This window comes from Oryx dammah, unplaced genomic scaffold (genome assembly GCF_014754425.2).
Source record: "Oryx dammah isolate SB20612 unplaced genomic scaffold, SCBI_Odam_1.1 HiC_scaffold_17, whole genome shotgun sequence".
In the NCBI taxonomy this organism is placed as follows: domain Eukaryota; kingdom Metazoa; phylum Chordata; class Mammalia; order Artiodactyla; family Bovidae; genus Oryx; species Oryx dammah.
In genome coordinates this window covers 67,346,810-67,418,898 of record NW_024070201.1, presented here as the reverse complement: position 1 = coordinate 67,418,898, position 72,089 = coordinate 67,346,810, and the positions used below count along the sequence as shown (strand labels likewise).

General features: G+C 37.0%; 1 long non-coding RNA gene across 1 annotated transcript; it reads right to left on the bottom strand.

The window, feature by feature from the left end:
• Positions 1-15,525: 15,525 nt before the first annotated feature.
• Positions 15,526-30,888, bottom strand: LOC120876893. The gene is made up of 3 exons (XR_005724235.1): positions 30,792-30,888; positions 23,040-23,041; positions 15,526-15,543 (listed from the first exon to the last, which is right to left on the bottom strand). It is a non-coding gene; the product is annotated as an uncharacterized LOC120876893 (long non-coding RNA).
• Positions 30,889-72,089: the final 41,201 nt, after the last annotated feature.

Sequence of the window (72,089 nt, the reverse complement as noted above, 5' to 3'; positions counted from 1 at the left end):
CTATCAGTTTTCTGTATTATTACTATACCAAATTGAAGTGAAGATCCCAAGAAGGTGCTTATACTACACTGAAGTTTTATATGAAGTCTTCTTATCCTCTCATTTGACTAAACTTTAGACAGACTTCTTCCTGACTCTACATGCCCTGATCTCCCTTTTACTATTGTATTTTATTTGTAATTGTAAAATTGGTCTCTATAACTTTGAGATGCAAATTTTTTAAAGCCTCATTTTTACATCCCAGGAATGTCTTTCTCTAAGACCTGGGAGTCATTCATTCAAAATGTAATTATCAAAGCAGATAAAGCCTCTAACTCCTTTCCTCTGTGAGTAAGTTGGAGCCTAAGTTGGGTGGATGCCTCCTTCCAAGTAGTAAAAGTACCTCCCATCATGAAGATAGGAGACAGTTGATTTTTGCTTTGGGTAAAGCCAATTAACAAGCACGGATGTGTCTAAGAACTTTGACACTTACCTCCATAAACTCTCCTGCCTTTGTTTCAGAGGAGTTGAATTCAGACTAAATTCTGAACTCATTTCTCTCCTCTCTTGCATGAATAAAGCCTTTTTGACTATTTAATATTGTCTGGTGCAACTTTTGCTTTGCTACAACATAGAACGAAACCGAGTAGTTAATTTTTTCAACAAGTGCAGTCTATTAACTATCAGGGAAGAAAGTAGAAGCTGGAGGCATGGTTAATAATTTTAAAATTTCCTGAGCCTAAATAACATTATATTTTCTTGAAAGTCCCTATAGGGTTCTGCTTGTATACTGGATTTTAAAAGATAGTTTAATTTTTGTTTGTTTTTTAATTTTTGTTTTGTTTTGTTTGTTTAATTTTTGTTTCTGAAAGCAGAAATTTTGTTTGTGGTCAAGATTCAGACTGACTATCTTGAAATTTTTATTCACAACAGATCATAACAACACTTTTTGCTCCTCAACAGCATATCTGTTTAGTAATGTCAAAACAAACAAAACAAAAAACAAAAAAACAAACCTGGGAATGACTTCATCATCTTTCAAGATGGGACAAATTTCTAATATATAGATCAATCATTCAAGTAATAGACGGTAGGAGTTTTTCAGGTTTGGAGAAGGTACCATGAATATCTATTGACCTCTGTACAGTTTTACCCTCATTCTTTAAAATAAAAGTTTATGTTAAAAATATTATAGAAGTAAGAGAACTTTAGTCATGAAAAGGATGTTAGAGATAATGTAGCCTCAATACTTTTCTGGATAAGAAAGTTTAGCTTCATAGTGTATAAGTGACTTGACACAGATACATCTAATCAATGGAGTTATGTAGTCTTTGGACTGGATTCTGTTACATTTCAATTCTCTTTCTGAGTCCATTGGGCTTCCCTGGTGGCCCAGTCAGTAAGGAATCTGCATGTAGTGCAGAAGACCAAAGTTTGATCCCTAGGTCAAGAAGATCCCCTGGAAGAGGAAATGGCAACCCACTCCAGAATTCTTGTCTGGGAAATCCTAAGGACAAATTAGCCTTGTGGGCTAGAGTTCATGGTGTCTCAAAGAGTTGGCCATGACTTCGAGACTAAAGTACCACCGCTGAGTCCATTGCATTTCAATTTTAATTTTCCTTTTTATATCAGTTTACTAACTTGTTATTTTACTATTTTTCTTATTTTCAGCTGTCTGTAATATATTTACATTTTTTGACATTTGAAGCGAAGTGAAGTGAAGTCGCTTAGTCGTGTCTGACTCTTTGTGACCCCATGGACTGTAGCCTGCCAGGCTCCTCTGTCCATGGGATTTTCCAGGCAAGAATACTGGAGTGGGTTGCCATTTCCTTCTCATAGCTACAACCAAAGCCATTGTTTGCTGACCATTTTCACACTGTCCTGGGTTGTAGAAGAGTACAGTGTTTGCATTTAAACAGCTGCCATGTTTCAGCCCAGAGGCAGCTAAACTTCTGTGATGACTAAGATGATTCCTGTTTAGTGATTTGTAATCAATTTGTAATTTTGATTGAGTACAATGAGATATTTGCATGAAAGCCCCAGATAGGCCACTGCTGTGGCTGGAGGCTGGGATTTGTAGGCAGTCCTCTGAAAGCTTTTTCCTGAAGGAAATACAAATGAGGGTATTTCCCTTCAACAGCAGATATTAAACTGCAAGAAATCTTGTTGATGCTGTCAAATTTTAAGACAACAGCACTCAAAACGTCAGTCATGATTAATCACTATTATTATGATTGTCATCTTCAATCTATTGCTCTCTTTCCACTCTCTTGAAAAATAATCCTAAAAAAAATGGCAGGATACATATTTGTAATTCTGAGAAAGTAGATTAATGTCCTCAGGTCTGCAAGTGGAATAAGACCAAATGGTAAAGATTATCTTATACCTGATAAATTAGAGCTCTGTATATAGCTGCACAATATCTCTGAGCCTCAGTTTTCTCATCTGTAAATGGAGGTAATAAAAAAAAGTCTCATCTAAATCACTGGATTTGTGACTAGTATGTACAATAGTATAGCTGAAAAAATGTAAGCTATGAAAATAATATTGGTAGTATTATGAATATAAACTGTGAAGTAGCTAAATTATGACAGTCTTACAAGTGGAAGATATAATTAATCATCCTTTAAGCAAAAGAGCATTGACATCTGCATTAAAGTGCACATATTATACGGATTATTCAAGTTTGAAAATATTAGATTCTTTTCATTCTATTTGGACTGTAAGAGCTACTTGATATAGGTTAACTCTTTAGATTTGTTACTGGACTGCACTGTTTGGTCCATTAAACAGTTTTTTGTTTTTTTTTTCTGCACTGGGTCTTTGTTATTGGAAGTGGGCTTCTTCTAGTTGCGGTGAGTAGGGGCTACTCTCTACTTGCAGTGCACAGGCTTCTCATTGCAGTGATTTCTTTTGTTGTAGAGCACAGGCTCTAGGAACAGGCTCAGTAATTGCAGCTCACAGGCTCCCCAGCTTGGGCTCAGTAGCTGGGGCAGACAGGCTCTGTAGCTAGTGGAATCTTCCCAGACCAGGGATTGGCAGCCAGATTCTTTCCCACTGTACTATCGGGGAAGTCTGGTCCATTAAACTTTAATAATTTCTTCCTCTGTATCAATATCTTTGTGTGTGTGTGTCCTAAAATGGTGATGTTAAATGCACCACTAATTTATTTAAAAGACTCTCAGATTTGGAAATAGCCATTTATTTAGTCTACCTTTTCAATTAACATAAAAAAGTCCCAGCACTTACTTATAATATTTATCAATCATTTACTGTGTTTCATGATACATTATAATATTCTGATTTCTACTTAATTTTTTTCAGAGACCAAATCTTGTTTCCATAGTAGTAGCATTAGTACTATTCATTTGCAATTCAGAGGAAGCATTTATTTCTGATACACAATACATATGCAGACACATGTTTTTTTAAAGTTGGATGAATCCATTGTAGATTCAATAAAAATGTAAACAAAATTAAAAAAAAAAAAAAACAGGAAAACAAAGATTTATTTGGATTTAAATGAGAACATATATCCAGACAGAGCCTACAAGTCTGAATCAATTAGAGCCAGAAAGCCATAATTAACATATCTTCCCCTGTTAGACCAAAAGAAAAGTAAAACGACATTCAATTCTTGATCACACAGTGGTCTTTTTCAGGCAGTTCCGCATTCCCGAACACCCTGACTGCTACATCCTGGTACCCTCTGCTGTTTCCTGTGTCAACATACTGTGACTCTCCAATGGCTGTAATTGGTTCATAAATTGTATAAAAGCTAAGAATGTTCACAGGACCAGGTCGTTTGGCAGCACAGGGGGATCACTTATGCCTCCCCGCCCCTGCCTATTTTGGTGATTGTTCAGGAAAGAATTAAAAGAACCCAAAGGAAATCATTAAACTAACTTTCAATTCCTTCCTTATCTGTATTGAAAAGTATGAAATGCTTTTTTCCCGAAAAACCAAAAAAGCTGTAGTATGGTCTTAGAGTTTAGGATTCAATCAATAATCAGTCTGAATGGATGTAATGAGATTCTGTTGTGGAAGAAGCAGGATGTGAGCTCCTTTGATCCCATTACAATCTGAAAGGTTTAGCTTTCTAGCTAAGGCCTAAGAGGGCCAGAGTTTCTTCCCTCTGCTGGATTGAAAACTTGCCTGAGACTGGTAAATTGCTTCCTGTAGTTATCGGTATAGATTTCTGAGACTTTCCTATGCCTTAACCTATCTTAACCTTATCCACTAGACATTCACATATTTTATGAGAGAGGAGTCATATGGAGTTATCATTATATCTTTGTGATCTAACAGAGTGCTGAGCACTGAAGACATGTACATTTGAATGAATGAACAGATTAGTATTCAGTATGATCAGATGGATGTTAATGGGAGGGAGGAAATAAGAATATTCAACCTTTAAGATAAACTGAATTGAAAGATTTGAAGTGTGTCAGAAGGAAAGGTCATAGTTATGTAATATGGAAATACTAAAGTGGAGGACCTACTAGTTCAAGCTCCAAAACAGAAGGCTTTTGAAAGTAAAAGAGGTTGCTCTTTGCATCAGACACTGGAACAGGAGTCAGAAAGCATGACAGTTTGGGGTAAACCAAGAATTTAGGGTAGTCTAGGCATAGAAGAATTCATTTACATTTGAAAGAGGGGTAGAGTCCTTAAATTTTGAATATCTCTTCTATTCAAGGCTCTGTTCCGTATTGTTAGTGTACAGGCTCAGTTGCTCAGTTGTGTCTAACTCTTTGCAAGCCCATGGACTATAGCCCACGAGGCTCTGTCCTTGGGATTTCCAAGGCAAGAATATTGGAGTGAGTTACCATTTTTTCCTCCAGAGGATCTTCCTGATCCAGGGATTGAACCCATGTCTCTTGTGGCTCCTGCCTTGCCAGACAAATTCTTTTCCACTGTGTCACCTGGGAAGCCCCATCAGTATTGTTACATAGAATTTATTAAATTTTAAAAAAAAAGATAATCAAAAGGGCTTAAACAAGATCTTTACTCATTGACAAACTATGAGTCACAAGCTAGTCAATGAAAACCTACAACTAGATGATATTTGAGAGGAATAATTTCAGACTTACTCCTAGGTCCTATGCGTCACCAATATGATCATTCCTGGAAGCATTACAACATTTGGGCTCAAACTTTCCAAGTAAATATAACAATCATCACAACCTTAATATTTTGCCACTTTGTATTTTCTAGAAATAAACTCAAAATAAATCTCAAGAATAATTCATTCTGACAGTTTGCAGTAGGAATCTTGCCATTGTTGAAACTTATACTATTTATTTTTCTTGATAATAGAGTAGAAAATGGATTTACATATACAGATCTTACTGAGGCCTTAATACTAAGTGGAAAAGTAAAATACTTATTTTAAAGTATTTTTTCATATTGAATCAACAAGACTAAAGTCACATATGTGCAGCATTTGTAAGTTTGAAACCTTAGTCACTCAGTTCAGTTCAGTCGTTCAGTGGTATCCGACTGTTTGTGACCTCATGGACTGCAGCACGCCAGGCTTCCCTGTCCATCACCAAATCGCAGAGACACTCAACCTCATGTCCATTGAGTGGGTGATGCCATCCAACCATCTCATCCTCTGTCATCCCCTTCTCCTCCTGCCTTCAATCTTTCCCAGCATCAGGGTCTTTTCAAATGAGTCAGCTCTTTGCATCAGGTAGGCCAGAATATTGGAGTTTCAGCTTCGACATCAGTCCTTACAATGAGCCTTCACGACTGATTTCCTTTAGGATGGACTGGCTGGATCTCCTTGCAGTCCAAGGGACTCTCAAGAATCTTCTCCAACACCACAGTTCAAAAACATCAGTTCTTCACTACTCAGCTTTCTTTATAGTCCAACTCTCACATCCATACACGACTACTGGAAAAACCGTAGCCTTGACTAGATGGGACTTTGTTGGCAAAATAATGTCTCTGCTTTTGAATATGCTGTCTAGGTTGGTCACAGCTTTTCTTCCAAGGAGTAAGTGTCTTTTAAATTCATGGCTGCAGTCACCATCTGCAGTGATTTTGGAGCCCCCCAAAATAAAGTCTGCCACTGTTTCCACTGTTTCTCCATCTATTTGCCATGAAGTGATGGGACCAGATGCCATGATCTTCGTTTTCTGAATGTTGAGCTTTAAGCCAACTTTTTCGCTCTCCTCTTTCACTTTCATCAAGAGTCTCTTTAGTTCTTCTTCACTTTCTGCCATAAGGGTGGTGTCATCTGCATATCTGAGGTACTAATATTTCTCCCAGCAATCTTGATTCCAGCTTGTGCTTCTTCCAGCCCAGTGTTTCTCATGACGTACTCTGCATATAAGTTAAATAAGCACAGTCATATCCAATTCTTTGCAATCCTATGGTTCCTCTGTCCATGGGATTCTCCAGGCAAGAATATTGGAGTGAGTTGTCATTTTCTCATCCAGGGGATCTTCCCAACCCAAGGATCGAATCCAGTTCTCCCACATTACAGGCAGATTCTTTACCATCTGAGCCACCAGGAAGCCCTTTTTCTCAAGTACCCACTTTGTTGTGTCCTTGAGGGAAAGGATGATATAAGATTCACCTTTGCATGCTCTAGCTTTTCTTCAGTTTGAATTAGTATTTTGTTCCCAGAGCGTAAGGTGATTTTTCCTCTTGGTTTTTCATTGACAGTACTGAATGCTGTCTATTTTTCTGGTTTCATTTTCAGCATTTTCACTTTTTAGAAGATAAGTTACATGATTCCCCTTACCAGAGCCTTTTGAATAGTGGACAGAAAATAAATGACTATGGATGAATTAATAACTACATGTCACATAGAAAACTCTGTGTTATGTCAATAGTCTTCAAATAGTATTTTCTCATTATTAAAGTAGAAAAAGTCCACACTGTTGGGATAATGTTAACAATCTACAAGACATAGTCCTCCAAATAATTCATTCCACACATGATTAAAAGTGTGGATTAAAAGTTGTCAATCAGATTAGGATGCCTTCCAAATCAGTAAGCACATCCCTCATATTGATTCAATGAGAATTATACAAATATAAATGCTAATGTCAATTTGTGCTGCTTTGGTCAAATTAAGAAATAAGTTACCAAACTGATGAGTAAGAAGGCATGCATGCTCAGTCGCCTCAGTCATATTCAACTGTTTGCAGCCCTATGAACTATAGCCCACCAGGCTCCTCTGTCCATGAGATGTCCCAGGCAAGAATATTGAAGTACATTTCCATTTCCTCCTTCAGGGGATCTTCCTGACTCAAGGATCGAACTGTGTCCCCCTACATATCCTGTTTGGCAGGCGGATTCTTTACCACTGAGCCAGAAGGCAGTGGTGATGATTGATGTGGGTCTTGGAAAAAGAGAAATTGAAGAATATGAATTTGTTTGATTGATTTCTGGATTGCAGGGGGCTTTCCAATCATGAAAAACTATTTCATCAACTTGACAGATTTATGTCATTAGGGGATGTGGACATTAAGACTGATTACAAATATCTCTTCTGGTCTTTCAGTTCTCCTTATCCAGATACACTTGCTATGTTTTGACTCTCATTTTGAATCTCTCATTGCCCTCTCATCTCATCTCGAGAAAAGTGGCATTGGCCAACCAGCAGATTTGGCATATTGGTTCAACTGGCTGATTTCCAAGAAAAAAAAAAAATCAATTGCTACTCTAGTAGAAAATCCTCTTTTGAGAGATAAGTGAGTACAAATCAAAACTCCAGAGTTGAATCCTGCTGAAATAAATAAAGACTCTGAAACTAGATCCTAGAAAACTAGATCTTCAATCATTTAAAACCAATTAAAGTATAGAATCTTGGAACTTTAAGTCTCAAACTGATTTTGGCCTCCTTCACCTGGTCCACAGCAAGAGTTAAAAGAAAGAAGGAAAGCAGATGAGTCTATTTGGTACTGCATAATTGAAGATGGCTCAAAATAGTTTTCCTAGTGGCCTGAAAAAACATGCAGATTTTGCATCCTGGAAATAGCCACCTCTGTGTTGCAGTTGGGCCCTTGGCACATTACTGAAGAGCAGTGTGCTTGTATAGACTCACTTTTTGTGTTTTGTTAGTCTTTAGCTTATAGGTATTAGAGGTTATCAGTCCCTATTGGCTATCTTACCCAAATGGGTCAACAAAAGAGCAATCTCAGATTAATTTTTTTAGCTTTCTATTTCCACATTAAAACTGTATACAATTTCTGTAGAAGACTTAGTTCTTCTGACATTCAGTGACTACCATGCTCTTATTTTGGTATTGTCTATCTGAACTGGCAAAGTACATCATGAAGTAAGTGGGATTTCTATTTTCTTCCTTAGCATACTCTCATCAACTGCTCTCTGTTCTCTGGGGAGCACAAGCTTGCCTCTCCTGGGCAAGGACACAGCATTGGGTAAAGAATCCAAAGCTCTTTCTCATTATTCTTTGGTTCCACTGACCTTTTTTCTCTTCCAGGAACACACTGTGCTTTTTTTTTTTTTTTTTCTTTCAGGATTTTGCAATTGCTGTCTCCTCTCCCTGAAATGTTCTGCTTCCAGAATATTGCAAGGTCGTAACATCTTACCATTCAATTATCATCTCAAATGTCACCTCCTCTGAATTGTGTTTAACTCATGGACTAATCTCTTTGCGAAATTATCTTACTGATTTTGTATCAGTCAACAAATATTTCTTAAGTGGTATCTTTCCAACAGATATTGTTCCATGTTTCCAGAATACAAAGAGGAAATAATAATAATGTCACTGTCATCAGGAAGTCAAATTGTATACATATGATAAGCACATAAACAAAGAATTGTAGGAAATGACGTGTGTTAAGAAAACATCAACCATGACTCTAACCCTGGAGCATATAGTAACTGAGGATGCTCCTTTGCTAAGTAGTAGCAAACCCTTGAAGAGATTGTGTATAAACTTGGATCTGAGTCTGTGATGATCTTGGAAATAAGCACTGCAAGCAAAACATAGAATGTACAAAGGGCTGGCACAACTGAGAAAGAGAATGAAAACGAGTAAAAGAGTGAAGGACAGTGAATCCTGAGTGACGGGTGAGCTTTTGAGGACATAGTCAAGGGTTTGAATTTCATCTGAGTTCAATAGGAAGCAAATGGATATTTTTTTAAAGAGAGTGACAAAATGCTATTCACTTTTTTGAGGAATCTCTCTGGCTGCCTCTATGGGTTTCCCAGGTGGCACAGTGGTAAAGAATCTGCCTGCCAAGCAGGAGACACAGGATTCCATCCTTGTGTTAGGAAGAGTCCCTGGAGAAGGAAATGGCAACCCACTCCAGTATTCCTGGAGATTTCCATGGACAGAGGAACCTGGTGGGCTACAGTTCATGGGGCCACAAAGGATCAGACACAACTTAGCTACTAAAGAGCAGCAAAATGAAGAATGATTAGAAGAGTATTGTATTAGAAAAATCAATGCTGGATTTGTTTTAGCAACATGTAAACTATACTATTTCAGTGGTTTAACATAACCAAGTCTTATTTCCCATTCAGCTAAAGAAGGAATGAGGGAGGCTTTGTGATTTGATGAATCAGCAAAGATATGGCTTTCCTGTCATCTTATCACATAGCTGTAAGTTTGCCACGACAGGAGAATGCTTCAGACAGGAAGGAACATACAACATCTCCTCACAGTTCTGTTTGCTAGAACTCAATCACATATCCAATCAGTCTACAGCATATAACCATAGAAGGGGATCCCTAAAGAGGAAAAGATTGCTAAAGGTACAAAATTGAGAAGCCATTTATGTGAATGTGAAATTTCCTCTGAATATGAAAAGCAACATGTGTTTCCCAAATAATCATTTTCTCTATATCTTTATTTCTACTTTGTGTGTATGCTCAGTTCTTCAGTCATGTCTGACTCTTTGTGACCTCGTGGACTGTAGCCCACCAGGCTCTTCAGCCCATGGAATTCTCTTCTGCAGACAAGAATACTGGAGCTGGTTGTCATTTCCTGCTCCAGAGGATCTTCCTGACCCAGAGATCCAGCCCTTGTCTCTTGCATCTACTGCATTGGCAGGTGGGTTCTTTACCTTTGCACCACATGGGAAGGCCTATTTCTACTTGATCTTATTTTGATTGGCAATGAGCTTTCTTTTCATTTTGATTCAGGGAAATTTTGTTTTATAATCAATGATAAGGCTGTTTATCTCCAACTCCTCTGTTGAATCTTTAGGAGTTTTCCCATTTCCCTTAATGATCCTCCATCTTTCGACAACCTCCACACAGTTATTCGCCTGTCAGTGCATCACACTCTGCTTAGTCACTTCAGTTGTGTCCGACCCCCTGCGACCCCATAGACCATGGCCCGCCAGGCTTCTCTGTCCATGGGATTCTCTAGGAAAGAATACTGGAGTGGGTTGCCACTTCCTTCTCCAGTGGTAAAGTAAGAAGTGAGCAAAGTAAGTGAAGTGAAGTCGCTTAGTCGTGTTCAACTCTTTGTGACCCCATGGACTGTAGCCTACCAGGCTCCTCCCACCAGGGATTTTCCAGGCAAGAGGACTTGTTTGGGGTGCCATTTCCTTCTCCAGTGTATCACACTAATATGTTGCTTTATGGAGAAAAAAATATTTTCATTCCTTTCTTCTTCTCTTTACTTTTCACATTTTTAAAAATGTATTGTCTATCATGAGCAGTTACACTCTGCATGAAAAAAAATAAAAATAAAAATAACCTCTGTACTGAGGATGTGGAGGGTCTACCCTTAATTCTCACTTTTTATGTTTATTCATGCAACAATATTTAAGAGATACTTATTAAACTCTAAGTATGGGCAAGATTCTGAGAATACTGTTGGGGATAAAAAGAGTCACAAAAAAGAGATGAGTTTTCCCTTATAGAGTTTATATTTGATTAGAAAGTAAGGGGATGGAAATCAGAAAAACAAAACCACAATATTAACCTGCATGGGTCAACTTGTTGAAAATCTCTTGGAGTTGTTACAAGACACAAATGAAATATTTCTAGGTTGTAAAGTCCTTTACAAATATAAAGTAGCTCTTGTTGTTTGATTTCTGGTGACTTGTATATGCTTTATCTATATATCCTTATGAGTTTTGAGGATTGTTTTAAGTAGCACGAGACTCAGCTAGCTGTGGTTTCCTTCTTTAAGTTTCCTTCCTTCTTAGCCCATTAGGGAGCTGTGTACTTACTGCCTGTAACAGCAGAGGGGCCTCACTTTTCATAGGTCCAAATAATACTGACCCACTACACAATTCTGCTTCATATTGAGCAGTTTTAATCTTTCTGGGTTTCAAATGATCTGTTCAGAAAATGAGGTGACTTGCAGTTTATTTTCCTCTTGTGTAAATCCAGTGTTTGTAATTTCTGAGATCTGTGGGTGAGATGCTGTACATATATACAAGAAGTTATTAATAAAGTGTGAGTGTTCACAGTGATGTCACTGAGAACTGACAGGAGAAAAGGAGTTGGTTATTCTTATTTTATCTCCAGCTACAGGAGCTTGAAATTGGATTTTTAAATATGTATAATAGTTCTCCTCTTTATATATTTTGTCCAATATTTTGGCTTCTTTACTTTTTCTGTGTATACATTTCAAAATGTGACAGGAAATCATCAAATTTTATTTGAATAGAAGGTAGAAAGTTTTTTTTTTTTTTTTTTTAAGGAAAATAAAAGGACCTTTCAGGAAAATCAACTACAATTTTTTATGTAAAGCAAAGTCTTCTAGCCCATTTCTGCATCTAATTCCTATTAAACTTTTTAAACCATTTCTATTTTATATTCAGTGAATGTAAACCAAAGATCAAGCACACCAAGAATTGCCAAGCTTTGCTCACCAACAGTCAGATAAGACTCTTATTTACTCTTAGAAATTTGTCTCAACTACATTTGTTTACATGGACAGGAAAGGCTTGAATTGACACTAGGTCTGTTGAGATTGAATGATGAAGCTTCTTAGTCTGCCCTGCTTGGCTTTGCTTTGTTATTCTTTTTACACAACCCTGAACAGAGTTCTGTATCTGATACCTCTATTTGAGTCCTTTGCCTCCAATACTTCTCCTTAAGAAGCTCTTCTCCACCAAGAAATTAACTTCATGTGTGCACGCGCGTGCGCACACACACACACACACACACACACACACCTATGTATAAATATAACTGCACTGCTGTGCTATACACCTGAAACTAACATGATATCACCTAATTTCAATTTAAAAAGATTAAAAAAGAAATCATCTTCCTTTTTTCATTTGTTACAAAAACTGCAAGTGGTTTTTACTAATTCAGTTCAGATAAAGGCTTTGTTATTGTTGCTTTTAATAGCCCTTTTCGCATCATTTTACACATACATGTGTAAATTTATATACAATATATATATCAGTATATATTTTCAACATTATATTGCACATATTATTATATATACTTATATATGATTATATTTACTAAGAATATAAAAATACATATACTCTTCATTAATACTCATTATTTTACACTAATTTATTGAATGTCCTTATTCTATGTGTATCACTGGTGCTCTTTAATCTTTGATCTAATCATAATCAGCATAGAAAGTATTCCAGATAAGTTCTTGCTTAATAGCAAAGAGTGAAGCTAGTATTACATTTCCTCCATTGGGTTCAGGTGATATATCTCTCCAGAGAGTGAATTCTTTAAAGGACTGCAATGAAGATCAATGGTGTTGATCTAAGTTGTTAGGAAGTCAGTTGAATTATAATAGAAGTGATTTCCTCAAGAAAAATATGAATTCTGTACAGCTTTGTAACTCAAGAAAACTATTAGTATAATGATAATGCCACCTTTACTCAAAAAAAAAAAAAAACAGGAAAGCAAATTTTGAAAATTTTTGAGAATATTGCTTTCTTTTTTGAAAAATTCAGCCTCTGTATGTGAGAATATATGACTCTGTGCTGCTCTAAACATTTTTCTTAAAGATAAGAAAACTTGAGTTTTATGAAAATGTAACAGCAGGCTCCAAAAAAGTATAAATGCAAATAGAATTTCAATAGGAAGTGTGTCAAATAAGTTGATGTTAATTTAGATATATTAGATAAATCATATGACAATATAGAAAACAAGTATTCACTAACAGAACTGTACAGAGAAATAGACCAGTGACTTTCAGAGAACACTTTCAGTATTTTGAATACAAGTTTGACTGATTTGAGGAAGTTAAGTAGAGCAACTAAAAGTCTGATTGATAACACTTGTTGTTCAATCACTAAGTCATGTCCAGTTCTTTGAGAAGCACCTCCCTCACACAGATCAAGGACTTCGGCATGGCCAGGCATCCTTGTCCTTCATTATCTCCAGGAGTTTGCTTAAATTCATGTCCACTGAATCAGTGACACCATCAAACTATCACATCCTTTGTCATCTCCTTCTCCTCCTGCTCTCAGTCTTTCCCAGCATCAAGGTCTTTTCCAAAGTTGGCTCTTTGCATCAGGTGGCCAAAGTATTGGAGCTTCAACTTCAGCTTCAGTCCTTCCAGTGAATACTCAGTTAATTTCCTTTAGGATTGACTGGTTTCATCTTCTTGCTGTCCAAGGGATGCTCAAGAGTTTCCTCCAGCACCACAATTCAAAAGCATCAATCCTTTGGTGTTCAGCCTTCTCTATGGTCCAACTGATTACTGGAAAAAAAACATAGCTTGGACTAGACAGACCTCTGTTGGCAAAGTGACGTCTCTGCTTTTTAATACACTCTAGGTTAGTCATAGCTTTCTTTCCAAGGAGCAAACATCTTTTAATGTCATGACTGCAGTCACTGACCTCAGAAATTTTTGAACCCAACAATATAAAATCTTTCACTATTTTGGTGTTTCCCCATCCATTTGCCATGAGATGATGGGATCAGATGCCATGATCTTAGTTTTTTGAATGTGGAGTTTTAAGCCAGCTTAAAACTAACATTAAACCCAAGAAATAAAAGTAAACATTTTGATTATAATACTTTCCAAAGTAAAGAACAAATAATTAAAATCCTTTGTGCTAGGCATTGTTATTCCATTTACTTTTCAGAGCAAAGAGAGGTTATAATTAGTTGCAATTTATAAATTCAGAACTTAAGCTAAGGTAGGTGAATTAACTTGTCAAAGGTCATATTGAAATGTATAAAATTTAATATTGTACAATATTCATACTGTTTTTATTATAAAAAGGATGAATTTATATTTTTAAATGTAATTTTAGAAACTTTTGTTTTTTTCAAATAAGTAGCTTAGTGACTCTCATCATTCAAGTTTTATTTATAGGGAGAGATGGCATTAATAGTGCTATCATATATTATCAAAGAAGTATTGAATGAAATACTTTCATTTAGGAAACCTTTTTAAAAAACATAAATGTTATTTTATTTAGGATTATGAGTTGCTCTGATTATGCTTTTTGCAAAAAAAATTGAAAATCAAGAAAAGAAAAATTTCTAATAATTTTTAAACTTAGCAATAATTACTACAAAGCTCTTAAAAGCATATATTTTCTTATTTTAATGCAACAAAAGAGCTATAATATACACAATGTATTTTTCACTTAGCAATGCATAATCTACTGGAGATAATTTTCTGAAAATTTATGTGCATGTAATAATTTAATGAATAGGTTATGCTTATAATTTTATACAATGATAATATAATTGTTCTTATGCAAAAAAAAAATTAGAATAAATTTCCTTGAGGATGGAGGACCTTATTCACTTATTTATTACTGTTTTGTCAGCATGCAACCTGACATATAAGATTCTCAATAATGATTCTTAAAGTAATAACTAATAAAATAAAGTAATTTAATTAATTAATCTTACTACACAATCTAAAAATTTCTTTAGGGTAATTTGAAGTGGAATTGCTGAGTCAAATCCTATGCATATTTATAATATTTATTTTATTCAAATTGAATATTTGCTTTCCAGAAATATTGTGTTAGTTTTTGCCCAACAAGTACAATACAGTGTGCCTATTTTCTTTGGCACTCGCTGTATTGAGTGTTATTATTCCATCTTGACTTTGTAAATACACTTTTTGAGAAGTGACCTCAACCTAAAGTGACTGCTTCCTTAATGGCAGCCCTTTCTGTAAGATTTTCTCCTTTGAGGAGTGTGTACTATAAAGAATTTAACTTTGTCCATAAAGAAATAAGGGCTTTGCCCTTGGTTTGTGAGAGAAAATCTCTAAACCCCTGAAATGTCATGCTTGATAGTTGTGTCTTTGTTTGCCTGGGGTCCTAGGGCCAGTCAAATAATGAAATATGTTTCAAGGTGAGGACTTTGAATCAGGTAATATCAGCTCAGTCCCCTAAGGACCTGGGAACTGAGATCAGCCTCATGGGCTGTCAGTTAAGCCAATATGATGGAGCCCCAATAAAAACTTTAGACAAAAAAGGTCAAGTAAGCTTTCATGGTCATCAATACTCCATGTATATTGTCACACATTATTGCCAAGAGGATTTAATACTATCCTAGGGCTTTCCCTGGTGGCTCAGACAGTAAAGAATCTTCCTGAAATGTGGGAGACCTGGGTTCAATCCCTGGGTTGGGAAGATCCCCTGGAGTAGGAAATGGCAACCCACTCTAGTATTCTTGTCTAGAGAATTCCATGGACACAGGAGACTGGTGGAGTACAGTCCATGGGATTACAAAGGTTTAGACACTACTGAGCCACTAACACTTTGGCACACTTGCACACTTTAGACTCCATGAGGACAATACAAATGGGAGCTGTGTGTTTAGAAACTTCCTGAACTACTCTCTATACATTTCTTCTCATGGCTGATTTTAAATTGTATCCTTTCCTTCTAATAAACCAGAACTGTTATTCTAATAGCTCTCAGTGAATACTGAGTCCTTCTAGCATTATTGAATATGAGGTTGGTTTGGGGAATCCTTGAACTTGCACCTGGTATTAGAAGCGAGGGTGATCTGTGAACTGTTCCCTAACTTTGCAGCTGGATGTTTTTGCAGTTGGTGTCCAAAGTGCAATTCAATAGAAAAACTCTAAATCACTGATGCATATGGTTTGGGAAGAAGAGGGATGACAAGGAGAGGAATCATGAATCTTCAAGTCCTAGAATCTTCCCTATGTGCTTCATCCTTTAGCTATAATAAATAGTTAACTGGTGAGCGTAACAACTTTTGGTGAGTCTGAATCTGTCTAATGTATTATCAAACCCTATGGGTGGTGTTCAGGACCTTATCAATTCAGAGTTACAAGTGAGGACAGTCTTGGCGACTATGCATATTTTAAACTTCACTGGGTATCTGAAGCGTCTTTCTTCCTTTTTCAGTTGTCAGTCTTATAGTTACATTATTAACCTTTAGAACTTTTCTGTACTCAGCTCAAATCTTTGTAAAACAGTGACTCTGACCTCAAGTTATCCTAAGCTATGGACAAATTTCGTTTCTACTTGCACCCCAATAGCTGCAACGTCTTTCACTTTTTTAAAAATTGAATGCATATAATTAAGAATCAATTTGGGTGTATGTGTAATAGATATATATTATTTATTTTATAAAAAGTTGTGTTGTTCTCTTCCTTTAGTTTTATTTTGTACCACAATATTCCTTTTGTTTATATACCCACAAACATACAAGTATGGGTATTTGGATGAATATATATTCTTATTGTTCATTTAGCTGAAAGCTCTGAAAATGCTTCTATTCTTTTCCAAGGCTTATATTATTTTATACATTGTATTTTACAATATCTTTTAAACTTTTACAATAGATGAATTTATTATTACTCATTTGAAAATATCTTGCACATTTATAGGAATTTATTTACTTTGATGATTTTTTAAATTAATTAATTAATTTTTAAATTTTACTTTACAAGACTGTATTGGTTTTGCCATACATTGACATGAATCCACCATGGGTGTACATGTGTTCCCAATCCTGAACCCCCCTCCCACCTCTTTCCCCATATCATCTCTCATCCCAGTGCACCAGCCCCAAGCATCCTGTATCCTGTATCGAACCTAGACTGGCAATTCATTTCTTACATGATAGTATATATGTTTCAATGCCATTCTCCCAAATCATCCCACCCTTTCCCTCTCCCACAGAGTTCAAAAGTCTGTTCTATACATCTGTGTCTCTTTTGCTGTCTTGCATACAGGGTTATCATTACCATCTTTCTAAATTCCATATATATGTGTTATATATGCTTATAAACATATGTATTAGTTGTACATATGCAAACATATATAAAAATTAAAAGCAGGATTTGGAGAGAACTGACAGTTTATACTATATAAAATTTCCAATAAGAACAGGTATAAGTTACTTCATCAAATTTACTCATATTGTTCAATGATGCTTTACGTAAACCTTCATAGAAGTTTTAATTATCTGTTAACAAATTAATTTCCAGACATTTATATTTTGATGAATATTTTAATGGATATTTATTCAAAAACGTTTTTGGGATATAGAAGCATATCCATTCTTGGATACTTCTAGCCAAAATCTTAATAAATTGCCTCATTGTAACTACTCCAATTTATTCTTTGAGATTTACAGTCTATTCAACTTTTAAAAAATATGTCTTTTCCTTTTAAACATATCTACTTTTCTTTGTTTGAATTGTACTGGCATAGCTTTCAGAACACTGTTAAGTAAGCGTGGTGTCAGTTGGTATCTATCTTATCCTAGTTTTAAGAGAAATTCCTTGTGTTTCAACATTATCATATTTTACATTGATTTAAAATAAGTATCTTACATTGTTAGAGAATTATTTAAAAGATTTTACAAAGAAATTGCTGGATTTTATTAACACTTCTCTTAGTATTCACTGAGATAATTCTGTGAATTTCCTCCTTTGACTTATTTATAGGACACATTATACACAAAGATTATACTAACATGAAAGAAAATGCTATTTCCAGAGTGCTTTAATATGAGCTAGACATTGGGTTACGTGCTGATTCATTAAAAGTAAATCATTTTGGCATTTCTGAAACTGTGTTAATTGCTCATGTTCTATTTTAATATCAGATTGTATTATATGCTTATTTTATTTAGAATTATTTTCATTTCCTCACAGAGTAGGAAGATAAATATTGAATTTTTTCTCAAAAGCTATTTAAAGACTCAAAACATAATTTGCTATATATTGACATTAAAACAGTTTTTTTTTAACATATCCATAGCCTTAATAAGTTGCCTTTTCCACTGTCTGCCTTCATTTGTCACATACTTATTTGAATTTCACTTACAAAATTTATTTAACTGAGAAAATAGATTATACAAGAAAGCCAAGTCTAGAAGCATGCCTGGGAGTTGTTAGCATGGAAATCAGGTGGCCTTTTGGAGAAGAATTCCTAAAAGAAAGCTCACCAATTTAATCATCTGCTTTTCAGTTTTCCCTATACACAAACCCCAGTGATCCTCATTTTTTAATATCTAAAAGGTTAAAAAAATACAAAATAGCTGTTTTGCTTTTTATTGCTTTTTTTAACCTCCATGAATTTTTCTGACTTTAACATGACCACCACTGGTTGATTTCAATAGTGCTTATGGTATTAGAGATGCTCTTTTAGCATGGGTGATAGCACGTTAGAAAAGGGAGTGGGCACTCTAGTGCCTGTGTTAGCGCTGATGGCAACAGCACAGGGGCGTCCCCAGTGCCAGCAGGTGCCCTTTGGACAAGGGTCACTGCTCTTCACCTCAGACACTGCTCCACTGGCAATGTCAACGTCTTTGTCAGGCATTGATAATACCTCCATCATATCTCACTCTAGCAGACAATGAAGAACCCATGAATGTAAATAGTCTGAACAAATAATGAAGAATTGCCTATGAGTTTGCATGGAATCATCAGAAAGCCCTTAAGACTCCTTAAGGTACTTGAGAGGGTAGAAAAGAGACAAAGTCACATACATGCTCCTGGGTGACTGTAATGTTTCTTTTATTACCCCTAGGTTTCTGGGCTCAGAGAAAAGCAGGTTACAGTCCAAAACATCTAAACTATTTGGTTGTTCCCCACTCTACCAACAAGAGACCTAAAAGGGATATATTTAACTGAATGGGCTTTATACTGTACAATTGTGAATATTTGAATTTGATTTTAAAACTGGAAAAATATTACACACATGCACACCCATATCTACATATGCACAGGCAGAGGATAGAAATCAAAGTATTTATAGTATTTAGAACTGAAGAGAAATGATTGTTTAAAAAAAATCCTGTTAGATGTCCTCTATGAAGAAATTTCTTCTTTTTAATGATATTTAACAAGTAAATATTCATAGAAAATTTAAAAAAAAAAACCTTAAGTTTGAATGTAATGAATATAGGCCTCCTTTAGGCATAGAGAAAGAACATAAGAAACACAGTCAGTTTTAGGCTTTCTAATATTTAAAAAGTAAAAATTTTTTCTCATTACCTCATTTGGCTAATAATATGTAGGAGCTGTGCCTCTAAAATTCTCTGATTCAGTGATTTCAAAAGAGCTAAACAAGTTGGAATATAGTGAAAATGGCAATTCCTAAATAAAACTGATAGATGAGTTAGATAGAGATAATAGAAAGATAATAGATAAAAGCTATAAATAAAGCCATGCAGTGTTTGATTCCCTTTATTTAAATACATCATAAGAATTTAAAATACTCGAGATGACAAACTGAGCCAAGTAGCAATTGTATGAATATTTCTAAATATAAAATATAGAAGCAAAAACTTGACAAGAAGCTTTTGAGCATTGTGCAAACGCTTAGGATGTACACGTTCAAATCTTAAGGCAGCATTCCTATTCTGTTAATAACTGTGATAAAAGGATCTTGGCTTTGGTATTATAGTTTGGGGATGAGAGTGGGAATATTGACTAATTAACTAACCTCCTAAACCTCAGTTTCTTCATCTGATCAATGGGTAGGAGAGCCTCATAGATTTTGAGAGAATTAATACAGATCATGTGAGGAAAACCCTTAGATGAGACATGGGCATGTAACATAATGACACTGAACAAAGCATAGCTTGTGAAACCAAAAAAATGAAATATGGTGACCTGGCTTTCAACTCTTCTCTCTCGAACCTTCAGTTCACTTCAGTTCAATCGCTCAGTCATGTCCGACTTTTGTGACCCCATGGACTGCAGCATGCCAGGTCTCCTTGTCCATCAACAACTCCCAGAGTTTGCTCAAACTCATGACAATTGAGTCGAGGATGCCATCCAACCATCTCATCCTCTGTCATCTCCTTCTCCTCCTGCCTTAGATCTTTCCCAGAATCAAGGTCTTTTCAAATGAGTCAGTTGCTCACATCAGGTGGCCAAAGTACTGGAGTTACAGGTTCAACGTCCAACAATTGGAGTTACAGTCCAATGAATATTCAGGACTGATTTTCTTTTGGATGGACTGGTTGGATCTCCTTGCAGTCCAAGAGACTCTCAAGAGTCTTCAACACCACAGTTCAAAAGCATCAATTCTTCGGCACTCAGCTTTGTTTATAGTCCAGCTCTGACATCCATACATGACTACTGGAAAAACCATACCCTTGACTAGAGGGACCTTTGCTAGCAAAGTGATGTCTCTCCTTTTGATTATGCTATCTAGGTGGGTCATAACTTTTCTTCCAAGGAGTAACTGTCTTAAATATCATGGCTGCATCCCCATATACAGTGATTTTGGAACACCAGAAAATAAAGTCTGTCACCGTTTCCACTGTTTCCCCATCTATTTGCCATGAAGTGATGGGACCGGATGCCATAATCTTTGTTTTCTGAATGTTGAGCTTTAAGATAACTTTTTCCACTCTCCTCTTTTATTTTCATCAAGAGGCTCTTTAGTTCTTCTTAACTTTCTGCCATAAAGGTGGTGTCATCTGCATATCTGAGGTTATTACTATTTCTCCTGGCAATGTTGATTCCAGCTTGTGCTTCCTCCAGCCCAGTGTTTGTCATGATGTACTCTGCATATAAGTTAAATAAGCAGAGTGAAAATATGCAGCCTTGATGTACTCCTTTCCCTACTTGGAACAAATCTGTTGTGCCGTGTCCAGTTTTAACTGTTGCTTCCTGACCTGCATACAGATTTCTCAAGAGGCAGGTCTGGTGGTCTGATATTTCTATCTCTTTCTCATCAGATTTTTGCAGTTTGTGGTGACCCACACAGTCAAAGGCTTTGGTATAGTCAATAAAGCAGAAATAGATGTTTTTCTAGAACTCTCTTGCTTTTTCAATAATCCAAGAGATGTTGGCAATTTGATCTCTGGTTGTTCTGCCTTTTTGAAATCCAGCTTGAACATCTGGAATTTCATGGTTCATGTACTGATGAAGCCTGGCTTGGAGAATTTTGAACATTACTAGTATGTGAGATGAGTGCAATTGTGTGGTAATTTTAGCATTCTTTGGCTTTGCCTTCTTTGGGATTGGAATGAAAATTGACCTTTTCCAGTCCTGTGGCCACTGCTGAGTTTTCCAAATTTGCTGGCATATTGAGTGCAGCACTTTCACAGCATCATCTTTTAGGATTGAAATAGCTCAACTGGAAGTCCATCACCTCCACTAGCTTTGTTGGTAGTGATGCTTCCTAAAGCCCAGTTGACTTCACATTCTATTATGTCTGGCTCTAGGTGAGTAATCATACCACTGTGATTATCTGGGTCATGAAGGTCTTTTTTGTATGGTTTTTCTGTGTATTCCTGCCACCTCTTCTTAATATCTTCTGCTTCTGTTAGGTCCATACGATTTCTGTCCATTACTGTAACATCTTTGCATGAAATGTTCCCTTGGTATCTCTAACTTTCTTGAAGAGATCTCTAGTCTTTCCCATTCTATTATTTTCTTCTATTTCTTTGCACTGATAACTGAGGAAGGCTTTCTTATCTCTTCTTGCTATTCTTAGGTACTCTGCATTCAGATGGGTATATCTTTCCTTTTCTCCTTTGCTTTTCACTTCTCTTCTTTTCACAGATATATGTAAGGCATCATAAGACAGCCATTTTCATTTTTTGCATTTCTTTTTCTTGGGGATGGTTTGATCAGTGTCTCCTGTATAATGTCACAAACCTCGGTCCATAGTTCATCAGGCACTCTGTCTGTCAGATCCAATCCCTTGAATCTATTTCTCACTTCCACTATAAAATTGTAAGGCATTTGATTTAGGTCATACCTGAATGGCCTAGTGGTTTTCTCTACTTTCTTCAATTTAAGTATGAATTTGGCAATAAGGAGTTCATGTTCTGAGCCATAGTCAGCTCCCAGTCTTGTTTTTGCTGACTGTATAGAGCTTCTCCATCTTTGGCTGCAAGGAATATAATCATTCTGATTTCAATGTTGACCATCTGGTGATGTTCATGTGTAGAGTCTTCTCTTGTGTTGCAGAAAAGGGTGTTTACTATGACCAGTGTGTTCTCTTGGCAAAACTATATTAGCCTTTGCCCTGCTTCATTCTGTGTACCAAGGCCAAATTTGCCTGTTACTCCAGGTTTTTCTTGACTTCCTACTTTTGCATTCCAGTCTCCTATAATGAAAAGGATATCTTTTATGTGTGTTTGTTCTAAAAAGTCTTGTAGATCTTCATAGTACCATTCAACTTCAGTTCCTTCAGCGTTACTGGTTGGGGCATAGGCTTGGATCACCATGATATTGAATGATTTGCCTTGGAAATGAACAGAGATCATTTTGTCTTCTTGGAGATTGCGTCCAGGTACTGCATTTCAGACTCTTTTGTTGGCTATGATGGTTACTCAATTTCTTCTAAAGGATTCTTTCCCAAAATAGTAGATATAATCTTCTTCTGTGTTAAATTCACCCATTCCAGTCCATTTTAGTTCGCTGATTCCTAAAATGTCGATGTTTACTCTTGCCATCTCCTGTTTGACCACTTCTAATTTGCTTTGATTCATGGACCTAACATTCCAGGTTCCTATGTAATATTGCTCTTTATAGCATCAGACTTTGCTTCTATCACCAGTCACATCTACAATTGCATGTTGTTTTTGCTTTGGGTCCATCTCTTCGTTCTTTCTGGAGCTATTTCTCCATTGATCTCTAGTAGCATATTGGGCACCTACAAACCTGGGGAGTTTATCTGTCAGTGTCCTAACTTTCGGCCTTTTCATACTGCTCATGGGGTTCTCAAGGCAAGAGTACTGAAGTGGTTTGCCATTTCCTTCTCCAGTGGACCATATTTTTTCAGAACTCTCCACCATGACCCATCCATCTTGGGTGGCCCTACTTGCCATGGCTCATAGTTTCATTGAGTTAGACAAGGCTGTGGTCCATGTGATCAGATTGGTTAGTTTGTTGTGATTGTGGTTTTCAGTCTGTCTGCCCTCTGATGGAGAAGATTAGAGGCTTATGGAAGCTTCCTGATGGGAGAGATTGACTGAGGGTGAAGCTTGATCTTGTTCTTATGGGTGGGGCCATGCTCAGTAAATCTTTAATCCAATTTTCTATTGATGGGTGGAGCTGTGTTCCCTCTCGGCTATTTACCTTTCTAACCTTAGTTCTATAAAATCAAGAGATCAAACTAAGGCTCTTAGAATGCTAACTGAAGTTCCTTTTATTAAATATGACTTTTTAATTAGAATATCTTTTGATCAAAAGGCTATTGCATATATGTTTATGTCCTTTAAATAAGCACAGGAAGGGAAAACAGTAAGCCTTGCTTTTGGAATGAAATTCATAGGACATAAGCTGAGCAAATATTACTTGCTCTATTGATTCCCACATACTATTGTTTGTAATTATGATAGGGCTTATTTTCCCTCTGTTGTTGTAAGTTAAAATTTTAAGTGAAAGTTCGGCCAGAAAAAAACTGAATATATCAGTGATGTACGTGGTGTAAAGATTTTATTGTTTTGCTTTCTATTACAAATGAACCGAGGTGATGTATCATAGAATCTTTGAGTTGGAAAGAATCTTAGCAACTGTTTTCAATCCAATTACTTATCCCCTACTTTTCTATTTAAAATACCTTGGTGAATATTCCTTACCCTATAATGGTCAGGTATTAGTAAGTGATGAATGCACTAAATAGTGATATCCTTAAGTAGATTACATAAGAAAGAACAGCAAATGAGAGGAAGAAAATTTTCAAAAGAGGGCTTTATTGCCAGAATGAGGATTGTTAAAATCCACAGCTCAGGAAATGTATAGTTTTGTTCTTTTTTTATAGTTAGCAGGTTTATCTTGGGATTTCTGAAAAATGATACATATTAAACATAAGCTGGGATTTTCAATACCCAATTAACTTTGAATACAAGTTAGCCCATGAAAAACAGAGCCTATTTAGCCTAGTTTTAAGTATATCCTATTTTTCAAGATAGAATTAAAGAATTCAGGCATTTCTTAGTCAAAGATGACCCTCAGATGACCATGCTATTAACTGTACATGAATGTGGCTATTAAGTCTGAATCACCTCAAACTTTTCAACTGACTCATTCTGTGAGCTTACTGTTAGAGATGCATATATTAAGAGAAACTTTAAAAAAAAAATACAAGAAACAAATTGTTTCTCCTATGACCTGTCTGGTACTCAAGCATAAAAAGAGCCATTCATTTCAATTCAGGTCTGTTCAATTCAATCCAATCCAGGTTGATTTGATTTGATTATATTCAAACTGGCGTGGCTTATTTAAAAATATTTCTAGAAAGGTGTAAGAGAGATTGAAAAAAAAAAGTCTCTTGGCTTTTCGAGAGTTATTTTAAATACCACTAGGACTCAAAGAAGTTTACCTCCCATCTAACCCAATTTAAGAAGACCTCTTAGAACAGGTGGCATTTAAACTGAATTTTGAAGAAAGGGTAGTGCTGACAGAGGTAAATATGGGAGATAAATCATTGCTGACAAATAATCAGTTAAAATAAAGCCCTTATTCTAGAAGAGTCAGGAAGTCCAGAGGTGGAACTTAGACCTGTAGGTATGGGAAAGAGGAGCTTACCTAAGGAAAGAAAATTCATGAGACCTCAATTTTGGTGTGTCAAAGTCCAGTTAAGTAAGTTAAGTCCAGTTAAGTACTCTAAGTTCTAGAGACTGTCAGAATTAAAGGTATGTGAAATGGTTGTGCTCAAAGAAAATAATGCTGAAGATAGAGGAATAATTACCTAGAAGTGTCTACAGGACAGTATGTGAGATTAATGTACTGGCATTGGTCCAGACTACAAGATGAAGGGCCTGGCATTGACCCTTAGCAACCATTGGCACATTGGGTCTCTGGTCTATCTTTGCTCCCAAGCATCCATTTTGGCTGCTTCTCCATTTTGCTGAAGCTACAATCAACCAGACTCTCAAATCCCAACATTTCCCACCTCTGCCACATTTACTCCTATCATTACTATCTTGTACAACACACAGTTACATATCAGATATTCAATAAATATATTTAATAATTCAAATTCCTCGTTTTCAAAACGTTTCAGCATCCACAGCTTAAGCAGCACAATGTCCAATGAATTTGGATTGACTTTTATTTGTGTTTCCTTTACATCTCAAAGAGTTTTCCAAGTTTAAGGTGGTGTAATGGACTGAATTGTAACCCCCAAGTGTCATATATTGAAACCATAATACAATGGGATGTCATCTGGAGGTGGGGCCTTTGGAAGGTAATTAGGTTGATAGGAGGTCATGAAGTTATAGGGTCCTTATGCTGGAATCAATGGAATTTAGTACCTTTATAAGAAGAGACTACTGTGGCTTGCCTGGCAGTCCAGTGGTTAAGACTCCATGCTCCCTGTTCAGGGACACAGGTTCTATCCCTGGTTGGGGAACTAAGGTCCTGCATGATATGCAGTGTGGACAAAAATAAATAAATAAAAATAAGTAAAAAGCAATGCAGTATCTGTCTTTCCTCTCTTTCTCTTTCTCTCCCTCTCTTCCACCTTTTCTCTCTCTCTCTCTCTGGCAAATGAATATATAGCAAGGAGACAGCCTTCTGTCTCTTTTTGAGATATGAAGATATAGCAAGAAGCCAGGAAGAAGGTTCTCACCAAAATACAATGTTGACACCCCGATCTTGGACTTCTCAGACTCCAGAACTGTGGGAAGTAAATGTCTGTTGTTGAAAGTCATGCAGTGCTTCCTATTTTGTTATAGCAGCCTGAACTAAAACAGGTGGGGATAATGCTTTCTGCCTCTAACTGTGGTCCCTCCTCACAGAGTTTTGGACGTGTAATGCTGAAGTAATCAGCCCATAGAGAAATCTATACTATACTAGATAATATTCTTCAGTGATTGCTTTGAATTTATAATATGATATAGTAACTTTAAAATTTTTTTAAATGAAAAATCAAGACAAATTAACTATAACATTACTATCAACATCTTTCTGCAAATACCTGTTTTAATAAATTTGTTACCTAATGCTGTTCCATGGAGAAGGAAATGGCAACCCACTCAAGCACTCTTGCCTAGAAAATTCCATGGATAGAGGAGCCTGGTGGGCTACACTCCATGGGATCACAAAGAGTCGGACACAACTGAGTGACTTCACGACTTCACGAATACTGTTCCATGACATGGGTATGTTATTGTTAGTTGCTCAGTTGTGTCTGACTCTTTGTGACCCCGTGTATTGTAGCCCACCAACGTTTTCTGTCCATGGAGTTCTCCAGGCAAGAATACTGGACTGGTTTGCATTTCCTACTTCAGGGGCTCTCCCTGACACAGGGATAGAACCCCCATCTCCTGCATCGGTGGGAAGGTTATTTACTGTCTGAGCCATCAAGGAAGCTCAACATGGATATACAATATTCATCCTAGCGAATCTGAACCTATGATTTCTTTCTAGTGTTTTTGCTATATTAACAATGCTACTCTAAAAGGTTTTAAAAATCTCTACTATAGAATATATGCAAGATTTTCCTTAGGGTATATATTTAAAATAAGATCACTAAGACGTTGTTGTTGCTTTGTTGTTTAGTCTCTCAGCCATGTCCAACTCTTTTGCAACCCCACAGACTAGAGCCCACCAGGCTCCTCTCTCCGTGGAATTTTCCAGGCAAGAATACTAGAATGGGCTGCCATTTCCTCAAGAAAATGGCACTTTTCCCCTTCATGGTTTGGCCAATTTAAATTTCCAGAACAGTGAAAAGATATTCTAGGTCCTTGGATCAATGTTGCATTACTAGTCTTATTTTGACAAACTGATGAGTGTAAAATAATACCTTATTGTGATTTTAAGTTTTCAATTTTCTCATCAATGAGGCTATCATATGTATATTGGTTATTTTAATTTCCTCGTTTGAATTTCTCTTAATGCCACAAAGGAAATCTTTTTATACTTTGGGTTCTATTTTCTGTCCAATCATATGTGTCCTGAACACCTTCTTCCACATCATGGATTGCCTTTGCACACTATTTTTGGTGACTCTGTATTCACAAACAATTTTAATTTGTAAAATTTGACAAATGTTGTAGTTCATAATTTTTATATTTAATACAAGCATCTTAAAATCATAAAGATAATCCCTTATTTCAATCTTTCAATCCACAGAATTAAAATAGGACATGACCATTTGCTTTTATAATTTAAATGAGAAGTCTTCTTAAAAATTATAACCATAGTTATTTCTATATAATTAGTCCCAAATAATTAATATAAGTAATATAATACATCCTTGTTGAAATCTGGAAAACATTACTTCCATAGGTAGAGGAAAGTAGTCAGAAATAGTGTTCCTTGCTGTTGAATTTTTTCTCTCAGAACGTATCAAAGTCAGGCATTGGAAGATAAATAAATAAATAAATATACATATATACACACACATATGGGCTTCCCTGGTGGCTCAGATGGTAAAGAATTTGCCTGCAATACAGGATACCCAAGTTCGATCCCTGAGTCAGGAAGATCCTCTGAAGAAGGGAATTGGCTACCCACTCCAGTATTCTTGCATGGAGAATTCCATGGACAGAGGAGCCTGATGGGCTACAGTCCATGGGGTCACAAAGAGTCAGACATGATTGAGTGACTAACACTTTCACTTTCATATATATATATACACATATATATACATATATATACACACATATATATACATATATACACACATATATATACATATATACATACATATATATCTCCGTAAATATATTTTATATATGCTAACTTATACACATTAAACATACCTAATTTATGAATTCATATTCATATATGTAAATAAAACATAATGCATAAGGAAATATGAAAATATGGGTAAAATTAAGTAGTGTCTGTATCTTATTCTGCCTCTCTGCAAGTGGTATTTTCAAATGGAGCTAAATGCAAAGAACAGTAAAAGAAAAAACAACTATATCACTCGTGGTTCTATGTTTAGTGACTTCAGTTGTAGGTTATGGCAAATCTTGTATATTACTTAACTACTTACTGTTACTTAGCAAATTTCCATAAAATATTGGAGCTTAAAAAAATATGTTATCTTATGGTTTCCCTAGGTCAGAAACCTGGCATGGCTTAGTGGCATGACCCTGGTTCCAGGTCTCTTGGAAGTTGCAGTTAAGGTATCATCTGGAGTTGTACATGCTTTCATATGGAAGCTCATTCAGTAATAATGCATTTTGAGTTCACTCCTGGGCTTGCTCGCAGGATTTAGTTCCTCCCTGGCTATTTGACCCAGAGATTCAATTTCTCTTGGACTTTTGGCTGAAGATTCCCTCAGTTACTCATTCCCTGGTCCTTTCCATTAAAAAACTTACAACATGACAGCTGATTTCCCCAGAGAAGTAAGTGAGTGAGAGTATCCAAAATGGCTTCCTTGTCCATCACCAACTCCTGGAGTCTACACAAACTCATGCCTATCATGTCGATGACGCCATCCAACCATCTCATCCTCTGTCATCCCCTTCTACTCCTGCCTTCAATCTTTCCCAGCATCAGGGTCTTTTCCAATGAGTCAGTTCTTCGAATCAGGTGGCCAAGTATTGGAATTTCAGCTTCAGCATCAGTTAAGTTCAGTTCAGTTGCTCAGTCATGTCCAACTCTTTGCGACCTCATGGATTGCAGCACGCAAGGCCTCCCTGTCCATCACCCACTCCCAGAGTTTACCCAAACTCATGTCCATTGAGTCGGTGATGCCATTCAACCATTCTCATGCTCTGTCGTCCCTTTCTCCTCCTGCTTTCAATCTTTCCCAGCATCAGGGTCTTTTCAAATGAATCAACTCTTTGATTCAGGTAACCAAAGTATTGGAGTTACAGCTTCAACATCAGTCCTTCCAATGAATATTCAGGACTGATTTCCTTTAGCATGGACTGGTTGGATCTCCTTGCTGTCCAAGGGACCTTCAAGAGTCTTCTCCAACACGACAGTTCACAAGCATCGATTCTTTGGTTCAGCATTGATCCTTCCAATGAATATTCAGGACTGATTTCCTTTAGGATGGACTGGTTAGATCATGAGCCTAATCATGCCTAATCTACATGTTGGGTTGTACCGTATTTTGGTTGGTCAGAAGTTACAAGTAATCAAAGCAGTAATAATAGTCCTTGGATCAAACTGAGCCAACTCCATTGAGAGAGAAATTCACTTTTTTAAAAAATAGGTAGAAAATGCTTTTGTATTGCAAAGTTTGCAGAAAATGAGATGTCTTTTAACACATTGGCTATTCCTACTAGTAGATGTGGTCTCTTCCAAATGGTTAGTTGGATTCAATTATCTAAATCCGCCCCTAGTGAAAAGAAGGCAGGAAGAGAGTTGTGGAAGAGGAATAGTAAAATGTAAACAGTTTCTCTTGTTCATCTTAGCCTTTCCAAAGTTCTAGAAAGTGTCATACTAAAGTAAGTGCATAAAGGTGGATTGGTGGGTGACTGATGCTGTTTATGTAATGTGTTTTAAGAAATATAAAATCTGGCTCATTTAAGATATCTTACTAGGCCCAACCTATGCAAGCACTTGAACTAGTAACTCTTTGTGGAAAAAGTATTAACCTGTTTGTGCTGAGTTTAAGGATCAAGTTTCCACAATAGTGGAAAACAAATATCCCAGAGAATTTTCAACTAGAGAGAGATAAAGACAGGCTTTTTAAATGGAAAAGGGACAGGAAGAGTCATGGCAGATGTTAGGATGCAGATGGTTGTGGCTGTTGTTAGAAATAAAAAAAACAATGGGGGGATGTTAAAAAGGATATTCATGGTTATGAACAAAAATATCTTTTCTATGATGATATACTACAAATAATGTTGACAACATTTTTTTCTTTCTTATGTTCATGCCCCTTGGCTATTTGATTTTGTAGCTTTTCAAATAAAAAGGGAGAGTTTATTTCTTCACCCCTTGAATGTGGGTAGGTCTTATTTCAAACAACAGAGAGTGGAGAAAGTTAAAGTGTGCCAGTTTGGGTCTGATCTCAAGAAGCCATATAGCATTTGTTCTTATTCCCCTGAAATGTGCCACTTCTGTATGAATAAGTCTGGGTTAATCTAGTGTATGGAGACTGACTCCTGAACGCAGTCAGTTCTTCCCCTGTTCAATAGTTTCTAACCACCAGATGAATGACCCTTACAGTAGACTTACTAGCTCCCTTCAAATATGTAGCAAGCCTAATAGAGTTTAGTTGAATCATTCCAGACTTTCAAAAAATCCCAGCCAATTAACAGAATTGTGAGTTACACAGAGTTGTTCTTTTAAGCTATGCCTTTCCTGGAGCAGTTTCTATGCTCTGAAGGATCATTGAACGTCTATCAGATTCACAGATTATTTTATTACTGGCTGGTTTTAGTCTTACATCCTAACTATTATAATAATTCTTTCCTATAGGTTCTAAATGACTTCCCAAGTAGTGCTAGTGGTAAAGAACTCACCTGCCAATACAAGAGGTGTAAGAGATGTGGATTCAATCCTTGGGTCCGGAAGATCCCCTGGAGGAGGGCATGGCTACAGTATTCTTGCCTGGAGAATCCCATGGACAGAGCAGCCTGGAAGGCTACTGTCCACAGCATCACAGAGAATCGGACTTGACTGAAGCAACTTAGCATGCATGCACATAGGTTCTAAGTATACATTCTAAGTACTATAGAAATGTCTTTAGTCAATTATGAACCTCATTTCCTTGAGAATTAAGGAAGGTGGAATAGGCCACTTTCTGTTTCTCCATCCTTGACCCACAGTATGTTGACTCCCGTGTCCAAAGTAATTTATTTATACTGACTCCTGGCAAAATATGGGAATTGCACAATGTTGATATCCTTAAAGTTCTTAATGGCATAAGCATTACCTGTCCTCTGACTAATTTCACATTTCTAATCAGCCATCATTTTTATGTGCAGGCACCTGAAGTGTGGTATAGCCTAATAATACGCCCATGAATATTCAGATTGTCATCTTTATCTCAGTGGGTCACAAATATTGTATTAATAGTATGTTGGAAGCAACTGGGCATCTTTAATTAAAAAATTGATGCCTGGCTCCCAATCCCAGACATTTAGATTTAAATGGTATGGAGTTCAGTCTGTGCATTGCCATTTTTAAAAGTTCCCCATGTGTTTCTAATGTACATCAAAGCTTAGACTCCACTACATTGAGCACATTCCTGACCTCTCAAACCAGCTGTATCACCAGACCATCGCCAAGGAAAAGTTATGGCTTTAAAGTTTTATTACATATAGAGAGAAAGGAATGGCTTTAGAGTTATAGATGTGTATATGTTTCACTCCTATGGTAAATTACCCCTTATATTTTAAAAATTTTACTACCTCAGTTGAATACTCTTGAATATTTCTAAATTAAGATAGACAACAAAGGCAGCAGCTATATATACCATACTGCTCTCTTTTGTACAACATTTAATTAATAACAGTGCTATTCATCTATCATTGAATGCTACAGTCTCACCACACAGAAAGGTGGGTCATCTCTCTTAGTCATCAGAACATTATATAGCATTTGTTCTGGCAACAAAGAAATTGAAGGAAACACACTTTTGTGCTTAATATAGAGTTCCTTCTGTTCTATCCATTTTATTGCATAAATATTTTTCTGTCCAAAGTATCTCTAGCAATGAACTTCTAGCTGACAACCAGCATCTCAACAATTGCTGCTGGATTTTTTAGTGTTTTTTTTTTTTTTTTAATTTGTATAGCTACATTTGTCAAAAGTTAAATGGGAAGTTTTTAAATTTTAACTATTTCTGATTCCTAAAAATACTTTTCATCCCTTTTTCTTAATTGGCTTAAATTATTTTGTTGTCAAAAGATCTATATAATAGTGAGCTTCCCACGTGGCTCAGTGGTAAAGAATCTACCTGCCTATGCAAGAAACACAGGAGCAGGAGACACAGGAGATGCTGGTTTGATCCCTGGGTGGGGAATATCCCTTGGAGGAGGAAATGGCAATGTACTCCAGTATTCTTACCTGGAAAATCCCTTGAACAGAGGAACCTGGTGGCCTGCAAACGATGATGTTGAAAAGATCTGGACATGACTGAGTGATTGAGCATGCACGCACTGGATAATAGTACCAAAAATATAAAATCTTATCATGAAACTGGTATTTAAAATTAATAGTTGTGTGCACAGGTATCATTCTTTAGGAATATTCGTGAATCACATCTCCCTACATGCCTGCAAGCTAAAGGATGTACATGCCTTCCTTCCAAATATCTGTCACTCAAACCATAGCAATAGCTGTGTGCCCTAGTATGAAACAACATGAATGTATTCTTGTTTTCAATGAATCTGGTTACAAGAATAAAGTTTAGCTTTTTTACTTCTCTAGTTATTCTGAACTATATTAATCAGACTGACCCAAGGAATCAATGAAGTAGTCAATTCTACCAGGAGGTGAACAAATTATATTAATAGAAAGGGCAATTATCTTATTGTAAAAGCTATTTAAAGAAGTGAATAAAAATGTAGCATCATTTCTTTCTTTGGAGATTTCTGCAAATTGAGTAGGATAGTCCTCATTCTACTTCTGTTTGAGAAGCTCTAATTTGCAGTACTGATAAGACAAACAGTTAGCAAAATTATATGGCAGGCAGAAAGACAATCCTTTCATGGATTTTTTTTTTTTTTCTTTACTGACTTTCTGTGTTGTCCCAGAGACTTCAAGATATCTTGCCCTTTCAGTTTAAGTTTATGGCAATTTCTAGTACTGTGCCCATGACATTTTACAGAAGATAACTCCTTCTTGTCTTCCCACTGAAAACATGAATTTTCTTCATATTGTTTCAGCTTCTAGTTCCCCATTGTTAGAGTCTGCTTCTCACAGTTCAGTTTGCCAGAGATTCTCTTAGGCTCACTCCTGCTCCCTAGTATCATGTCTAATTTTCTGTTGTGAATGGCATTTATCATTCAAGGGGTAAATTTTAGGTGTAGTTTTGATCCCTTTATCCTTTTCCCTTGATAAAACCCTATGAACATTTCATGTTACATGAAAAGAGGATTTGCAGATGTAATTTAAGTTACAGACATCAATATCCTAAAATTATCCTGAATTTTCTACATGGGCTCAGTCTAATCATATGAATCCTTAAAAATAGCACTTTTTCTCTAACCAGAGAGATACTCTAGAAGAGGAATCAAGCATGAGGAGGATGACGTGAACCACTGATGGTTTGAAGGTGGAGAAGGCAACAGAATGGGAGACACATGAAGTCTCTAATCTAACAGACAGCAAGGAAATAGGAACCTTAGTCCTACATCCACCAAGAGCTGAATTCATCAACAACATAAATGTCTTTAGCAGAATCTCCCTTAGAGTCTCCAGATAACAGCACAGGACCATGCTAGCTGGCACTTTGATTCTGGCTTGGTAAGAATCTAAGCAGGGTACCCAGTCAAGAGTACCCACCCATACAGAGATTGTAGAAAATAAATTTGTGATGTTTTAATTGTGTCAACTTTTCACAGCAGAAATGGAAAATTAACTTTAAATGAGAAATGATGGATCTCAGTTAGTCAGATATCTTACACTTATGATCTTAGAATAATTAAATAGATCAATCCTATTATATAGTGCTAGCCAGTATTCTTGCCTGGAGAATCCCAGGGACAGGGCAGTCTGGTGGGCTGCCGTCTCTGGCGTCACACAGAGTAGGACACGACTGAAGCGATTTAGCAGCAGCAGCAGCTCTGTGTTATTACTAATGCTAGAAGATCATTTTGTTCTTACTGTGTTTTAAAGCTTACTATCTATTTACTGAATGAGAACTAGATCCAAGTCTTTCATTTGACTTCTGTGATCAAAATCCTTTCTTTTTCCTGAGTAAGAGAAGTTTCCTGTTGACTGATGTGAAATATAAAGCGAAAATGAGGTAGGGCTACACTGCCGAGAATGAAGATACATCACCATCAAGGAAAGTGCAGAGAAGAGAACCTGTGTCCTTGATGACAGAGTTTGAGTTAATGGATTAAGTTACAACAATATGTGTACTTTTTGACCACTTGCACCAAAGATTGTTCCTTTTTCTTCAGGATCATTTGCATTAGCTTTTCTGTCACTTACAATACAAAGTTTTAATTGATACATATGTATATATACTTATAATTTGTTTTAAATAGTACTAAGTAAATTAGCAGCACATGGTCACTATGTCACCCTTACACTAAGTTTTACTCTGTGTGTTAGGCTGATTACATTTTCTCTTTTCTGGTACATCATAAATGCTTGAAGTCAGAAACCATGTCTAATGCACATTATGAATGCTATTGAGACTGTACTTGACTAAATCTTTGAGAACAATTAGACAGAAAAGTAAAATGAAGCAATAATTTAAGGGACTGTTTCCCTCCCATGAAGACTTCAAGCCCTTTAGGTCACTTTCAGTTGCAGAACTATATAGAAAGTAAGACCTAACATTTACACAAACTTGATACAGAGAGAAACAAAATAAAGTTATATTTCTGGTGTGTTTGTAAATTTTATTTCCCTTTTTGCTTGCATTTAGTTTGTTGAAGTTGATGAATACAATGTTACTTGGTTAATGGAAAAACATTTTCTATATCATGCATAACACATCACTATGTTAATCCTCATGGATAATTTAATGAGATCACATATATTTAGATACCAGATTAATATTTTTAGAGTCTACTTCAAGGCATTCAGAATATCACCTTGGAAAATACCTTTCACTTGAATTCATGGGCCAGATATGTATTCTTCAATATGTTGAAGAATACATTTGAATAATACAATTTATACAGAAAATTAAAGATCTGAATTCATTTTTATATAAGCATTTTGAAATTGTATCATTTCATGAAAATAAAGATGTCAATAACTCTTCTCAGGAAACTGGGTTTGAGGACAAAGCTATGTGGCCTAATCTGATATACTGCTTGCATTTGCCATTTGTCTTCACTTCGACTGTTGCTTGGTTGTAGAGAATAAGGTGGATCTGATATGTGCTGTTCTAATGGAGTTGGTAAGAATATATCAATACCCATTTATTGAAATGCTTGGAGCCATACTATGATTTAACATAGAGTTGTATTGATTCTTGAGGAAGTTTCCAGGAAATAATTTAGATCCTCTGTTACTAACAACAAGGTTTAAACACTCAGAGAAAAGCACCAAGAAGTATAATGTAGAGTGTTAAATATCCTATTCTTGCAAAAGAGAGGACTCCATGGCTTCTTGGTTTCTACATATCTGATAGGTGATGTATGGAGTCCTTATAATGGGATAATTAAATATTGTTGGCTGGGATATTAAGTGATTTTCTGTTCCTTTAAAAAAAAATTCTTTTAGTGTTATTTTAAACATGAGTAGTATATATTTTGTTCTTTTTCATGTATAACAAGCAGAAGCTTAAAACATTTAGATAAAGGCAAATTTCTTTGCCAATATTGTTGGGCACTTTCCATTTCTGAGCAGATGATCTTATTTGAAAGAATGGTTTTCCCCTAGGCATAATTTTTTTTCTCTCTTAACTTCTACCAGTCTACCAATGATTGTTTAAAACATCACAGCTCATGGCTGTAGCCATGGCTGTTGCAGATAGAGGTCTATGACCAATTGGATTTCGCTAAACCATGGCTCTAGATATATGACTCAATTCTATCTTTTGAGGCAATTCTTTTGACTGTATTGATAATGTCATCTTCATCTTTGAATTGTGAAGCTAGAAGACATTATGCAAGTTAATTTCCCTCCTCCTGCTCTTAGGCAGGTAAAATTCTAAGCCATCTGGAAGAGATTCTATTCTCCTTTTAAATATTTTAAAGAGATAAGCTGCATAACTTTGACTTATATGTGAATTAAGCTTTTTTCACCAGTGGTGATCAGTAGATTCTCTTATATGTCTTACTGAAATCTCTTCCATGACTGTTTCTTTTTCTGACCTTTTGGAAATAAAACATTAACAGTTTTTGCTTCAAGTCACCATTTAGAACTTTATATTTTAGGTGAAATTATGTTTCTTTTTTCATTTTCCTGGGTATAAAGCCATGTTTTTTTTTTAATGCTTATAACTGTGTCATATTGATTTTATAAAAGTTTAACATAGAAGTGTCAACAGAAAATAAGTTTGACAGGATTTGGTTGCTGTCTATAAAACATACAATTATTAGTATTATTATCAATAAGATTAAATCATTTTTATTATACTACCTTAAAGTCTAAAAAGGGATTTCTATTCAAATGAGCTCACTAAATCTTTCCTACTTATTCTCTCACCATTATCATTATTATATTTTTTAATAAGGAAATGATAGTGAGGAATATATTACATGTGTGTATGCTCAGTTGTGTCTGACTCTGTGATCCCATGGACTGTTGTCCACCAGGCTCCTCTGTCTACAGGATTTTCCAAACAAGAATACTGGAGTGGGTTTCCATTTCTATAGTAGAAGTAATAGCTGAATTAAGAAAGATCTTATATCCTTAGGCATAAATTTAAGATTCTTCCAATCTAATCATTCATCCATGCAAGGAATTAGAAGAAAATGGGGGCAATTAGGCATTTATTTTAATCTTATCCAAAGAAAATATATAATCAAAAGGGTGTTGTTGGGCCGAATAGAATCTTGCTTTATTTTAGTTTTAATCATTTAAAGTTGAGAGAGAGCCGTCTTCCCATTAATGACTGGAGTTGATGTAATAGGTCTGATTATAGAGGTCTTTGTTTTCCTAACTTTGCTTGCCTTGGTTACATTTGCCTCATCCTAGAACCTGTGAACAAAAGAAGGAAGATGACTCTACAGAGAAAACAGAGTCCTTTAAAGTTTTTAAGGATTAATTTATGGAAGTATATAAATTTATTATTTTGCTATTTAATACAAAACACAATAAGGAGCTTTATTTAATTGAGTAATATAAATTCTGTTCTAGCATTTGCATCTTATAACTTACTCACTTATTTGTAGTCAATGTGACTTTTTCTTCCACAGTTTCTCTCAGTTCTCATATTTGTCATGATTTTCCTTATCTCTTTTAAACTCTTTTCCTTCTTCTTTCTTTCCTTCTTTCTTCTCTCCTTTCATTCTTTCTTTCTTTGTCTCTTTGTAATTCAAAAGGCTACTACCTTCACTTTTCCTGTTTCAATCTGTTTTGTTATCCAGTGCTGGATGTGAGACTTCTTTACATCAAGAAGTAAACCTTAGGAGAAAAAAGAGCTAGAAGACTTACTAGGAGACATCCATTCAGGCTACTATGACAAAAATATCAGAGACTGGGTGGCTTGAATAATCAACATTTATTTCTCATGGTCCTGGAGTCTGGGAAATCCAAGATCAAAGGGCCAGCAGATTCAGTGTCCAGGGAGTGCATCTTTCCTGGGTCATAAATGACTGTTTTCTTATTGTGTCTTCACATGGCAGAAAGGGCAAGAGAGTCCCCAGAGTCCCTTTATAAAGGCACTAATCCCCTATATGAGGGCTCCATTTTCATGAACTACCTGGCTTCCCAAGGCCATACCTCCAAATACCATCACACTGGTGATTGGATTTCAAAATATAAATTTTGGAGAGAACAAACATTCAACCTATTCTATGAGGACAGAAATTTATCCTAGTTAAACAAACCCAGAAATATACTTTGGACTGACAGAGTTTTAGTATGACAAAAGTCAATATTATTTTCATTCTTGCTGTTTTCATTGGCCTTGTGATCATGGACAAAAATTGCTTAGTAATATTGCTCATTGGATTTTAAATCAGGACAGTCAAGGGGAAGGAGGCCATAATTATTTTCCTATAGCTAAGAAAATGATAGCTCAGAACGTTTAAAAAATGGCCACTTCAGAAATGGAAGTTAATAGATATAAATAAGTCAGAGCAAAGAAGTATGCCACAGGTAAGAACATCTTAGGAAGCTGGAGAAATCCAGTCTCTTTCAAGGCACAACAGTAAGTATGAGGTACAAAAATCTCTCAGAGAAAGATGATTCAAGGGACAAAACAGAAAGTGAAGGGGAATAAGGTTCTGGCACTGAGAGCACAATTCTAAGATAGACGTAATATCTAGGACATAGGTCAATTCTAAAATTTAGCTAGTCCAAGATTCTAGTATAGAGTTGGTGGTGTATATTTATTTTAGGCACTTAATTATTATCCTGCATCTCCAAAGAAGGGAAGAATATGGGTAAGGAATTTGGGTAGATTCTATGTATGTCCTTGAAAGCAGATCTATTCATGTAACTTCTATGGAGTAATTATATTATTTTCCTAGGTTGCTGATGTGACTGTAATTTGAAAAGGTATCTGCCTGAAATTGAGATATGTTATGTCTCTTACTGTTATCTTTCTGTTGTTAATTTCCTTTCTCATAAAATGTCAACATGAATTACTGCTGTTCAGCTGAGTCAACATTGTTGACTTTACAGAGTGTTGTCAAACTTTCCTATGCATGTTAATTACTTTGGTGGTGGGTGAGGGGGGTTGTAAAATTAAATAGAGTAAGGCCCCACTCCAAGAGTTACAGATTTAGTGAATGGAGGCTGAAACTGTGGATTTTAAACAGTTCCAGAGTGATACTAATGACATGGATCTTAGACTACATTTTGAGAACTACCATTTTAACACACTAGCGTCATCAGTTGCATTTCTGTTATATGAAATTGTATTTCAATGCAGAAGTAATGTTATTTCTTGTCCTTCTGTGGCTAGTACATAAAGCAAGTGGAAAATTTCTGTATTTTTTTCTGAAACTAACTTTACTAGAAAAGATCTTTTTGATAGCCACTAAATATATTTACTTGGAAATATATGACAAAAAATTAAGATTTAACAAATGAAAACTACATTTTCCCAAGCACTGCATGGCTCAGCTGTTGACAACTTATTTGTTAATGCTTAATAATTCAATCTCTGAAAAATTCATGAGATCCATACGTTCTCAAAGAGATATGATGATTATTATTCAAAAGCATCACAGTAATGAATAATATCTTGTAGAAGCCAGTTACATTATAAGTCAAAGAATGTTGGCCATTTATATTAAAGCATATATTTCAAGTCCCTTCAGTTCAGTCATTCAGTCATGTCTGACTCTTTGCAACCCCATGAATCGAAGCACACCAGGCCTCTCTGTCCATCACCAACTCCTGGAGTTCACCCAAACCCACGTCCGTCGAGTTGGTGATGCCATCCAGCCATCTCATCCTCTGTCATCCCCTTCTCCTCCTGCCCCCATTCCCTCCCAGCATCAGAGTCTTTTCCAATGAGTCAACTCTTTGCATGAGGTGGCCAAAGTATTGGAGCTTCAGCTTTAGCATCATTCTTTCCAAAGAAATCCCAGGGCTGATCTCCTTCAGAATGGATTGGTTGGATGTCCTTGCAGTCCAAGGGACTCTCAAGAGTCTTCTCCAACACCACAGTTCAAAAGCATCAATACTTCAGTGCTCAGCTTTCTTCACAGTCCAACTCTCACATCCATACATGACCACTGGAAAAACCATAGCCTTGACTAGATGGACCTTTGTTGGCAAAGTAATGTCTCTGCTTTTGAATATGCTATCTAGGTTGCTCTTTTCTTCCAAGGAGTAAGAGTCTTTTAATTTCGTGGCTGTAATCACCATCTGCAATGATTTTGGAGCCCCCACAAATGAAGTATGACCCTGTTTCCACTGTTTCCCCATCTATTTCCCATGAAGTGCTCAGACCAGATGCCATGATCTTTGTTTGCTGAACTTGAGCTTAAGTCAACTTTTTCACACTCTTCACTCTCACCAAGAGGCTTTTTAGCTCCTCTTCACTTTCTGCCATAAGGGTGATGTCATCTGCATATCTGAGGATGATATTTCTCCCAGCAATCCTGATCCAGCTTGTGTTTCTTCCAGTCCAGCGTTTCTCATGATGTACTCTGCATATAAGTTAAATAAGCAGGATGACAATATACAGCCCTGACGTACTCCTTTTCCTATTTGGAACCAGTCTGTTGTTCCAAGTCCAGTTCTAACTGTTGCTTCCTGACCTGTATACAGGTTTCTCAAGAGGCAGGTCAGGTGGTCTGGTATTCCATCTGTTTCAGAATTTTCCACAGTTTATTGTGATCCACACAGTAAAAGGCTTTGGCATAGTCAATAAAGCAGAAGTAGATGTTTTGCTGGAACTCTCTTGCTTTTTCCATGATCCAGCAGATGTTGGCAATTTGATCTCTGGTTCCTCTGCTTTTTGTAAAACCAGCTTGAACATCTGGAAGTTCATGGTTCACATATTGCTGAAGCCTGGCTTGGAGAATTTTGAGCATTACTTTACTAGCGTGTGAGATGAGTGCAATTGTGAGGTTGTTTGAGCATTTTCTGGCATTGCCTTTCTTTGAGATTGGAATGAAAACTGAGCTTTTCTAGTCCTGTGGCCACTGCTGAATTTTCCAAATTTGCTGGCTATCTTAATTATCATTTTTCTCAGCTGGGCATTTGATAAAAACTGAGGAGTACATAATTGGAGATTAAATTCCATCTAATATCTGAAGAACAGATTTTCTGTATCACCGATTAAAGATGAAACCCTCTATCTTAAAAACCAGTAACAGAGTTGATGGCTTCTTGATAAATCCACAGAGTAAATATGTCTAGTATTCTTATTATATAACAAAATTCAGAAGTATTATGTGATAATATAATACTTTAAAAGTATCTAATATAGTTTTTAAATTGACCTGGATTTTGTTGTGTTTTAAAGATGGGGCAAAGAGTTGTCTTTTTTTTTTCCTTAGACTGGTAGCAAATTGCACCTATAATTCAATGATAGTACTTAGCACACTTTTTTAAAAAATTAATTAATTTATTTATTTTTTATTTTACTTTACAATTCTGTATTGCTTTTGCCATACATTGACATGAATCCCCCACGGGTGTACATGCGTTCCCAAACATGAACCCCCCTCCCACTCCCCTCCCCACACTTTAAAAAAGTATTTGTTACACACATCTCCTCGACTAGATTTTGGAGAGACAGAAGTTTTTTTTTTAATGTTCTTTTCACTGGTGTATGACTCCTAGGAGAGATCTAATGAGTATCTTGGTGAACTACAGACCAGAAAGCTTCACATGTCAATCTATACAAATGGTCCTTAGAAGGTAGGATTTTCATTTCTGTAGTTTTATCAGCTCATTCCTCTGAGTTTGTACCCTGACCATAATGCAAGGCATTACCATAAGGCAGGCATATTACTTTGTAGTCATTCCACATTGATTTCTCAGTCAGACTCCTCAGCTGTGACTCTGCAGAGCTTCCCTATGAAAATACATTGGTTAAATGTAGCCTTTCAGCCAGGCAAGTTGTATGATTTCAGGTCATATGACAAACTTGGAAAGCATTAATTATTCTTTTCTAATCGCTGAGGATTAATATCTAGGTAGCTGAGTTTAGACAGAGGGTGCTGAAAGAGAAGCAACCTCCTGAAATAGGACTGTGCAGCTCTCAGTGGGGGCTGCCTGGCACATCTCATAACAACTGCATCACCAGCCATAATCACATCACGCAGAGCATTTTAATGATGCCAAACTTTAAGTCGAGGGAAAGGAGCCGTGCACAGCATGCTTCTAGAAATTGCTGTATTTTTAATCAAAAGAAATTATAATTCCATAGAGGCTTTTATCTCCAGAATTAAATGTGATGCTGAAGTTTTATGGCTCTGTAATATGGCTAAGGAATAGTCTCGCCATCTTGTTGATCGATTTGCAATAGCTAAGTCAGATTCACACGTAGCTGTCATTAATTCCAAGAAGATGATTAGATCTCAAAGATATATGAATTCTCCTTAATTTACATCTCTTAAACTCTAAGAAACACAAGGGGATATTCCATAAATGGACATCACCAGGTGGTCAATACTGAAATCAGAATGATTATATTCTTTGCAGCCAAAGATGGACAAGCTCTATACAGTCAGCAAAAACAAACCTGGGAGCTGACTGTGGCTCAGATCATGAACTCCTAATTTCCAAGATCAGACTTAAATTGAAAAAAGTAGGGAAAACCACTAGACCATTCATGTATGACTGAAATCAAATCCCTTATGATTATACAGTGGAAGTGAGAGATTTAAGGGGCTAGATCTAATAGATAGAGTGCCTGATGAACTATGGATGGAGGATCTTAACATTGTACAGGAGACAGGGATCAAGACTATCCCCATGGAAAAGAAATGCAAAAAAAGCAAAATGGCTGTCTGAGGAGGCTGTACAAATAGCTGTGAAAAGAAAGGAAGCCAAAAGCAAAGGAGAAAAGGAAAGATACCCATCTGAATGCAGAGTTCCAAAGAATAGCAAGGAGAGATAAGAAAGCCTTCCTCAGCGATCAATACACAGAAATAGAGGGGAAAACAGAATGGGAAAGACTAGAGATCTCTTCAAGAAAAGTAGAGATACCAAGGGAACATTTCATGCAAAGATGGGCTCAAAAAAGGACAGAAACGGAAGGGACCTAACAGAAGCAGAAGATATTAAGAAGAGGTGGCAAGAATACACAGAGGAACTGTACAAAAAAGATCTTCATGACCCATATAATCACGATGGTATGATCACTCACCTAGAGCCAGACATCCTGGAATGCGAAGTCAACTGGGTCTTAGGAAGCATCACTATGAACAAAGCTAGTGGAGGTGATGGAATTCCAGTTGAGCTATTTCAAATCCTAAAATATGATTTGAAAGTGCTGCACTCAATATGTCAGCAAATTTGGAAAACTCAGCAGTGGCCACAGGACTGGAAAAGGTCAGTTTTCATTCAAATCTCAAAGAAAGGCAATGCCAAAGAATGCTCAAAATACCGCACAATTGCACTCAACTCACATGCTAGTAAAATAATGCTCAAAATTCTCCAAGACAGGCTTCAGCAATATGTGAACTATGAACTTCCAGATGTTCAAGCTGTTTTAGAAAAGACAGAGGAACCAGAGATCAAATTGCCAACACCCTCTGGATCATCAAAAAAGCAAGAGAGTTTCAGAAAAACGTCTGTTTCTGCTTTATTGACTATGCCAGAGCCTTTGACTGTGTGGATCACCATAAACTGTGGAAAATTCTGAGAGACATGGGAATACCAGACCACCTGACCTGCCTATTGAGAAATTTGTATGCAGGTCAGGAAGCAACAGTTAAAACTAGACATGGAACAACAGACTGGTTCCAAATAGGAAAAGGAGTACATCAAGGCTGTATATTGTCACCCTGCTTATTTAACTTATATGCCGAGTACATCATGAGAAACACTGGGCTGTAGGAAACACAAGCTGGAATCAAGATTGCTGGGAGAAACATCAATAACCTCAGATGTGTAGGTGACACCACCATTATGGCAGAAAGTGGAGAAGAACTAAAAAGCCTATTGATGAAAGTTCAAGGGGAGAGTGAAAAAGTTGGCTTAAAGCTCAACATTCAGAAAACTAAAATCATGGCATCTGGTCTGATCACTTCATGGGAAATAGATGGGGAAACAGTGGAAACAGGGTCAAACTTTGTTTTGGGGGGTTCCAAAATCACTGCAAAGGGGGACTGCAGCCATGGAATTTAAAAGACGCTTACTCCTTTGAAGAAAAGTTATGACCAACCTAGACAGCATATTAAAAGGCAGAGACATTACTTTGCCAACAAAGGTCCATCTTGTCATGGCTATGGTATTTCCAGTAGTCATGTATGGATGTGAGTGTTGAACTATAAAGAAAGCTGAGCACCAAAGAATGGATGCTTTTGAACTGTGGTGTTGGAGAAGACTCTTGAGAATTCCTTGGGCTGCAAGGAGATCCAACCGGTCCATCCTAAAGGAGATCAATCCTGAGTGTTCATTGGAAGGACTAATGTTGAAGCTGAAACTCCAATAGTTTGGCCACCTAATGTGAAGAGCTGAGTCATTTGAAAATACACTGATGTTGGGAAAGATTGATGTCAGGAGTAGATGTCAGGATAAGAATAGCTCGATGGCATCACCGACTCAATGGACATGAGTTTGGTTAAACTCTGGGAGTTGGTGATGGACAGGGAGGCCTGATGTGTTGCAGTTCATGGGGTTGCAAACAGTCAGACCTGACTGATCGACTGAACTGAACTAAACTGAAACCTTCACTGGGGCTTCCCAGGTGACACAATTATAAAGAACCATCCAGCAATGAAGGGGTAGGTACCAATGAATGGGGACTTCCCTGGTGGCTCAGAGGTTAAAGCATCTGCCTGCAATGCGGGAGACCTGGGTTTGATCCCTGGGTCGGGAAGATCCTCTGGAGAAAGAGATGGCAACCCTTTTCAGTATCCTTGCCTGGAGAATCCCATGGATGGACGATCGTGGTAGGCAATAGTCCACAGGGTCGTAAAGAGTTGGACAGGACTGAGCGACTTCACTCACTCACTCACTCACCATTGAAGGAGGTACAAGAATCACAGATTCAATCCCTGGGTCAGGAAGATCCCCTGGAGTAGGAAATGGCAACCCACTCCACTATTCTGGCCAGGGAAATCTTATGGAAAGGGGAACCTGGCGGGCTACTGTCTATGTGGTCAGAAAGAGTTGGACACAACTGAATACTGCACACAAACCCTCCCTAATCCAGCCACTCAATGACCAAAGTAATTTGCCTGATGAGGCATCTGCTTATCTTACCATTTGATGTTTTTAATTAATCTTCTTGATTATTTTGCTAAAGTCACCCTGACTTTCCCTTGTTCTATGAAAAACTTTCTCTAGTGCTTCCTTAGTGCCTTAGTGCTTTTTATAGCTCCTACATGGATAGATCCCAAATGCCTGCATTGCTAACATTTTATCATTTTTTCTGCCTCAGTTCAAAAGTCTCTTGATGTCCCTTCTTCCTTGTATCTAACATCCAGACTTTCTCCCAGTCATTTCCATCTGTATCTATTGATGTGTGATAGACCGCTTTTAAATTTAGAAGGTTAAACAAACAATTATGAATTATTTCCCCCGAGTCTATGACTAAATCTATGGATTTGAGCATGAGTAAATCTACTCTTTAAGGCCAGGTAGGTTCAGCTGATGTCAGCTAGATTCCTTCCTGCATCAAGTGGTGAATTGGCTATGGGATTGGCTGTTCCAGGATGACTTTACTTACATATGGTGGTTCACTGACTGATGCATGGGTTAATGCCAATGTCAGGGTCATAGATTCTTCATTATCCAGCAGGTTAGTCCAGCCTTATTTTAACAGAGCTAGTGGAAGCACATGCTAGGTTCTGAGACTCATTCACAGAAATGACACTCTGTCGTTTCCATCATGATCCCTTACCAAAACAAGTCACAAAGCCAACTCAGAGTCCAAAGGTGACAAAAAAAAAAAAGACCACACTTAATAATGGAAATAACTACCAGGTCATATAGCAAAGAGCATGGATATAAGGAGAGCTAGTGAATCGGGATAATTTTTATATAAACTCTACCACATTCAGTTCAGTTCAGTTCAGTTGCTCAGTCGTGTCCAACTCTCTGCAACCCCATGAACTGCAGCACGCCAAGCCTCCCTGTTCATCACCAACTCCTGGAGTTCACTCAAACTCACGTCCATCGAGTCAGTGATGCCATCCAGCCATCGCATCCCCTTCTCCTCCTGCCCCCAATCCCTCCCAGCATCAGAGTCTTTTCCAATGAGTCAATTCTTCGCATGAGGTGGTCAAAGTACTGGAGCTTCAGCTTTAGCATCATTCCTTTTAAAGAACACCCAGGACTGATCTCCTTTAGAATGGACTGGTTGGATCTCCTTGCAGTCCAAGGGACTCTCAAGAGTCTTCTCCAACACCACAGTTCAAAAACATCAATCTTCTGCACTCAGCTTTCTTTATTGTCCAACTCCCACATCCATACATGACCACTGGAAAAACCAGAGCCTTGAGTAGATGGACCTTTGCTGACAAAGTGATGTCTCTGCTTTTTAATATGCTGTCGAGGTTGGTCATAACTCTCCTTCCAAGGAGTAAGCATCTTTTAATTTCATGATAATACTGGCCTCAATTTTCTTTTGTAAATGTGTTGTCTTCCTCATGTTAATTTAGAGACAGAAGGGCGGGATAGTTGACTTTTACATTCTATGTTTGACATAGCTAAGTCCAATTTATGATTGTAAGGTTATAGGTATGTAGTTCTCAGCAAGATTAAATAGTGATTTCTGATAATTAAATCGAACTGCTTCAGAAAAAAATGAGATGAAAGATATCTATCAGAACAGTCATGAGAGGTCTGTCTTTCTAAATATGTCATGCTTGATTTTATATGCTGATTATTTTACAAACTTCAAAAAATACCATTGACAGTATGTCCCGAGGCCAACTTAACAAAGAAAATATGCACATAAATCAAGTAATAGGAAAAGTAATTTCTTCTGCAGAGCACAGATATGGTCAATATAAGACAGACAGGAAATAGGAACTTATCCAAGGCTGGCATAGTTTTGACAAGATATAGTATTTCATATCTTCTTAAATTAATGTCAATATTATCTCTGAAAAGTATAAACCCTGGAAGTGACTTATATCTTGCAATATATGTACATAGTGGAGTAGTGTGTTTAATTAGGAGAGTCCAAAAATTGGGTGTATTCAGTATAGGTCTCTCAGTTAAAATTTGTGGACAGTGACAAGAATCCAAAACGAGACATTCATGTTATGGATTTACATGTTTGAAATGATGAACCATGTTAGCAGATGTGGGGAAAAGCCACCTATCTTTTCAAAATTGCCTCACAATAAGAGTAATATATATAAATATGTGTGTGCTCAGTGCTCAGCCATATCCAACTCTGGCAACCCATTAGTGTAGACTGCCATGCTCCTCTGTCCATGGGATTTCCCAGGCAAGAACACTGGAGTGGATTGCCATTACATCCTCCAGAGAATCTTCCTGACCCAGGGATAGAACCCCTGTCTCCTGTGTCTGCTGCATTGGCAGGCACATTCTTTACCCCTGTGCCACCAAAGAACCCCCAATATATAAGTATAGATGTCTGCTTTTTGATTTAAAGTAGGCAATGTATGACTGAGTTAAATTGTTATTGCACATATCTGAGTCTTCTGTTGATAAACGAGCAATATATTTGAATAAAAATATAAAAACATGCATAATTAATAAATTTGTTATTGTATGATCGCTAAAGTGGAAAGAGAATGTGAAAGTCACTCAGTCGAGTCTGACTCTGCGACCTCATGGACTACACGGTCCATGGAATTCTCCAGGCCAGGATACTGGAGTGAGTAGCCTTTCCCTTCTTGAGGGTGTCTTCCCAACCGGGGGATTGAGCCCAGGTCCCCCACATTGCAGGTGGATTCTTTACCAGCTGAGCCACAAGGGAAACCCAAGAATACTGGAGAGGGTAGCCTATCCCTTCTCCAGTGGATCTTTCTGACCCAGGAATTGAACCGGGGTCTCCTGCATTGCAGGAGGATTCTTTACCAGCTAAGTCGTGTCCAACTCTTTGTGACTCCATGGACTGTAACCTCCAGGTTCCTCCGTCCATGGGATAGGCAAGAATACTGGAGTGAGTTGTTTTTCTTCTCCAGGCGAATCTTTCCCACTCAGGGATTGAACCCATGTCTCTTGCACCGGCAAGGGGATTATTTACCACTGAACCACCTGGGAAGCTCAGTTAATAAGTTATTACATATTTATTCCACAGTATTTCATTTTTTTGACTTCATTCCAGCAGAATCCTTAATTATGTTACTATAATTAGGAGTTTTTCACACAATTTATCTTCTACTGATAGCAATGAAATATTAGACACCCATTCTGATTTTTTAAAATTTTAGTTATTTTTAAAAGCATCTCAATGTATAGAAATGTATTAACTGGAACTTCCTTATTTATAAAAGAACAGATTTATAAATAGTTAATGGTGTTATATTAAATGTTATAATCAATTACAATAAATAAATTTATTATGGAAATTATTGTAAAATATTTAAATTTATCATATAAATTTTATTACTAACATATGGCAATATTTACTATTCTTAAAGCATCATCTAGAGACTTAACAATATTTTAGAAGTTATTTTCCCTCAATATTTTAATACTTATGTGCTGTAATAAAAAATAAAAATAGAAGTTATTTAATACTTTCAAATCTCTCTTTGATTGAGAAAACACCACAATATATGATGCCCAAGAAAAGGGTCTCTATGGAAATTAATTTCAGGTTTTGTGTATATGTGAATCTTCTTCAAAGTTATGCAAATATTTTGTTATATTTCCCTGACCTTTATGTATTTCATTGAAGTATTTATTGTTGTTCTTGATGTTGCATATTTCACATGCAGTTTCTTTTGCTTTGCAAGATGTATTTTTCCCTAAATATTTATAAATCCCTTTAATAGTGATACAGTTAAATATACATCTATTTGAATTCTACTTGAACTTTTTTTGTTGTTGTCATTAAGCATTTGCCAGCTTTTTACTAGCAAAAAAAAAAAAAAAATCCTGTGGGTAAAGGAAATTCAGAATTTTATTTTTTCTGCTAACCATGTTTTACTCTTTATTTGGAGAATCTTTAGCTGTTTTGTTGCACTCTTTTAGTACAGTTTACATTTTCTCTAGATTTAATCTCATTACATTTTAAAAAAGATTTAGTCAGCATTCCCATCATGTCAAATTTGAAATGTGTTCCGTCAATATGCTCCATCTTTAGAGAGATCCAGAAAAAATTCATACATAATCTTTGAATTGTTCCAAAGGATGTCATCATTACTGGCACAGTTAATGTCCTGTCTCCAGCAAAATATTCAAGTGGTAGGTAATTTATAACCAAAGAGTTCTTTTGAAGTTTGGCCAAAATTCCTTCTTGTATACGTTTTTCATTACCAATTATGTTATCTCCATTATATCATATATTTGCACCCAATAATTTATTAAATTATTTAAATAAGACTGAAATGTTTTTAAAATTTAATGCAATTAATATTAAATATATTTTATACCCAATAATGGCAATGCTGGTGTTCAGTGACCCTCTAGTTGTCAATATGGAGAAAGAACTATCACAATTCTCACATATTATGTCTAACTTACACACACCCAGAATTTAAGGGCAGTATGAATTGTTCAGTATGGTAAAATATTCCTTAGGCACCATGTGAAGATGGTGTTGATTCCTATGTAACTTTATAACCATGAATTAGAACCCAAACAGAAGCAACAGTGTGGGTGCTCAGTCATGTTGGGAAATGTTACATTACTTGTAAAATAATGTACTGTATTCATTGATCTGTGTGGACAGGTTAATAACCTAGGTTTTGATCTAAATCTTCTGCTATTTAAAGCCTCACCACATTCTGAAGCATCTCTTTTGGACAGGAATAATCTGTAATTTGTGAAACATTTGAAAGTACATGGCTTTCCTGTTCAATATCTGTCTAAATATCTACCATGTTCAAAGCCCTAAGTGAGATGGACAGATGAAAAATATGGATCTGTGCATGAATAATAATTTTTCTGGAGAGTGACAATCGAATTGAGATTCAGGCTATATCTGAATTCATTAGTGGTCACACAACACCTTAGTTAGAACATTCTAGTCAGACTAGGATTCTATCTCCTTTTCAATTTCAAGTCCTTTACTGCCTAGCTAAGATCATAACATTAATGTAACTTTAGTGTAATATTAAACCATTGCTCCACTCTTTTCTCACAACCATTCTATAAATTGGCTAGAGTAGAAATTAACATTTACCTTAAACAGAAGTGGAGAGTGTGACTTAGAAAATTAAGGAATTTGTTCAAGGCAACATGTCTAGTAAGTGGCAAAATTGGAATTAAAACAGTAAATTTAAGATTGAGACATACCAGCACTATTTACAACAGCCAAGACATGGAATGAATGTAAATGCCATTGAAGATGAAAGGATAAAAATATGATATAGACACACGATGAAATATTACTCAGCAATTAAAAAATGAAATAATGTCATTTGAAGCAACATGGAAAGACCTAGAGATTATCATGGATAGTCCATGGGGTCGCTAAGAGTCGGACAGGACTGAGCGACTTCACTTTCACTTTTCACTTTCACGCATTGGAGAAGGAACTGGCAACCCACTCCAGTGTTCTTGCCTGGAGAATCCCAGGGACTGGGGAGCCTCGTGGGCTGCCGTTGAGGGGGTCGTACAGAGTCAGACACGACTGAAGCGACTTAGCAGCAGTAGCAGCATAGGTCAGGAAGCAACAGTTAAAACTGGACATGGAACAACAGACTGGTTCCAAATAGGAAAAGGAGTAGTCAAGGCTGTATATTGTCACCCTGCTTATTTAACGCTGGGCTGGAAGAAGCACAAGCTGGAATCAAGATTGCTGGGAGAAATATCAAGAACCTCATATATGCAGATGACACCACCCTTATGACAGAAAGTGAAGAGGAACTAAAGAGCCTCTTGATGAAAGTGAAAGAGAAGAACGAAAAAGTTGGCTTAAAGCTCGACATTCAGAAAACGAAGATCATGGAATCTGGTCCCATCACTTCATGGGAAATAGATGGGGAAACAGTGGAAACAGTGTCAGACTTTATTTCTGGGGACTCTAATCACTGCAGATGGTGATTGCAGCCATGAAATTAAAAGACACTTACTCCTTGGAAGAAAAGTTATGACCAACCTAGATAGCATATTGAAAAGCAGAGACATTAATTTGCCAACAAAGTTCTGTCTAGTCAAGGCTATGGTTTTTCCTTAGCCTTGTCATGTATGGATGTGAGAGTTGGACTGTGAAGAAAGCTGAGCACAGAAGAATTGATGCTTTTGAACTGTGGTGTTGGAGAAGACTCTTGAGAGTCCCTTGGACTGCAAGGAGATCCAACCAATCCATTCTGAAGGAGATCAGCCCTGGGATTTCTTTGGAAGGAATGATGCTAAAGCTGAAACTCCGATACTTTGGCCACCTCATGCAAAGAGTTGACTCATTGGAAAAGACTCTGATGCTGGGAGGGATTGGGGGCAGGAGGAGAAGGGGACGACAGAGGATGAGATGGCTGGATGGCATCATGGACTCGATGGATGTGACTTTGAGTGAACTCTGGGAGTTGGTGATGGACAGGGAGGCCTGGCACGCTGCGATTCATGGGGTCTCAAAGAGTCAGATATGACTGAGCAACTGAACTGAATTGAACTGAACTGATGGGCTTAGGGGCCATGATCTTAGTTTTCTCAATGTTGAGCTTTAAGCCAACTTTTTCACTCTCCTCTTTCACTTTCATCAAGAGGCTCTTTAGTTCTTCTTCACTTTCTGCCATAAGGGTGGTGTCATCTGCATATCTGAGGTTATTGATATTTCTCCTGGCAATCCAGATTCCAGCTTTTGCTTCATCCAGTCCAGCATTTCTCATGATGTACTCTGCATATAATTTAAATAAGCGGGGTGACAATATACAGCCTTGACATACTCCTTTCCTGATTTTAACCAGTCTTTTGTTCCATGTCCAGTTCTAACTGTTGCTTCTTGACCTGCATACAGATTTCTAAGGAGGCAGGTCAGGGTGTCTGGTATTCCAATCTCTTTAAGAATTTCCCACAGTTTGTTGAGATCCACACAATCAAAGGCTTTGACATAGTCCGTAACTCTGACTGAAGACCATGAATCTTCATGTCCTAATTAGGTGTGTAGCTAATGTCCATCAACAGCTTCACAGCAGTATTCTGATCTGGTAAAAACAACATTAGCTTCAATGTTTAAGCAAAGCTTTTATAATTATCACATGGAATCCAGAATACAGTATTTTGCCTCCTTAGGTCTCAGTTGCTTCTTCAGTAAGATGGAGATTATATGGCTGCCCTGCAAGGTCAGGGGTCAGGATAGTTAACTTGGCCAAACCTTACTGTAATGCCTGATCATCAGATGTATATAATGCTTATATCTTATGGTTTATTTCCATATTATACCTTTTAATTATAAATTTAAAAAGCTTACAATATAAATTCCTAGAGATGACACTGATTATTTCTTTGATTTGTATTTTCAAACTTCTAAAATGAAAAGCTTGTATATGTTAAAGTGAGAAAAATGAGGTATTTTCAGACAAGAAAGCCTAAGAATGTGAGAAAAATTTAACCTTTATACATTCTTCTCTGAAACAAGAGGTATTCATGTAGATCACCTTTTATAAGATTTACCTTCAAAGAAATAGTAATAAATAGTTGGATCTTGGTGAATATGGCCATAAGATAAAATATATGCATATATATTCACTAGAGACCTACTCAAATATTTATGCGGTAAGAGTATAAAATTGTCAAAGAATCTGACTCACTTGTAGGCAATCTTATCTATTGTCTTTTTCATTTTTTTATTCCTTACTACAATGATACCTATCTCAATACTGCAAATTTGTTTAATGTTGAAAGACTATTTTTTTTCCCTGATAACATGGCAAGCTAATGGATTTTGTGAGAAAGATAGGTACAAAATGTCAACAATAGATAAATATTGTACATATTGAGAGACTGTCTCACCAGAGTTCTGAAATACCTCTGTCAATATCTCACTCTAAATATGAAATGCTTTTCTTTTAGAAAATCAGATTATATGTTAGTTCAGATAATAATGTCATTAGCAGTTTTGTGTTGTTGTACATAGAACCCAATGTTTACTTTTACAATAGCAAAATGTGCATCTATATTATTATGAATAAAATACATGTACCTCCAGGCAGGGCTAGTATAACTGGAACCATTTTCATTCATTGGCATATAAAATTCCTTTCTTCAAAGCAAATATAAATTAACTCAATCATTCATTAGGCATACAGCAGGTGTCTTCTCTATTCTAGGTACTGGGATGGCAGTACAAAGGAAACAATCTCTGTCAGTCCTTGAACTGATTCTGCCTGTTGTACAAAAAGCATTGTGATAATGTACTTGTATGGTTAATTCAAGAATATGTTTCATATTCTGCCATTTAAAAAAATAAATATGGAGCACATCCAACCTGGATATTATGAACATTCTGTTCAGTTCAGTTCAGTGGCTCAGTTGTGCCCGCCTCTTTGCAACCCCATGAACTGCAGCACTCCAGGCCTCCCTGTCCATCAGTCCATCACCAACTGCCAGAGTTTACACAAACTCATGTCCATTGAGTTTGCGTGATGCCATCCAACCATCTCATTGTCTGTCATCCCCTTTTCCTTCTGCCCTCGATCTTTCCCAGCATCAGGATGTTTTCCAATTACTCAGCGCTTCGCATCAGGTGGCCAAAGTATTGGAGTTTCAGCTTCAACATCAGTCCTTCCAATGAACACCCAGGACTGATCTCCTTTAGGATGGACTGGTTGGATCTCCTTGCAGTCCAAAGGACTCTCAAGAGTCTTCTCCAGCACCACAGTTCAAAAGCATCAATTCTTCTGCACTCAGCTTTATTTATAGTCAAACTCTCTCACATCCATACATGACTACTGGAAAAACCATAGCCTTGACTAGATGGACCTTTGTTGGTAAAGTAATGTCTCTGCTTTTTAATAAGCTGTCTAGGTTGGTCATAACTTTCCTTCCAAGGAGTAAGTGTCTTTTAACTTCATGGCTGCAATCACCATTTGCAGTGATTTTGGAGCCCAAAAAAGTCAGCCACTTTTTTCCACTCTTTCCCCATCTATTTGCCATGAAGTGATGGGATGGATGCCATGATCTTAGTTTTCTAAGTGTTAAGTTTTAAGCCAACCTTTTCACTCTCTTCTTTCACTTTCATCTAGAGGCTCTTTAGTTCCTCTTCACTTTCTGCCATTAGGATGGTGTCATCTCCATATCTGAGGTTGTTGATATTTCTCCTGGCAATCCAGATTCCAGCTTTTGCTTCATCCAGCCTAGCATTTCTCATGACATACTCAGCATATAAGTTCAATAAGCAGGGTGACAATATACAACCTTGACGTATTCCTTTTCCTATTTGGAACCAGTCGGTTGTTCCACGTCCAGTTCTAACTGTTGCTTCCTGACCTGTATACAGGTGTCTCAAGAGACAGGTCAGGCGGTATGATATTCCAATCACTTTCAGAATTTTCCACAGTTTATTGTCATCCACACAGTCAAAGGCTTTGGCATAGTCAATAAAGCAGAAATAGATGTTTTTCTGGAACTCTCTTGCTTTTTCGATGATCCAATGGATGTTGGCAATTTGATCTCTGGTTCCTCTGCCTTTTCTCAAACCTGCTTGACCATCTGGAAGTTCATGGTTCACATATTTCTAAAGCCTGGCTTGGAGAATTTTGAGCATTACTTTACTAGCATGTGAGATTATGAACATGGATCCTTCTAAAACTGTCACCATTTTTAAAAGAGCAGTGTGGATAGAGGAAATACACTCTTTATTTAGTCCATTATTTCTGAAGTTCTTGAGGCTTCCTAATACTTTTGATACATTCTTGGAGAGACTAGTTTTATGGCCCCACCTTATTTTGTTTTCCTTATTTTTACTGAATTGTAATAAAGGCTCCTACAGAAGACAGCAGTCTCCATTTTAACGTCTTTTTCATTCCAGAACATATGCTCCAGAAAAGAGCTCAAGAACTGGGATTTTAGCCATGGACAGATTTGGATTTGCTACCCATTGGAGACACTGCAGTTGACCTCTGATTTATAGCACACTCCACCATCTCCCTCATCTGGATCATACTTGCTTATTCCCAGTCTACCTCAGTGCTGTTATATTTCTGTTAACCTATCAAAAATGTTGAGGCCATTGTTAAGACGTCTAATCTATTTTGAGTGAGAAACAAGATAAATATTTTATCTTATTGAAGCACAAAATACTGTAAAGAATTATCTATTGAAGATGAATTCCATGATGTCAGATAAATCTTCATTTAAAAAGTGCTATGGGATTTATTCCAATAGGTGTTCTTAATAACTTAACCTTATATAAATAGTGCTATCATATGATCCAGCAATCCTACTCCTGGCCATATACATGGAGCAATCCATAATTTGAAAAGATACATGCACCCCAATATTCATTGCAGCACTATTTACAATAGCCAAAGCATGGAAGTAACCAATAGACATCGAACTTAAAACAGTAAGTTTTGATGTTGCTATGTAGTTTTGGCCAGCATAGACAAGGGAACTCTGAAACTATTATTTAAGCTTATGAGGTAGTTTGCTGTAGTTTCATGGATGTGGATAGATTTTTGACTCATGAGTTGATAATTATTAGCAACTTATTACTCACAACAATATTGAGCATTGGATAATTATTTTCACAGTCATTCCCTGAAGCTCATTTCCAATAGAACTGCATTAGAGCAGGGGATCCTGACTTGAGGGGACCTGACCCTTTATAGCAGATAGTGAGCATATTTGTTTTTTATTTGCATAAAAGATTTTATTATACTGGACAGTGAGCATCCCTACCCCTTTCTCTGGACAAAATATTAACTTTATTTCCTAAAAATATTTTGCTATACAAATATATCTGAAAAGACAGCTTCAAACTGAGGGGAAGAAACATAAAGAAATGGAAAGGACTGTAAGGTTTAGAACAAACCTCTCCAAAATGTGACACTTTTATATAAGAAATAGTTTGAGCTAAAGATAACCAATACCCTGTGCATTCTCACCTCCTTAGAAACCTGTATGCAGGTCAAGAAGCAACAGTTAGAACTGTATATGGAACAACAGACTGGTTCCAAATAGGAAAAGGAGTACTTTGGAGTTGTACATTGCCATCCTGCTTAAATAAGCAGGATGCTTACATGCGTAGTATATCATGAAAAATGCTGGGCTAGATGAATCACAAGCTGGAATCAAGATTGCTGGGAGAAATATCAATAACCTCAGACATGCAGATGACACTGTTCTAATGGCAGAGAGCAAAGAGGATATAAAGAGCTTCTTGATGAAAGTGAAAGAAGAAAGTGAAAAAGCTGGATTAAAACTCAGCATTCAAAAAACTAAGATCTGGTCCCATCACTTCATGGCAAATAGATGGGGAAAAAATGGAAACAGTGACAGACTTTATTTTCTTGGGTTCTAAAATCACTGTGGATGGTGACTGCAGCCATGAAATTAAGACACTTGCTCCTTGGAAGAAAAACTATGAGAAACCTAGACAACATATTAATAATAAGAGACATTGCTTTGCTGACAAAGGTCTATATAGTCAAGGCAATAGTTTTTCCAGTAGTCATGTATGGATGTGAGAGTTGGACCATAAAGAAGGCTGAGCACTGAAAAATTGATGCTTTCAAAACATGATGCTGGAAAAGACTCTTGAGAGTCCCTTGGACATCAAGGAGACCAAACCAGTCAGTCCTAAAGGAAATCAACCCTGAATACTCATTGGAAGGACTGATGCTAAAGCTGAAGCTCTGATCCTTTGGCCACTTGATGCAAAGAGCCAACTCACTGGAAAAACCTTGATGCTGGGAAAGACTGAGGGAGGGAGGAGGAGCAACAGAGGATGAGATGGTTGGATAGCCTCACAGGCTCAATGGACATGAGTTTGAGCAAACTCTGGGAGATAGTGAAGGACAGGGAAGTCTGGAATGCTGCAGTGTGTGTGGTCGCAAAGAGTTGGACACGACTTAGCGACTGAACAAGAATACTGTTCTTTTGATTCATATTTAACTTGTAGTCTCCTATGTTCTTAAATGATTTTTTTTTTCTACATTCACTGCAACATTCTTCTTATATGAAAACGCGTTTCTTGAAAGCTAAGCACAGAATTTAATGAGCTTCCAGGTGGTGCTAGTGGTAAAGATCTTACCTGTCAATTCAGGAGACATAAGAGGTGCAGATTTGATTCCTGGGTCAGGAAGATCCCTTGGAAAAGGGCATGGCAACCCACTGCAGTATTCTTGCCTGGAGAACTCCATGGATAGAGGAACCTGGAGTGTTATAATTCACAGGGTTATAAAGAGTTGGACACAGTTGAAGAGACTTAACATGCATGCACACATGCATAGATTTTGATATAAATCTTGTTTATCTCATCTCAGAAGGTTTATTTGTTGATCACTAACTATAGTTCTATGAAGGAAAAAATGTGTTTCCTCCTGGTTTAAAGAGATATTGCTAGTTACTACAACAATGAGAATTTCACCGTGTATTAGTAGGAAGACAAGGGTAGAATTTTCCAGTTCATCTGATTATCAAAGATAGTTCTTGGTACATTAAAAAAAAAAACTAAGAAGACCTTTCTTTGATTGGAGGTATTGTCTTATTTGATAAACATGAACACTTGACTTGCAAAGTGTCTGCTTTTTTTAAAAATAAAACTATTAGAAATAATTGTAATTAGAATATGTTAATATCCTCTGTGCCACAATTAGATTCACAAAAATTGTTTCCTACAAAAAAGTCATGCCCTTAAATAAAATTCAGGTTGGACAGAAAAATCCTAACTTTAATTTAAAAAGAAAAAGAGAATATTTAAACTTTTTCACCAGTTTCACAGTTAAATTATATTATTTCGCAGACTTTGGTTAAATGGTTTTCAGAATATGTCACTGAAAACAGTTCATTTTCTTTTAATCTGAGTGATGCTATTTAAATCCTTATTAATTACTTGGTACTAATTTTCCTTCTCTTTTCTTATTTTACTGGTTAGCTATTGGAAAGGAGAACGAGAAGAAAAATTATTATAACTTTCTTTTTTTATATTTCTTTAGAATTCAGACATCATTATTTTGGTATTTGCCTAGTATGATGATGATGATGATGATGATTTTGATGATCATGATGAAGATTTACTTTGAATTCACACTTAAAAGATGAAAGAGGACTAAATCCACACTATCTTCAGAAGGTTAATGAAATTAATTACATATATATGTAATTATATGTATATATAAAGTATGTCATTATTTAGTGTCAATGGTAGTTAATTTTATATGTCAACTAAGACACAGGTGTCCAAGTTGTCAAACATAATTCTGAGTGTTTCTGTGAGGTGTTTTTACATAAGACTAACACTTGAATTCGTAGACTGAATAAAGCAAATTGCCCTCCCTAATGTGAGTGGCCTTCATCCAAACAGCTGAAGGTCTGAATTTTTACTACCTTCAGCAGGACATTGGCTTTTTCCTATCTTCAAATACAATCTGAAACATTGACTCATCCTGGCTCTAGCTCCTGCAATTTTCAGACTGGAACCATTCTATTGGCTTTCCTGGGTCTCCAGTTCGCTGATCACTCTGTGAATCTTGAGACTTGTTATCCTTTTTATCTGTGAACCATCTCATTATAATACAAATATCTTCTCTGGAAAACCCTGACTAACGCAGTGTTTTTTATAGATTCCCCCCAAAAAACATTATTAAGCATTATCTATAAATATATTCTGGGCTTCCCATGTGGCTTAGTGCTAAAGAATCTGCCTGCCAATGCAAGAGATGCAGGTTTGATCCCAGGGTCAGGAAGATCCCATGTAGAAGGAAATAGTAACCCACTCTAGTATTCTCGCTTGGGAAATCTCATGGACAGAGGATCCTGGTGGTCTACAGTCCATAATAAACTAACTCCAACAGGTTCTTTAAGTTTATAGATAAAATATTTATGAACTGTCCTTTCGTTCTTGAAGTCAATATCTTGATGGTAGTAATGATTTATTATGGTAGATACTTGATGTAACAATTAGCATAGTCCAAAAGTATCAGACACAACTTAGCAACTAAACAATAACAACATAAATATATTCTAGAATTGTATTTAAGGATCCATTTGGTCTTGTTTCTTCTTTTCCTTCCTATGAGTGCTTAAATTACATGTAAATGTACTATAACAGAATATCATAATAGTGCTTGTATAAGTGGTATATAGAATATAAGATAAAGCATTATAGTATCAATAGACTGTAACAGATAATTCCTACATATTCCTAAAGCATATTTAGCCAGTCCCCTAAAATGTGCTCTTTCCTCCTGAGCACACAAAGAAATTACAATTCTTACTTCCCTTGGAGTTATGTGTAGCTATGTAATTGAGTTCTAATCAAATAATTTGAATGGCAATAAGACATCCCACTTTCAGGCCCAACTCATACAAACTTCCCATTTGAGTTCCACATTTTTTTTTCACATTTTTTAAAAAAATTGTATTATAATTGGTGTACAATGTTCTCTTAGTTTCTGGAATATACCAAAGTGATTATTTTATGTAGATATATCTTTGTCATATTCTTTTCCATTGTGGTTTACCACAAGATATTTTATATAGTTTCCTATACTACACAATAGGACCTTTTTGTTTATCTATTTTATATATAATATTGTAGTTTGCATCTGTTAGTCCTAAACTCCCAATAGATCCCTTCCCGGCCCCCTCTCCACTTTGGCAACCATAAGTCTGTTCTCTATGCCTGTGAGTCCATTTCTATTTTGTAGATTAGCTAATTTATGTCATAGTTTAGATTCCACATATAAGTAATATCATATGGTATCTGTCTTTCTCTTTCTGACTTAACTTCATTTAGTATGATAATCTCTAGGTCCATCCGTGTAGCTGCCAATGGGATGATTTCTTTTTTTTTTTTTTTTTGGCTGAGAGCTCCACATTTTTCCCTCCCCTCTAGCTAACTAAGAGTATAATGAAAAGGAAAATTAGGGCTTTTAAATTCTGAGGTAATAAATATTTGCTGTTTAATGTGTACATGGTTTTGTGCTAAATACTACATGAAGTATCTACCATAATAAATCATTACTACCATCAAGATACTGCCCTCAAGAACAAAATCACAGTTCATAAATGTTCCATCTATATATTTAAAGAACAAGTGGGAGCTAGCTTATTATTATTATTTTTGAACCACTGAATAAAGGCCTCTAGGCAGGAATCAGTAGAAAACCAACAATAAATGTTATGGCAATTCAGAGAGAAGAGATTACCTTCAAGTGGATAGTAAAAAAGGAGTCAAAGAAAAGATAAGACTTTATGGAGTATATCAGTTAGATAGATGATAGATAGAGAAAGAAAGAGATAGGAGATTGATACATAGATGTTGCAAAGGCCTACACACTTAGAGAGATATGGAGGAATACCAGTTTGGACAGTAAGAGAGAAATAGAAGGAAGAGTAAATTTAATAAGGCAGTGAAAACACCATCCTGACCAGATTTGTGGGTTCACATAGATAAGTCACCAGAAACTGGAATGAATTGATACTTAGCACTAGTCAAAGGCTAACAGACTTATGTAGTTTGCATAGGTTTGCAACCTTCTCAGGTGGCACAGCAGATAAAGAATCTGCCTGCAATGCAGGAGACACAGGAGACAGGGTTTGATCCCTGGATGGGAAACATTTCCTGGAGAAGGGAAAGATAACAACTCCAGTATTCTTGCTTGGAAAACTCTATGAACAGAGGAGCCTGATAGGCTATAGTCCACAGGGTTACACAGAGTTGGACACAGATGAGTGACTAAGCACACACACACACACATATTCAATTTGCTATGGATTTTAGCATTTCTTCATAGGAAGTAAGGAAACCAATAAGATATTCCAAATTTATTTAACAATTGAGGTAATTATTTCAAAGTGCCTATTTTGAATTAAAAGTTAAGAAATAAATTGAAATTATCTTCCATGAGTCTTCTGAATTTTCATTGGCTATTACATTTTGGTAATTCACCATCAAAGGGTATTCCATAGACAAGCATTGAAACTCAATAGAATAAAAACCTCAGAATCAAGTTTTCAAGTGCTTTCATAAGAAAGTAAAATTAAGCCCTAATCATCTCCTAACTCTTAGAAGCACGCTCTACCGATGGTTTCTTTTTATGCTTTCAGAAAAGTGCACGACAATTTTACTTTCCTCTAAAAGGGATGTTAGGAAGAACATTATGTTCCTTTTAATTTGTCAGTTGTCTTCTGCTTACGTGACTGGTTTCAGTCTGTCCAGAAGAAATCTGTTCACAATAGTGGCAAATTGATAAAAGCTTTGTTTTGTTTTTCACCTCATTGCATTTCTCTTATAGGCGTTCATACATCAGAATGTCTGCTGCTGCTACTGCTAAGTCGCTTCAGTCGTGTCCGACTCTGTGTGACCCCATAGATGGCAGCCCACCAGGCTCCTCTGTCTCTGGGATTCTCCAGGCAAGAATACTGGAGTGGGTTGCCATTTCCTTCTCCAATGAATGTCTAATCTCATTCAAAAACTACCAGTTCACTATTCCTTAATATTTAGTACCACCACCCCTAAAATAATAACAATAATATCATTAATGATAATAATATTAGTAATGGCAGCTTAATTTTCATTTCATAAGTATTTTCAAGCAAATATTATTTTTAAAAGCTACTTTTTAACTTGAATTCTAGGAGAAAAAAAAAGGCAACTTTTGAAAAATAGTGAAATGCTGATGGAATGACAACTGAAATAATGTTAGTTAATATACAGTGGCTATCAGCATATTCAAAAGCAGAGACATTACTTTGCCAACAAAGGTCCATTTGGTCAAGGCTATGGTTTTTCCAGTAGTCATGTATGGATGTGAGAGTTGGACTGTGAAGAAGGCTGAGCACCAAAGAATTGATGCTTTTGAACTGTGGTGTTGGAGAAGACTCTTGAGAGTCCCTTGGACTGCAAGGAGTTCCAACCAGTCCATTCTAAAGGAGATCAGTCCTGGGTGTTCTTTGGAAGGAATGATGCTAAAGCTGAAACTCCAGTACTTTGGCCACCTCATGTGAAGAGTTGACTCATTGGAAAAGACTCTGATGCTCGGAGGGGTTGGGGGCAGGAGGAGAAGGGGATGGCAGAGGATGAGATTGCTGGATGGCATCACCGACTCAGTGGACATGAAGTTGGGTGAACTCCGGGATTTGGTGATGGACAGGGAGGCCTGGCATACTGCAATTCATGAGGTCGCAAAGAGTCAGACACAACTAAGCAACTGAACTGAGCTGAACTAATCATGATGTTGGGGAGTTTGTAATTTCCTCGGTTCTGTCTTGTCACAACACAAATTTGAAAGTGACAGACCAGTGTTGTAGCCCTCAGATGGACCAGTGTTACAGCTCCGTATTACAGCTCAGTTTTATTCAGAAAGTAAAGGAAAATACATCGTTGAGGTGTGAGGGCATGCCAACCCAAAAGACATGAAGAGAAGAGAGGCCACGGGCGCAATTTTGGCTCCTCTTTTTATATGTTTTTTTCTCCTCCCCCTGGGCCTGCCCTATGTAAATTGGGCTAGCCAGGAGTGCTGTTTGTTCTACCTGAGGTCCTCACTCTTATTCTCGGACCTTTGTTATATTTTTGTGGGCTTTTCCCTTCCATGGCTTTCAGCCACCGCCATTCTGGACTTCTTTTTCCTATTCTGACTACTTAACAATGACAACGGTGGAAGCTTTCTGAAAAGATGAGAGGATATAGTGCTATCTGAGGTTTCTGATTATAGTGAAAAAAATACCCTCTCTCTTTCTACATCTCTTAGAAAAACAATTAAAGTACTACAAAAATATTTTTACTTCCAACCTGAGATATGAAAATAAGCTCAAAATGACTTTGTAAGTATATCAAGCTTAAGTGAGCTCAGTAAGAAAAGCATAATGTCTCAGACAGGTTTCAAAATTCACTTACAAAGTGAGCAGGCACTTTAAAAAACATGCATCACTTTTGTGAACAGGTTTTTTGTGCCCCTGTCAAAGGAAGAAAAAAGGAAACCAAGCAAGATCCACTTTAAAAAGATATATAACAGTTTCTGTGGCTGTGAAACACTGTGGGTTTTTTTGAGCTGTGTTATACTTGTCATCCTTAAGTGAGAGTTTGCAAAACAGTCACATAAATATGGCCCCTGAAGAATGGCACAAGTAAAAGCACTTACCTTTGGTTAACAAAATTCTAGCCTGTTAGGTTGGTGGAAGATTGGGAAGGTCAGACTACCTGCAGAGTGAAAGATTCAGATATGTTGTAAAATAGAAGCAGAAATTCAATAGATGGCAGTCTTCCCCCTGCTTTGAGTTCATTTGCTCAGATTTCAAGAGCATGCTTGATGGATCTTCTTTCCTACCTCTTTAGCTTTTCTCTCTAATCACTCAATTGTATTTAACTTGGTGACTCAGCTACAGAAGACTAACAAACTTATGAATGCCTTAATATGCCATTCTCTCCTAGATCCCTTCTCCTTTTTAAAACGTGTTCTCTGAAACTGACAAATGTCTTTCCTTTTCTTATCTAACCATTTTCTCATCACTTTGAGCAGCATCTCTACTTCTGAGCCATCTTCTGTACATCCCCCATGTGAAATAAAGTTCATATTTTAGGGCAAGATAAAATAATTTAAACATAATAATTCTTCTCTAATCTTTGGTCTCCTCTCTCCCACATTGTGCATTGTGTATCCGCTTTACACATCAACCCCATAGGTTGAAATACCTGCTTAACCATAAAGAGCAATATTCTACTAGCACCAACAAGATAACTCCTTGAAACAGGGGTCCCCAACCCCTGTGCTACAGACCAGCACCAATCCATAGCCTGTTAGGAACCCAGTCGCCAAGTAAGAGGTGAGCAGCTGGTGAGTAAGAGCAAAGATTCAACTATATTTAAAGATGTTCCTCATTGCTTCCATTACTGCTTGAGCTCTGCCTCCTGTCAGATCAGAGGTGGCATTGGATTTTTCATAGTGTAACTGAGAAGAGTCAGTTTTGACTCTTCCATGCTAGATCTGTTTCTTTGGCAGCTTTTGTAATTATAATCAAACATAATGGCCTTCTTCAAAGAATCGTGTCCCTCTGCCTGTTAAGCTAAAGTGCCTTTGTTCAGAAACCTGTCCACCTGTTGATGGCAGGAAGGAAGAAATTAACACATCTCCTGCCTGAGGCGTCCAGTTCTAGGAGACACTTCCAAAATAAATGGCCTTTTTACCTTGTTTCCTCACCTCCTCCAATCTCTGATCCATAAAAAATCCTGGCATCCAGACCCCTGACAAGATAGTTATTTTGAAATATTAGTCTGGTATCTTTTCTGTTAGCCAGCTTTCTGAGGCATATTCCTTGCCTCAACACCTCATCCCTCAAATTCATTGGCCTCTTGTGCAGTGAGCAGAGAAAGCTTGAACTTGGTAACAATAGAAACACAAGCCCTCTGGGAACTACAAATGAAGGGATCTAGGTTGCTTTCTCCTTATGAGAATCATCTCCAAATCATCGTCCCCCACTCTGTCCGTGGAAAAATTGTCTTCTATAAAACTGGTCTCTGGTGCCAAAAATGTTGGAGACCACTGCCTTAAAAAAGACATTCCTTCTTGACCTTGTAAGGGGTCACATGACCCACCACTATGACACCTAGATTTCAATTAAGCAAACTGTCAATAATGCGTCATTTGGTGTACAGCCCCATGTCTCAAAAATCTTATATAACCTGTGTCTTGACTTTCAGTGGGTGGAACAGTTTCCAGATCTTCCTGAGATGCTCTTCCCAGGTTATAATTCTCAAATTTGGCTCAAATAAAATTTTCTAACTCTTTCTTAGATTGACTAATTAATTCTTCATCAACACAGCATAATAGCAAGTGTCCTCCCTTTGCATTTTTCAGTGCTCCCACAATATCATGCAAGTTACAGAGTCTTGCCTGTGGATTTTATACAAACTATTGATTGCATTTTTCTTTTCCATGGCAAAATGAACTCCTTCGGGAGAGACTATTGTATTCCTAATATCTGTCACGTAATAAACATTAAATATTTGCTGAATGAAATCATGAACCTAAATATTAGTGCCTTTTCACATTTCTTTTTAGATATTAATCATGCCATATAAGAAAAGAGTTCTTGATTCTTTATTTGCATATACAATACTCAGCTCTATTTTACTTACTGGTTTAAGGTTATGTTTTCTCCCTCCTTAGTTTTGCTTTGCAGAGATTTTTTTGTTCCTTCTGTTTGCTCTTTAGTTGCCATTATGACTCAAAATCTTTGGCAAATCTGATTATATATGTTGTCTCTTAGAACTTTTATTTTTTTAACCATTATTTTACCAGTAAGGTCAAGTAAGAATCTTGGAATTGGAGATATACAAATCATGGCTGATATGAAATTAAAAAAAACACTTTTTTTATTGCACACAATTAGCACACACTACAGACTAAAGTAAAAAAATAGAAACAGGGCTAAACAGTCGACTGCTACAAAGAGAAGTCCAGGAAGGAGGTATCACAGCATAAGCACAACCCCTTGTCTGGCAATGGGTCTCGTGATAAGTATTTGACAGGAAGTCACCTTCTGCTCTGATGGAGACTCTAGTATCATCCACATGGAATAGCTCTCAACAGCAGAAAGTCAAGGCCTTCAGCAAAGAGCCTTCAAACCTCTTGGCTAAGCAGTCCTGACTTTAAGAAGTGCGCCAGGGAAGTGTAACACTAATACCCAGGGTTGTTATTCCTATCATATGCTCCTTCTGTTGCAGTGAGGTCTTTCTACAAATGTTGCCAAACAAATTTCTTATCTGAAGTAACACTCCTAATTCTAAAACAGTCCTTACTCTAAGACACTTACAGGTCTATACCAGTCACTTCAAAACAACTAATATGAATGTTAACATTGGCCACTGTGACTCCATTTTGAAAGTGACTTTTTCACAAGATGAGTAGGAATAATAACTCAAAAGAAATCACAGCGTAATGGATTATTGTCAGCAAAAGTGTGCTAAGTAGGGTAAAGTAGGGTATATACATATATATATACATATATATGCAGATAAATCAGTTATAACTTAAGTGAAAGTATTCTGGGCAGTGACAGCCTGACAGATTTTCCTGATTTATAGTTTAAACATCTCTGATGATATCTTTGAGTGTTCAGGTAAACTTTCTGAGTGGCCTACTCAGCAGGTCTGAAGGTTGACTAAACAAGAACGGTTTATGATGATCCTTCTTAAGTGTAAAACAAGTTGTTCAGCCTATATAGTCCATAAGGCTTCCTAAACATTTTTATTTTTAATTAAGGAAGTTCTTCAAGTTAGTTATTGTATTTCTTTGCATCTATCTCTTAATTTGGTCTTTCCATGTGTAGCAATAAATCAGCTGTTCATGATCAGAATTCTTTAAAAAATTTATCAATTTAGATTTTTTTCCAATTCAAAGGATTCATCCTCTGGTCATTGATATGTAAGATCTTAATAGTGACTGAAACCAATAAGATTCTTTATGGTTTGGGTGCATGCTCAATCACTTCAGTCATATCTGACTCTTTGCAACCCTATGGACTGTTGCCTGGCAGGCAGGACACTCTGTCCATGGGATTCTGCAGGCAAGAACACTGGAGTGGGTTGCCATGCCCTCTTCTAAGGTATCTTCCTGACCCAGAAATTGAACTCACATCTTCTCTGTCTCCTGCACTGCAGGCAGATTCTTTACTGCTGAGCCAATGGGGAAGCCCTTTTATGGCTTAACCATGGACAAAAGAGGCCTATCTCACAAAAGACAGCAAAGGATGCAGCCCTCAAAAGATCCAGATATTTTACTCTAAAAAATAGTCTAAGAAAGCAAGGACCTTTCTTTGTTGCACAGCCAGTAAGGATAGCTTAGTGCCAACGTTAACAAAGCAATGAGGACTGAGATGACAAAAGCCCCTTTGGACTGGGACCCCTTATGACAAACTCCCCTAAGAGCTGGCACAGGGGGACAAAGAGATGTCAGTCACAGACCCTGGTTGTTCTATGTGTTTCTGACCAACCAGCTATAGCTGTTTGAAATCCTAGTCTGTTTGGCTAGCTGCCAAATACACACCAGTAGGTGTATCTCTCAGATGGCAGAGACCAGAAACAATTTTCTCATTCATTAAAGAGCCAAGCTCTCAGGACATATAACAAGACGGAAGGAAAAAAACATGATTTTTTAAATATGATGTTAGGCTATACTCCACATATCTATAAGCTCTGTGCTTGTCCAGTTTCAAGGTGCAAGAAAGAGCACAGAGTCAGCAATAGAGACATCAATGCTTATTTAATATATGGGGATAATCTTACACATCTGAACCGAAGCCCTGGAAAACCCTCCACAGTATGCAGTGCCTGGCCAGCAGGACATGGTGATAGTCAATTACTGATTTGTAATTGCAAATCAATTACAATAGATTTGTAGTTTGGCTAAATCTTGGTGGTGCCCCAGTAGCTCCCAGGGGAAAGGAAGGATTACCAGCTATAGAGTAATTGACATCAGTTAGGCTGATTGGTCAATTAGTAATTGACATCAGTTAGGCTCATTGGTCCAGAGAAGGCGATGGCACCCCACTCCAGTACTCTTGCCTGGAAAATCCCACGGGCAGAGGAGCCTGGTAGGATGCAGTCCATGGGGTTACGAAGAGTTGGACATGACTTAGAGATTTCTGACCTGCCTCTTGAGAAACCTATATGCGGGTCAGGAAGCAACAATTAGAACTGGACATGGAACAACAGACTGGTTCCAAATATGAAAAGGAGTACGTCAAGGCTGTATATTGTCACCCTGCTTATTTAACTTATATGCAGAGTACATCATGAGAAATGCTAGGCTGGAAAAAGCACAAGCTTGGAATCAAGATTGCAGGGAGAAATATCAATAACCTCAGATATGCAGATGACACCACCCTTATGACAGAAAGTGAAGAGGAACTAAAAAGCCTCTTGATGAAAATGATGAAAAGTTGGCTTAAAGCTCAACATTCAGAAAATGAAGATCATGGCATCTGGTCCCATCACTCCATGGGAAATAGATAGGGAAACATTGGAAACAGTGTCAGACTTTATTTTGGGGGGCTCCAATCACTGCAGATGGTGACTGCAGCCATGAAATTAAAAGACGCTTACTCCTTAGAAGAAAAGTTTTGACCAACCTAGATAGCATATTGAAAAGCAGAGACATTACTTTGCCAACAAAGGTCCATCTAGTCAAGGTTATGGTTTTTCCAATAGTCATGTATGGACGTGAGAGTTGGACTGTGAAGAAGGCTGAGCACCGGAGAATTGATGCTTTTGAACTGTGGTGTTGGAGAAGACGCTTGAGAATCCCTTGGACTGCAAGGAGATCCAACCAGTCCATTCTGAAGGAGATTAGCCCTGGCATTTCTTTGGAGGGAATGATGCTGAAGCTGAAATTCCAGTACTTTGGCCACGTCATGAGAAGAGTTGACTCATTGGAAAAGACTCTGATGCTGGTAAGGACTGAGGACAGGATGAGAAGGGGATGACAGAGGATGAGATTGCTGGATGGTATCACTGACTCGATGGCCCGTGAGTTTGAGTGAACTCCAGGAGTTGGTGACGGACAGGGAGGCCTGGCGTGCTGCGGTTCATGGGGTCGCAAACAGTCAGACATGACTGAATGGCTGAACTGAACTGAACTAAGCGACTTCACTTTTACTTTTCACTTTCATGCACTGGAGAAGGAAATGGCAACCCACTCAAGTGTTCTTGCCTGGAGAATCCCAGGGACGGGGGAGCCTGGTGGGCTGCCATCTATGGGATTGCAGAGTTGGACACGACTGAAGCGACTTAGCAGTAGCAGCAGCAGCAGGCTCATTGGTCAGCAGGGAAATCAGTAGAGTGGCACTCCCCTCACCACCTCTTAGATAAGAACAGTCACTAGCTGGGGCCTGGGACCTGTACATAGGAAAGTTAGTCATGTGTGTTAGATTTAAGTGAAGCAGGCACTGGTCAGACAGGGTATGTAAAGAGAGAAAGAGAACATCCATCTTGAGTGGCCTGACCATACATATGCACTTTGAAAGATTTAGCCAAACTACATTTTCTTGTAGCCAAACTAATACCTAAGAAGGATGTGCTGCAGAGCTGGGGATAGTGTGATGTTTCACAGAGTACCTCACTGCATGGAAATTTTCTTGAAGTTGATGGGTAATCTAGTGTCAATCTAACCCATCCTGTGACCAACTTATCCCTTCGTGGGTGCTACATTGAGGTGATAATCACCCAAATGTCTTAAATGCTTGAGTGGTGGCCACCAATTTTGCAGCTTTGGCTTTCAAGACATCTCATGTACTTGTTCAGGTTGTATTGTTATAATACAGAGACTGAATTACTAATCAGAAACTATTCAAAGCATAAAACCCAGACCCAAATGACTTCACAGTTGAATTTTATCTATTTAATGATTAATGTCAACTCTTCTCAAAAAGAAAGAACACTGTCCAAATCATCTCATGAGGTTAGAATTATCCTTATAAAAATTCCAATAAATACATCACAAAAAAGAAAGTTACAAAGTAATACTTATTGTGAATATGACTGCAAAATCCTAAACAAAATACTAACAAACTATATCCAGCAATGCATTAAAAAAAATACATACACTATAACTAAGTGGCATATCCCAAGAATGTGAAGTTTGTCAAATATCAAAAAATCAGTTAGTGTAATATATCTTACCCAAAGGGAACACCCACAAACAATCATCTCAATAGATTCAGAGAACAACTTTTTTTTTAATCAACATCATTTCTTGATAAAAACTCAAAAAAAGTTATATACACAAAGGAACTTCAACTTGAAAAAGAACATCTATTAAAAACTCACAACTAACATATGTAACAGTGAAAGACTGGAAAAATCAGAGGAAAGACAAAAATATTCACTCTTGCCAATTTTATTCCTCATTACATCTGATGTAATGTAGGGCATTAGACAAGAAAAAGAAATAAAAGGAATCCAGTTTGGAAAGAACTGTATTTGGATACAGGACCTTTAAAGATTGACTATGTAAATATGAAACCTTTAGGGTGGCCCCATCCTAATCTGACCGACTGTTGTTCTTAGAAGAGAAAATCTCAGCACGCAAAGAGATAATGGAGACACATGTAGGATTATCATCATGACATAAAGGACCAGAAATCTCCCACTCTCTGTTATAAATGTAGATGGTTTTGATAAAATTGGGGTGGAGAGTAGGCAGCTTTTTGTAAAACAACCATGCCTATTTTTCAGTTATCTAGTATGATTGGCAAACCTGGCTTTGAATAGGATTTTGTCCAAAGTGAATTCAGAGGCTGCTCAGAATTGATTTCATCTGTATCTTTCCAGTGGAGTGTAGTTCTTATTTTTTCAGAGAAACTTGCTTTCTATTTTGCTCTCTTTTTATTTTGATTGCTGTCTGCCAAGCATGTATTTGGCCAAAACTTTAGAGCCAAACACCCTCTCATTTCTTCCTCTGCCATCCCTGATCTGGGTTTGCTACAGTGGAATTTCTTATAAAAGGAAAGAGCAATGGGAAGCAGATGCAGTGACATCCTGTGCCTCCCATGCTTAAATAGCTCTTTTATATTCCTTTGAAAACAAATATCACTTAAAGCATTATTTTTCAGTAGTGCGGATGAATCCTTATCTCATTTTCCTAGATAGCCAATGTCTTTAGTTCACTTCAGTTACTCAGTTCTGTCCAACTCTTTGCGACCCCATGAATTGCAGCACGCCAGGCCTCCCTGTCTGTCACCAGCTCCCAGAGTTTACCTAAACGCATGTCCATCGAGTTGCTGATGCCATCCAGCCATCTCATCCTCTGTCGTCCCCTTCTCCTCCTGCCCCCAATCTCTCCCAGCATCAGAGTCTTTTCCAGTGAGTCAACTCTTCACATGAGTTGGCCAAAGTATTGGAGTTTCAGCTTTAGCATCAGTCCTTTCAAAGAACACCCAGGACTGATCTCCTTTAAAATGGACTGGTTGGATCTCCTTGCAGTCCAAGGGACTCTCAAGAGTCTTCTCCAACACCACAGTTCAAAAGCATCAATTCTTCTATGCTCAGCTTTCTTCACAGTCCAACTCTCACATCCATACATGACCACTGTCTTAGTTGAACCTGAAAGGTGATATTAACATAGTTGATTACCTCTTTAAATAACTTTATGTGAATGATACTCTTCAATTATCAGAAGAAGCTTTTGAAAAAAAGAGTTTGAGTAGGTGCAGGGCATAATTTCTAAGCAAATCTCAAAGGGTGAGAAAATTATATTATGGATTCAATGTAAGCCTTCATGACTCCATATTGTATTTATTGCAACACTTATATACAAATTAAAACATATATGTAACACATAATCTCTAGCCTATTTGTAGACCAGTGCCCACAGGAATTCACAATATTCTCAAAATAACTCTGTCACTCTTATCTTCACTGTTTAGGAACCACTGCTGTGGACCACTTCATAATGGGGCATAGCTAAGATGAATACAATGCCCTCTAATGAATATAGTTCTCTGTTTTTTTGTTTGTTTTAAGTATCTATATGTTTTGGACTATGCTGCATTTCTAAATATTTCTATTTGTTTAAAGTCGAAAAAATCTGTGGAATTTGGACTGACTCATACTCATTCTGTGATCCATTTAGGCTAATTGTGGGGGCACAGAAGGAAAGATAAGTTTCTTGGAGTGAAATATAGCTTGATATTCATGTTTGTTAGTGTTGATTCCCTCATAACAGCAAGTCACATAGAGGTAGAGTTGTCAGATTTAGCTAACAAAGAGGCTATTAGGCTAAATTTGAATTTCTTGATAAATAGTAATATTTTTGTTTTTAGTATAAGTAATGTTTCATGCAGAATTGGGGATGTATTTTTATCTAACTTGAGAATCATTCCTACAATTGGCAACAAGGATTGCTGAGAACTTGGGGACATAAGGAACAGTCCAAAGATAAAGGGAACATTCACATACCAAGTAGGTCAGTTTCCAAACAAATCATGTTCAAAGACAAGAGACGGGTTCGAAGTCAGAGATGAAGGTCAATTAATCTAGAACTAGGTATAGATGTATGTAAAAATGAGAACATGAATAAAACAAAGCTATAGAATTACTAGATTTCCTTCTTTTCCTTTTAAGTTTTATTTAATTTAGTTTTGATATGATGATATTGGGTTCCTGTATAAATCCAACTCCACAAATGGCCATATCTAGATTGGTTATTAGGGA